This window comes from Lathyrus oleraceus, chromosome 1 (assembly GCF_024323335.1).
Source record: "Lathyrus oleraceus cultivar Zhongwan6 chromosome 1, CAAS_Psat_ZW6_1.0, whole genome shotgun sequence".
In the NCBI taxonomy this organism is placed as follows: domain Eukaryota; kingdom Viridiplantae; phylum Streptophyta; class Magnoliopsida; order Fabales; family Fabaceae; genus Lathyrus; species Lathyrus oleraceus.
In genome coordinates, this window is record NC_066579.1 from 183,459,202 (window position 1) to 183,531,290 (window position 72,089).

Consider the following 72,089-nt stretch of genomic DNA (forward strand, 5'->3'; position numbering starts at 1 on the left):
TTCCATATCATCTCTTGATTTTTCCTCAGTAATTTGAAGATTGGTTTGCAGGTAGCGGTCAAATGGGAGATAAATCGGGCAATGTAATTCAACCGTCCCAAGAAACCTCTGACTTCTTTATCCGTACGAGGAACTGGCATTTCTTGAATAGCTCTCACCTTCGCCGGGTCAACCTCAATTCCTTTATCACTGACAATAAAGCCCAAGAGTTTACCGGATCTTACTCCAAAGGTGCATTTGTTCGGGTTCAATCTCAACTTGTATTTCTTCAACCTCTCAAACAGTTTGTATAAATGATCGAGATGTTCTTCTTCAGTATGAGATCTGGCTATCATGTCATCCACATATACTTCTATCTCATGATGGATCATATCATGGAACAAAACTACCATAGCACGCTGGTATGTTGCTCCTGCATTCTTCAAACCGAATGGCATTACTTTGTAACAGAAAGTGCCCCATTGCGTCACAAACGTAGTTTTCTCCATGTCCTCAGGTGCCATTTTAATCTGGTTATAACCCGAGAATCCATCCATGAAGGAGAATACTTTGTGTTGAGCGGTGTTATCTACCAGAACATCGATGTGCGGGAGTGGAAAGTCGTCTTTGGGACTTGCTTTATTCAAATCTCTGTAATCTACACACATTCGCACCTTACCATCCTTCTTCGGCACTGGTACCACATTAGCAACCCATTGAGGATAAGAGGTAACGGCTAGAAAACCGGCATTGAATTGTTTCATAACTTCGGCTTTGATTTTCTCAGACATATCAGGACGCATGCGGCGAACCTTTTGCTTAACAGGACGACAATCTTCCTTCATTGGCAAACGATGCACTACTATATCAGTATCCAATCCGGGCATGTCTTCATAAGACCAAGCAAAGATCTCTACGTAGTCATGTAACATCTGAATCAATCTTTCTTTGACACTGTTTTCCAAGCCTGCTCCTATTTTGACTTCTTTCCTGTCTACTGCAGTACCCAGATTTACAATTTCAATTGATTCCTCATGCGGCTGTATGGTCTTTTCTTCTTCCAGTAACAGTCTGGCAAGTTCACCAGGGACTTCACAATCTTCCTCACTTCCATCCTCGGCTTGGTAGATCGGATTTTCAAAGTCATAATGAACAGTAGTAGAATTATTATCAACAGGATCCAGAGTGGGTATGGATCTGCAATTTATTATGTGAGTGTGTGTAAGAGAGCATAGCTTGTTTGAAAGATGACAGGAAAGATAAAGAGCGCAATATTTGAATGCAAAAAGGTCCATTGATTTATTGAATATGAATATGCTTATGAAATGACAAACCCTTGACAAATTAGCTATTGTGCCCCGGGCATAGACACAATGCTTTAAGAAGTTCAATTGTAAACATTAAAAAAAATTGCAACACTAAAATAGACAATAACAATTACTCCTGACTAAAGGAAATCGGGATAGTGTCTTCAGCCTTCCAATTATTGAGTCCGTCACCAATTGTTGGGTAAATCCAGCTATCCAGGTCGCAATCGCTGTCAGCATCTTCTACAGCATTAATCTGGTCTTTGACTATCTTTTCAGAGTTAAATCCCAGGCCAAATTTATCAGACTTGTACGGTACATCGATCAGTTGACCCCAGCCAGTACGACCACCATCTTCAACCACGGCTTGAGCATCTTTCAGAGAAATCATAGCAGGGGGAGCACGAACAAACTTGGGCACACGGGGAGTTGGCTCAAGGGCAGGACTGGTCGGAGGAACCACTTCAAATGACTGAGAGGGAGTCTCAAAGAATTCACCATCCATCTCGACGTATCTGAAGGTATGTACACTACTGACAATATACTCTTCTTCCCCACACACAGTGACGATCTTACCCTCTATTGGATATCTCAGCTTTTGGTGGAGAGACGAAGCTACAACACTTGCCCCATGAATCCAAGGGCGCCCCAGCAAGCAGGAATAGGCAGGACGAATGTTCATTACGTGAAAGATAGTGTTGAAAACCTGAGGTCCTATCTTGATAGGGAGAACCACTTCACCATGGACAACACTCTTCGCACCATCGTAAGCACGTACCACAGCGTCACTAGGTTTCAGTTCAACGCCTTTACAATCAAGTTTATCGAGCACAGCTTTCGGCAGCACGTTCAAAGAGGAGCCATTATCGATCAACACATGAGACAAAGTGATCCCTTTACACTCAATGGAGATATGCAGGGCTTTATTGTGATTCTTCCCTGCTGGTGTCAGGTCAGCATTGGAAAAACCTAGGCCATTGTCAACAGTTAGGTTAGCAACATAGTTTTCGAACTGATCGACAGATGTCTCCTGAGGTACATGAGCAGTCTTCAAGAATTTTATCAAGGCATGGGCATGAGATTCAGAAGATAACAACAAGGATAACATCGAGATCTTAGACGGGGTATGCCCCAACTGTTCCACCACATCAAAATCACTCTTGCGGATGATTTTCAGCATTTCTTCCATTTCTTTTTTGGCAACATCTTCAGTAGTAACTTCGACCGGTGTCTCTGACTGAGGAGGGTTCACTGCTGGTTCCTTTTCTCGAGTTTCAGGGGCGGGGGGTGAGATTTCTGGAGAGAAGATCCTTCCGCTTCGAGTAACTTTACTAGTCCCAACAATGTCATTAGGATTAGCAGAATTACCAACTTGCTTTACGCCATGGATGTAGACATCACCTCCATAATTCCACGGAATGGCTTTGCTTGAGGAATACGGTACTGGGCCAGGTGCAGTAATGATTAGGGGAGCTACCTTGGGCTCAGCAGTAATCTTCATAGGTACTCTGGGATCAGTAATCTTCACTGGAACTTTGGACCTTGCAATCACAGATATTTCTTCAACAGTGTTTTCCACCTTAGGAATCCTTTCAAAGAGAATTGTACGATCATCTATCAGCCGTTGAATACCATTCCTCAATTTCAGGCAATCATTGGGTCGGAGTATACAGAGATCGCAATTTTCCGCACAACCTGGAAATAAACCAGCTTGCAATAAGTTCTTCTTGATGATCAGGAGAGAAGATGTTAAGTCTGCTACAGTAGTGATGTGGGAATTGTCATCGACAGCATTAACAGCCTTGTCATGATTAGGCATAGGTGCTGTGACGACATTAGGAGTCTCCGGAGGCTCAAATTCAATTTCCCCAGCGTCGATCATATCCTGAATCTTATTCTTCAACAACCAACAATCGTTTGTATCATGCCCGGGACTATCGGAGTGATATGCACACCTGGCATTGGGATTATAACGAGGAGAAGTAGTGTTGACATTTGCAGGAGGACCTCTGAGAGTGATTAAATTTGCCTTTAGCATACTTTGCAATGCTTGTGCTAAAGTCATATTGATCTTGGTAAACTGCCTTCTTGGCATGTCCTGTCTGTGCTGGAAGTTTTGAGCTGGCGGGGCTGCAATCGTAACTGCTCCAACGGCATGGTCACCATTTTTCTTGTTATGACTCCTTTGACCGTACACCGCATTTGATTCATTCTTCCCCTGATAGGACTTTTTACTGCTTGCAGAGGTAGCCGCCTGTATCTTTCCACTTCGAATGCCGCTCTCCACCCGTTCACCCGTCAATATAAGTTCAGTGAAACCCGATGAAGAACTTCCCAGTAGATGGCTGTAGAATGGGCCAGTCAGTGTACCCATGAACATGTCTACTAATTCACGATCAGTCATAGGGGGTTTGACTCTGCCAGCCAAATCTCTCCATTTTTGAGCGTATTCTTTGAAGCTTTCTTTAGAGCCCATAGTCATATTCTGCAACTGTAGCCGAGTAGGCGCTAATTCAGAATTATACTGGTAATGCTTGTAGAATGCTGTCGCCAGGTCAGTCCAGGTGTGGATGTTAGAGCTCTCGAGCTGATAATACCACTCCAACTGTGTGCCAGACAGACTCTCTTGGAAGAAATGGATCCATAGCTTCCTATCAGTGGTGTACGGCTGAATCTTTCTCACGTAAGCTCTCAGATGCATCTGAGGACAAGATGCACCATCATACTTAATGAAAGTAGGGATCTTGAATTTGCGAGGAATGACCACATCAGAGACTAGACCTAAGCTTTCGAAATCCAGACCGGGCGCCTTCTGACCCTCCATAGCTAGCATGCGTTCTTCCAGCAGTTTATATTTATCACCCTTTGGAGAGTACTGCTCCTTCTCATAATCTTCATCGTCATCCTCCTGGCTGAAAGGATCAGCATTCTCCTCTTCTGAATCTGTCCCTTCTTCTTGATCCTTCGGGATCCTAATCTTGACCCCTGCAGCCTGTCTTTTAAGCCTTCTTCCCGGGTTAATGTAACTCACGGGTTCCTTGTCCTTCTTCTGCTCGAGCAAGAGAGCTTTCAGTTCCTCCTGCCCCTTGGATAAGCTTAAGATCATCTCCTGGAATTGAGCATTTTGAGCCTGGAGATCTTTGACAGTTTGTTCGAGAGCCATTTTTCTGTTTAAGAGGAAGACCGTGAGAATATGGTCTTTTGGAATACCTGTTATGCAATGTTATGTTATGCAATGCAATGTATGAAATGTTTTCAAGGACTTTTGGAATTTAACTTTGCGTAAACTACCAAAAAGAGAGGAACTTTTATTACTAATTTCTTAATCAATGTTCATTACAAAAATAATAATAAAATACAATGAAAGCTTAAGTCTCCCAGGGACGGCTTCTTTTTGGGCGAAGATATGCATTGAGCCTTCGTTCCTCATTAAGCTGGCTGGTAAGTTCTAACACTTTCTTCCTTTCAGCACAGAACTGGGCTTCAAAAGTATCCCTTTCTTCCCTCAACTGGATCCAGGATCTCTTCAATTCTTCAACATCGGTAGGCATATCTGGATAAGGAATGATCTGAGGAGTGCCTCCCTCAACTCCTGGTTCAACAATCAAAGGTCCGACTGCAAGATATGGCATGACAAGTTCACGAGCTCTTGCGCGTACCCATCTGAGATAAGGCTCCATAGGAATAGAGTTTTTCTGTCCTAAAGTACTTCTTTTCACCATGCCCCAAGCCCGTACAAACCTTTGACGGAGATTTTGAGAATCGTTGTCATAGTCAAACACAGTGCCTTGAATAATTACTTCATGTGGACCATCTCTTCGAGCATACCCAAACTGACGTAGGGCTAAAGCTGGGTTATAAGTAATACCCCCTCTTATCCCCAGGAGTGGTACGTTAGAGAATTCTCTACAACGGTCAATGATGATAACAATTTCTTTGAGATGAGGACACCAACGGATGTCTGAATGGGAGAGCGACATTATCCTCTGAGACCACTTCAAATTTTGATCATTCTTCAAGACTGATTGAGGAAGGTGCGAAATAAACCACCTAGACAACAAAGGTACGCAGCACATAAGAGTCCCTTGCCTTTTCATAGTACGAGTGTGAAGGGAATGCAAAATGTCTCCAAGCAAGGTAGGCACAGGGTTATGAGTGAGGAATATCTTAATAGCATTCATGTCTATGAATTGGTCTGGATTAGGGAATAACACCAAACCATAGATTAGTAATGCTAGGACATCCTCGAAAGCATGGACATCCATAACTTTTAGGAATTCTCGGGCCTTATTTATCAGAAATTTGGCAAGTAAACCCTTAACTCCACTTCTTGTTACCCAATTAGTTTCAATATCGGACTTTGTCATGTGTAAAGCCGCGACAACTTCTTCAGACTTCGGAATCTTTTCTAAACCACTGAAAGGTGTTTGATCAAGGATAGGTATCCTCAGCAGCCTGGAGAATTCTTCTAATGTGGGCACCAACTGATAATCCGGGAAGGTGAAGCAATGATGTTTAGGGTCGAAGAACTGGAATAAAACTCTCATCATATCTTCTTTGAAACCGGTGGTAACCAAATTGAGGAGAGAACCATGTTTCTTGATGAACTGAGCATGATCGGGAAGTTCTGACACTAAATCCTTGAGTTGAGGAGAGATTGTTACAAGATTGATCCGGATGGTCTTCCTGGAAGCCATAACCTGTTTAACAGAGCAAAGCTAAATCCCTAAGTCCTTGAAATGGTTAGTACAATGCCATGATGTTATGATGTTATGATGTTATGTAAATAGCAAGCACAAGCAAGTCACACAACAATCATTCCTAGGTTTTAAGGCTTGCATGAGTTCCATAGGTAAGTACCCTCCCCACTGAAGTTTGGTTGGTTCAACCTGTCCTAGAATAGTAACCGGGTTCTAGAAGGATCTCAAATCATTGACCTTTCTTTAAGTCCACTTCAGTGCAACACCAAGTGGTTGACCAAAGCTTCCCTAAAGTCCAATCTCAAAGAGTGTAGTATCGAGTATCAACCAATCCCAGTCGGAACCGAAGCCAGTTATCTCACTACTTTCTAATGGCTAGGATGAGTCAATTAGGGTTCTAACGGTCTGGTTAATGCTTTGATGACACCACGCAAATGCCAAATTTTTCCTCAAGTAAAGATGAGGAACATCAGGACATCCAAAGTGTCACATTAACCGTAGCCATCATTTTAACTATTCCAGTATACGCCGGATAGTCGCGATGATCTATTGCTACTTACCTAAGGTACACTAGATCCGGGTGTAGGATCTTTCACTCAAAAATTCCCTTAAAAGAAGGAACAATTTTGAAAACATAAATGATTTTTTAAGGTGACCTCTCTTTTTTATCCCCAGCAGAGTCGCCAGTTCTGTCATACGGTGAACTGGACTTTTGTGTTTTTGCTTTGGAAAGCAAATGTCGCGGTTAGCAAGAGTCGCCACCGACTTTTCTTTTATCCCATAAGGAAAGGTGGAAAAGAACAGGAAAGACCTTAATTTAGATTTTTAGGTTCGAGAGGTACATTATACAAAGGAAAGGTGTTAGCACCCTTTGTATCCATGGTTATCCATGGGCTCTTAATTGCTTAATCATTTATGTTTTTCTAGTTTGAAAAAGTGTTTGAGAAATGTGTAGGAAATGTTTTGAAAAGGAGAATTTAACTTTGTAATGATTCTTGAATGAATGTATACAAAGTGGTTATCTCGTTTAGTTTTGAAAGTCGTTTAGAAAAATATAACTCGGTAATGATCCTAGTACGAATGTATGCCAAGTGGTGATTTTCTAAAAGATGTTTTGAAAGGTGTGAGGTGTGAAAAGTATTTTAAGTTATGAATAAGCAATTAAGAGTTATACCTATCCAGGGTCTTTACGGGCATTTCCTATCCTTATGAGGGTAAAACTGTCCTTACTATTGAGAAGTAAGTAGTTTTATCCTTTGGATGTAAAAGGGTCATCGTAGGGTCATCGATTGGTCATTGAAGGCAACAGTTGTGAGGATACCTTAGCGTTCGAAGGGACTATCATCATTTAACCGTAGGCTACACCGAAGGGTCATCGAGGGACAAAGGCAACATTCGAGGGACTATAATGATTTAACCGAAGGGTCTTTGCTAAGGGTATCCCCATATTCGCGGGACATGACCGTAATACCGTAATCGTAGGGTACCAAAAGAGAGGTCCAAGATCACTTATTTAAAGGCAAAGTTTTACAATTAATTAGATAGCCGTAATCAATTAGGTAATTAGGTCCACATTAAAATCGATTAAATAATTAGGATGAATCTCCACATTAAAATCAGCTAAATAATTAGGTAATTTAGGATGAATCTCCACAAGGGTATCCCACAAATAAAATGGAATACCTAGCCAGCTATTTGTTCCTGGGAATATGTGAACCTTCACAACATTCAGCACACAGGTCAGGATACCAAATCAGGGTGTAATCGAAGATTACACCGCAAAAAGAAACACAGCAGTAAGAATGTCAGGCAAAATAACGCATGATTAACATAGAACAGATCAGATAAGCATAAAACAGAACAACCAAAATGTTAGCGACTGTCACGTTCGCCTCTGCCTCGCCTAGCGAAGGCCTAGCGAATACTCGCTACATGCTCGCTTAGCGATGTGCTAGCGAGCGGCTGCGGGTTTTGAATTTCAGAACAGTACGACCTCAACCTGTTGCATGGCTTATGGCATCCAATACATAATTACATGGTGCAGCATTCACAATATTCAGGCACACTTAAATTCGCATGCAAAACCTCGAATATGTTTATGAATTCAATTATAATATCACATGCAAATTAAGAACATAAAGCGGTAATAGTAACGCAAACCTGTTTGCAATTGGATCGCAACCTTGAATTGGCCAGTCGGATTGAGTTGGGCGGAGGTGGCTTTGATGCGAATGAATTTCCTTCAGGGTTTCCTTTAGGGTTGCTTCGAATCCTCTGAGTTAGCCTTCAGGGTTTGCTACGCCTTCTCTCTATCTCCCGTCTTTTTTCCTTTTCGTTCCCCTTTTCCTGAATGAAGCTTGGCTATTTATAATGCTCCTTTTGTGACCTAATGGGCTTAGAATGAAGCCCAGAATTTTCTGATATCCGCAAGCTTCGCTAGGCGAGCGGTATAGCGAGGGGTTCGCTAGGCGAAGGATTTGCTCGCCTAGCGAGCATGCCAGTTTGGGCCATTTTCTGGATTTGGCCATCTGTGAGCTGGGCCTTTGTTCTTTTAGGATCAATGCCTTGAAAAATAAGTTGGGGTGCCTTAAAAAAGCCTTGTAATACCAACGGGCAAATTTTGGGGTATGACAAACGCTCCTGACTTGGGTAGGTGAGAACTGAACCACTTATAAAACAAGGATGCACAACAGTTCACCAATCCTCCTTTTCTATTCTCATTCCGATGATGCACTGAATAAAAGAAATCTCCCAACAAGGTCGGCGCTGGATTTCCCAACACGAAGAGGCGTTTTGCGTCTACGTCCACAAATTTTGCAACATTAGGGAACAGGACAACCCCGTATACGCAAAGAGCCAACACAGCATTGAAACCCCTCTAATCACCATCTTCAAGCTTCTTCTTGGCTTCTCCCACTAGGAAACTCAAATGAAAACCACTGACTCCTCCTTTCTGACACATATTAGCCTTCAAGACTGATTTCCCCAAATATGTGGCTGAAGCAACCATGTTGAGATCGGGCAGAAACTCAGAACTGTAGAATAGCAACTGCGGCTTGATTGGCACTTTGAGAAAACTGACAACCTCCTCCAAAGTAGGGACCAAAATATAGTCTAGGAATGTAAAACACCTCAATGGAGGGTCATAGAACTGCAGCAGTGTAAAGAGAGCATCGTGTTGATCTTTGGAGAGAACCGTGGCGAAACTTAAAATCAACCCATAATCCTTCCTGAATCTCTCTAGAGAATCGTGATCCATCAACTCCATCAGCTGCTGAATGGGATCGAAACAGACCACAGGAAATATGTAGGCGACATGCCTCTTTCTGCCGATATCCATCTTAGGAGAACCAGAGAACCCCGACCGGAATCAAGAAGAAGATATAAACCCCTAGAAATGGATAAACATGTGTTAAATGATATGAATGCAAAATGATATGATGCAATGCAGTGACATGGAAATCAGGATTGCTGTATCCGCTTGAACAACTGTCGGGTTGCACTATATAAAGAAAAAGAAACCCACTAAGGAATATAATACAAGATGAAAGCTCTGCTCCAAAAAACCGGGTTGGTTGAAGGTTAAGGTTTCCTGAATTTAGCCCACCCCTCACTGGTAGGTTCTAAGAACAGAAGTTCGTCAGCTTCCTGCCCTTCAGTCGAATAATACGTTTACCACTGAAGGTTTGGCATTATTACGGGACCAAAGACCTCTACTGACTCCCCTCAACAGGATATCCTAAAGCAAGTTCCCAGCCTCGGGGTCCTCGGATTGAGCAGCGAGAATGCGCCCACCAGAGCAAACATAAACGCGTCTCAGAGGAGAGGCCTCGGCTGAGTCCTCGGGAAATGGTCACCAGAGTCGACAATTTCTAAAGGAACATTTGTCGTTATGGAACACCCATAGCATAAAATATATCCAAAAGAAACCTCGTCTGGATGTGGGTCTCATGAACGACTTAACGTAGCAACATGCCACGCAAGCCTCATGACTATCCACTCTAAAACGTGTGTGTATGCTCAAGCCTGGGTAGTGGGCTTATCTCTCATATAACATCCCACCCCAACAAACAATCAACCCCCCACAGAGCCAACAGATACAAGCAATGATATGTACACAATACAATAGGATAAAGCAGATAAATGCTGAAAGTAAATGACTGTACAAAAGAATAAACACCCAACAAACAAGAAACCTACAAAAGCTAGGAGGGACTCGCATAGGAAAACCGGGTCCCTAGCAGAGTCGCCAGATGTCGCAACCTAAAAATAGTGGATGTGCGAAAAAACAACCGGCGAAAAAAAGAAAGACAGAAGAGTCGCCACCGTGCGTTATTTATCCCAAAGGAGGGAAAGGAAACGCTCGAAGAAAACCTGAAGAAAGGAAAGGAAAAGACAAGGTCTCGTAACCAAATCTTGGGTTCGGGAGTCGATTATGCGAAGGGAAGGTATTAGCACCCCTACGCATCCGTAGTACTCTACGGGATCCACTCTTGTTGTTCTTGTCTAAAGGGTGTGTGTATATCTAATGTACTATTTACTAAGAGAAAAGGTCAAAAGAGAATGACTCGCACGGATGTCGCATCCACTGCATACGTATCTCATCTGAATATGAGAATCAGAGTCTTCGTAGCTCGGCTACCTATGGGTTAAAGAGAAGTGTGCTCGCTAAGACATTGCGTCTTATGCCTACATATCTCATCTGGAATGAAAATCAGAGCAAAATGTAGTTCAGCTAACTACGGGAATAAGGGTCTCGATTGCAACTAGGGCAAGAGAAAAGAAAGGTCTCGATCGCAACGAGGGCGAGAGAAAAGAATCGCAACGAGGGCGAAAGAAAACAAGGATTAGTGGTTAGTCGTCAGTCAAAAACTCGACAAGACATCGCATCTCGTGCCTACGTATCTCATCTGGAATGAGAATCAGAGTTGTCGTAGTTCGACTAACTAGGGGTTAAGGGTTGCCATCTGAACATGGACTTACAAAGGAGGACACCGGTTGTGTCAAAGGAGAGTAGGCAATGTGTTCACGTCCTAGCAGCAGGTGTCGCAGCTCACTAAATCGAGTCTTAGGCAGTTACCTCTTTGCAATAGGACGGATTGACATGCCACAGGATCGGAGACGCACGGAAGGTCTAAAATAAAGGGGAAGCTCTGCCCTAGAGTTGTCATGCAATGTGGACCTATGTGTTAGGATTTACAAATGGGAATATCTACCTAATGTTAGCATGCAAAGAATAAGGGAGTTCTACCTATGTTATGATACAAAGAATAAGGGAATCCTACCTATGTTATCATACAAAGGGTTCTACCTAATGGGTGCTACCTGTAACACCTCAAAATTTGCCCTCCTCTCTTGGGACTAGCTTAGCATATTGCATTTCATCTTTTAGGTCATTAGGCATTGCATATTTGCATATCATGTGGCAACATCAAGCAAGTCATCCTCCTAGGTCTTGATCAGAAGATAAAGAGGTTAAAAGATTCAAGCTTGAGGGTCCTATTGAATTGATCACTAGCCATCTGAGGGTTTGTGCTTCAAATTAGGGTTTCTTGGTTCCTCAAGGAGGTTGATCATTATCTTATTGGAAATGGTATATCATCATCATCATGGTCTTATCATCATCAAAAGTTTCATTGTGCTTGATCAAATGCCTTGGGATTAGGGTTTTGACCTCTGGTCAACCCTAATAAACCCTAATCAGTTGTATTGAGCCAATCAGGGTTTTGTCAAGGAGATGAGGTTTTCAATGAGATGGGGGATCATCATATGGTTTTATTGAGCTTATGGAAGTTAGGGTTTCATTGTGGAGCCATTTCATCAGGAGTTTGAGGCTCAAGTTCATCTGTGCATAGCCCATTCATCTATCAGTCAACAAAAGTCAACCACAAGTCAACTGATGGATTTGGAGGTGGGAGAGGGTTAGAAACACTTCATTCATGTCCAAACAAGTTTCATTTGACATTTCAAACATCAACAATGAAGAAAATAAAGTCAGATGAAAACTTTCCAAAAATAGAAAGTGACTTGTAATTCAAAATTGCCAAAAATGGAAAGGTTTTCTCCTCAAGATTATATGTCCAAAAATGCTTCAAATGAAATTTTGTCCAACATGAAAGTTGTAGATGTTGCTCTCACCTTTCCAAAAAGTCTAAGAACATGAATTTCTTATGTATGGTTGGCAAGTTATGGATCAATCTTGGTCAAGAAAATTTGAACTTCAAAAGTGCATAACCTTTGAACCAAAAGGCCAAATGGAGTGGGATTTTTTGCCACATTCTTCTCTTGTCATGTACTATACAAAATACACATCCTAATCCATGAATTTCCATTGCAAAAAAATTGGCATTTCCATATGAATTTGGAGGGAAAATTGCAATTTCAAAAATTAGGCATGGCATTCATTTGCTACCACTTGCCTTGGCCTCTAAACATCATTTCCAAGTGAACTAAGACAGAAAATGAGCACTGTTACATTGCTTGGCATGCACATGAGGGTGGATTGGCTAATTGGTCATAAAACTTGGTTTTCCTTAATCACTTGCATTTTTGGCTAATTGTGATTAGCAACCTCATTAACAGAAGATATAAAAGCTAAATTACAACTGTTTTGGCCTAAGCATAACAAAATTCAGATCTAGATCTAGGTTTCCAAAGAGCTTCACATTTTTCCTATCAACTTTTCTCCTATTTTCTTCACAAACCGTGCCAAGATCTTGATTGATCCTTCATCCATATGCATAATTGAAGCCATTAGAAGCAAGATCACAAGGTTTTAGAGCAAATTCAAGGACTGTTGAAGCATGTGTTCAACAATGGCAAATGGAGATTTGAGCTAGATCGTGCCAATTCAACTCTCAAGCATTCATCCAAAGCATCATACAAGAGTGTTAGATCATCTGTTTTTGCTTGCCAAGGCCTGCATCCAACATTTTCACTTCTGCCATTCAATTGAGGTCAGTTTTTGAATGTTTTAATTCATGAAATTAATGGATGCATGTGGTAGATCTTGGAATGTAGAGTAATCTGCAATTTGAACCATTGAAATCCATGAAGAAATGAACAAGTTACATTGATTAGAAGTTTCATGTGTGAATATGTTTTGCTTCGAATCTATGAATCTAGGATGAATTAGGTTAAAATAGGTTTAGATTGTTGATGTACGTTGAAAGAGGACTCCAATGGTATGGATTTCATGAATTTCTGAGCACAATTGTTCTTGAGCCTAGGGTTTATGATGAACACGTATGAACATTTGGATTTTCGTTTCCAGAAAGGCTGTAGATCTTTACCAGCGTTGCCTGCATGCGTTTGGTTGTTATACGCTCATGCACTGGACCACGTGTCCGTTCACTTAAATTAGCGCGCGCCAGTTTCAAATACATACTCGCTTCGATTCTCTGTTGGAGCAAATCCAAACCATGCCTTTGCTTTTTAATTCCTTATGCCATGCCATTCATGTATGCTTGTTCATGTCATTTTCTATTTTTCTCTTCCATTCAAAATTCCATAACTCATTGAATAATTATCCAAATTGCATGGGATTTTTTGCATAATGTTCTTCATGATCTCTACTATTTTTTTATGATTTTTTCCAGAAAATGCGCACTGTTGGATTTTTATTTTGCTTAGGGATTGTGTATGTGTATGTTTTCATGACTTACTTTGCCATATCCTTCATGAAATGATGAGATTTTATCCAACATTCTTGAAATTTTGCATGATCAAAATAGACACCTTAATGGACATTTTGGTATAGAGTTTGTATTTTTCCCATTCATGGTTGTTGAGATATGATCATTTGAATATAGGTGTGACAATTTGTGTCACACCTTTGCTTGCTTGACTTGAGGAATTTATTTGCCATGCCAATTCAATTCCAATTGATGTGATTTTTTGCATTATGATACTTCTGGATGTTAGGATTGCTTGTGAATGTTTATGGAATATTTGAGTGCATTTCCAATTTGTTTGAGGTTTTCTCTTCTGGTTGGTCATTTGAGGATGTTTGATGAGTGTTGAACTTAGATGATTTGTGAAATTCTTGATGTTTATCATATGGACTTGAAATTTTGTGGAGTGATTCTAGACACATTGAAGTTTGCCATGGATTTGGTTTGAGTCATTTATCATGTGTAGATTCTGTTTTGGGCTTGTGTGAAGTTGATGCATGAATTTGTGCTTCCTTTGAGCTTATTTTGCATACCTTGCCTTATGGATTTTATTTGACATGCTTCCACTTGTCCAAATGACTTGAAATTTGGTATGATGATCATGTTATGAGTGCTGTTTAGCCATGATTTTTCTTGGGATTTATTGAATTATTTTTGAGTGGATTTGGATTGATTCATTCTGTTTGCTTCAATGAGCTTTGAACTTGCATGCTTTACCTCATTTGCTTTGTGAAATGAAATTGGTGTATGATATGAATGTGAGACCACTTGGACATTGTTCTTATTTGATTGAACTTGATTATTGTTAATTATCATGTTCTGTTTTGAATTATTTCTCCCTCTTTGACCCTAGGCCTTGTCCTAGGGGTTTGCTTCTCATGTTTGAGCTTGGTTTGCAGGTTAAGAAACATATGGCATTGAGGGAATTGATTCACATTGCTTGAGTTGACTAATTGGTCAATGTTGAACTAATATTGAGTTTGTTTTGTAGGTGGTTTCTAAGTCATTTGAGTTGAGCTTGTGCTTTGCCTTGATGCATTGCTTGTTGTCTGTTTGCTTGTGTACAGTTAACTGTTGACTTGTAATTGTCTGCTTGACTGTTTGAGTTGTGTACTGACCGAGTTAGATTGTTTTCAGGTACATTAGTTGCTATAGTTCATTTTGAACTTGCTTTTTGCCGTGGCTTGGTTGCTTAACCAATTGAGGTAGAATTCTTTGACTTCATGTAGTTTGGAAGACCTGGCCTGTTATTTGGTCAGACACCTGTCTGAAGTCCTCCTTAAGAGGCAATGCTTGTGATTGTTTATCTTTGTCCCCAAGCAGGAAAAGACCTTTGATAAGGCAATTGGCAGATACAAGAGATGTGCAATCCATCTCCTGCTATTCAGTTGAGTCATCCCTTTGCTCACACAACTGGTGTTGATGCATTGTGGATATTAACCCAAGATCCATGTTGAGTCAGTCATAAGTGTAAAAGGGTTCCCACTTTCTGAACCCACACTTCATTTGTCTAAAGCTCTCCCAGACCAGGGATAAGAGCTGTGAAGTCTTATCTTCACTTCCGATTTCATCTGCTTCACCCTAACTCTCAATGTTAGGGTTAAGAGCTAACATCACCCTGTTACAGTTGGCTTGCTTTTGCAGCCTAACCCTTGTGTGAGCCCACTTTGTCTGTATATAGTGTGTGCTAATTGTGTATGTTTGCCTTGTTGTGCTTGTATGCTTTGCTTTGCCTGTTTAGGGTTAGCTTGCTGCCTGTGCAAGTTAGATAGAAAACTCAACCTAGGACCATTGTGGAATACATGATAACTATTAGGCTCGAGTCAATCTCCCTTCTAGTTGGTCATTTCCCGGTCTCTGGTTAGGAGAAAGTTTCTCCCCTGTTCAGGGGAACTACGTTACCCTGATCCTCATACCAGATGAGGTACGTAGGGAGGAGGTCGTACGAGATCTCTCCGGGCACCCTTTTTTCTTTTTGTGTGTGTTTGCTTGACAGTTATTAGGCTCGAGTTCCTGACTCCTTAGTAACTTGTTTGTTTGCAATCCTTCTTGTGTGTGTTAGGAGATGGATGTAAGCCCAGCGATTGGCATTCCGTATCCTATTGTTGTGTGCTTGGAGTCCGATATAAGTCCATCAAGTGGCATTTGGTTTCCAGTATGGGTTTGTTTGGTTCGGAGTCTGATGTAAGTCCAGCGATTGGCAGTCGGTTTCCTGTGTGAGTTTTGTTTGGCGTGCGTGAGCCGAACTACGGTAGCTCTGATTCTCATTCCAGATGAGATACGTAGGCATAGGATGCGATATCCTAGCGAGCCATTTCCCTTCTTCCTCCACCTGTGTTGTTTCCAGTGTGTGTGTGTGATGTTTGTGAGCAGTTTTAGCAACCTTATTCTTTCCTCCTGAGCGTGGATCCCGTCGAGTACGACGGATGCGTAGGGGTGCTAATACCTTCCCTTCGCATAACCGACTCCCGATCCCATTCTCTTTGGTTGCGAGACCATGTCTTTCCCAGGTTTACTTCGAGCGTTTCCTTTCCCTCTTTTGGGATAAATAACGCACGGTGGCGGCTCTGTTTGTTTTGTTTTTAGCCCGCCGGTTGTTTTTCGCGGATGCGACAGCTGGCGACGCTGCTGGGGACACAGAAGTTGACCTATTGTTGGTCCATCTTCCCTAAGCGAGACTCTCCTAGCGTTCTCTAGGATAGGGTTTAGGTTGCTTGTGTTGCTCTATTTATTGCATTTATTATTATGTTGTGTATATATTTGCATAAATATTTGCATGCATCATACTATCATGTTGCTGTCCTCTGTACATGTGGTTCCTTTGTTTGGGGTGGGTGTTCTGAGTGGGGCTAAAACCCAGGCCCGAGTATACACTTAGGATTAATGTGGTCTCACGTTCCTCATGTGCTTTATCAGCATATTGTTGCAACGTGACATACCACAAGCCGGACGAGGTTCATCTGAGGGAGCTTTTCCATTATGGAGTACTCCACTTTGGTCTAGTTACCTCTTTTGAGCTATTGACTTCGGTGACCGATCTTTCCCGGATCTTTGGTTTAGACGATCTTAAGAGAGCTACAACGGCACACCCGAAAGGGCAAACCCATTGAGTATCTTTGCCCGATTGTCGAGACCATTATCCGCCTTAGGATGACCTGATTAGAATTTACCTGCATGGGGAGGGTTGATTCTTACAGATGCATGTTCAGGTGGTGACTTTGATGGTGATTGTTGGTTCCGTGGATCAGAGTCGTATTTTTAAGTTGGATTTATGGATTTATTTCCGAGACGCCGGAATGCTGTCCGTGGTATTTATCAGTGGGGATCCGTTTATTTCAGGATTCCCCGGGCTGGTTCAGATGATTTTGTGATTATCAGATCAGTGGTTCTCTGGTGATGATGGTGATGTATCTTTCAGTTCCGTTTATTTCGGAACCCTGAGTCGGATTTGTGGTTACATATTCCTTCAGATGGTTGTGATCAGTTCAGATATCAGGCTTCAGTGCAAGAGATGTTCAGATGACTTGGAGGATGGCACAAAGCATGGCATTCATTCATCAGCATCATCACATTTTGCATTTACCTGCATCTAACACATGTTTATCCATATGCAGGAACATTTTGATTGAGATCCTGGTTGAGAGACTTCTTCGCTCAGACATGAGGACCGGTTTGAAGGACGATGTCGTCTACAGCTTCTTTGACCCAGAGATCAGTATGCTGAGAGATATGATAGCATTGATTACACCCGACCATGTGGGGATGTTCAGGGAGGCATACGGTGGTATTCTGAAGGTGGTTTTCAGGCTCACAGACAGTGACAGGAGCGCCATTCATACTCTTCTCCAGTTCTATGACCCGGGTTTAAGATGTTTTGTCTTCCCGGATTATTTGTTGGGACCTCTGATGGAAGACTATGCTAGCATCCTGGGTATTCAGATCCGAGATCAGATTCCTTTCTGTGCCACTAAGGTGGAGCCCGATGTTATGGAGATTTCTCGTGCTCTTTATTTGAGCCCGGAGGTGACAAAAGGGGGTTTGAAGGAGAAGGGAAAATTACCCAGTTTTCATTTGAGTTTCTTGGAGGCTAAGGCCAAGGAACATGCTGCTGTGGGTAATTGGAAGACCGTTTGTGCCTTGATTGCTATGAGCATTTATGGGACCATTCTGTTTCCTAATCAGAAGAGCTTTGTGGACCATCATGCCATCAAATTGTTCATACAGAGGAATCCCATTCCTACTCTGATTGGAGATGTCTACTACTCGATTCATAACAGGAACGAGAAGCGGCGTGGAGGACTGATCCGATGTTGTGCTCAGCTATTGCACAAGTGGTTTATGGGGTATTTGCCTTCCAGAGGTGCTTTTGCTTCTCTTGATCCTACGGTCAAGTTGATGGGTTTGCGGGCCACTGATATAGCTTGGACTCATAACGGTATGGCTGGACGGGATTTCATATATAGCTGCGGGAGCTTTCCCAATGTGCCTCTTATAGGAGTTCAGGGTTGCATTAATTACAATCCGACGCTTCTTAGGAGACAAATGGGGTTTGCTATGGAGGTTCCTCCTCTCGAGCGCGAGATTCGGGAGTCTTTCTATTTCCCGGCTGAGGGTAATCTGACACGGTTGAAGCAGGTGTCTGGGGCATGGAGAAATATCCAGAGGAAGGGAAAGGTTCCTTTTGGCAAGGTTAACAGCATGTCCTTTCCTCCATTTGATGATTGGCTTCGGAAGAGAATTGAGCTCACGTATCTACCTTTTTTTGGAGGTGATCCTTGGTGTCCTTTGATTGAGGGTCCGCGTTCTTCTGTCAGTATGGAAGAATTCCTCGAGATGAAGAAAGCTAGAGATCAGTTGCTTGCAGAGAAAGCTGAATTGGAGATGAGTGTTGCTCGGATTCAGATGTCTAATCAGGAGATCAGAGTGAGGATGGATGATCAGGATAAGCGACATGCCATGGAAGCAAAGCGCTTTGAGATGGATACTGCCTACTATGGGAAGATCAGCCAAGCCTTAGCGTCATCCACAAGGGAGCACGACATCACTAAAGAGAAGTTAGCCAGAGCCTCAAAGGTCATTGAAGATGAGAAGAGGAGGCAAATCATCGTGAGAGATCAGAGAGATGCCAGAGCCAGAGTCCTTGCTGCGGAATGGGAAGCGGAGAAAGCGAAGATCATCACCGAGAGAGATCATTACATTGCTGAGAGAGATCATTACTTCAGGCAGGTGAAGATTCACCAGAAGGAGGTGGGGAGATTACAGCAAGAGAACACCGAGCTCAGGTTCGCCGCAGAGTTTGCGAAGATGGTTGATGATATAGGGCCTTCGGTGGGACCTTCATCAGGCTAGACCTTTCTCATTTGTGTGGATTACCGTCAGGCCTGTTGACGGAATTCACTTGCTTGTATTTCCTTTCTGATTCTGGAGAATTGTATTTGAATTGTATCAGCTTTGATGTATGACTATGGCGTTTATTGTGCATTTTGGTATACAGCGGTTGTTTTCATTCAGTGATCAATCTTTAAGCTTTATTTGCTTTCCTGTATGCACTCACACAGCACACACATGGTTGGGTGGTATTATGCTAAATCATATATCTCTGATCTGTATGATGAAATCAAATGATGAATGTCAGAATATTGCCGCCGGATTATTATCTGTCTCGATGAAACCAGGATCGAAAAGACAGAATGTTCCTCTTATGGATAGACATTGCATTCATGCATAATCATAATAACTTGTCTTCTATTTTGCAGGTGTCAGTGTCTAACCTGTTTGATTGATACATGAATGATGAATCCACCCAACGCCGACGTTCTCGACCTGAAAGAGAAGATAGGTGAGTTGTTCAACATCATGCAAGGGCTCGCCGTGGGGCAGAAAGCAATCGCTGAGAGGTTGGAGAGGATTGAGAACTGGCTGAGAATGGGAAAAATCCAGGGAGAGGCTCCGATGGCTGGAGTAAAGAAGCCCTCTGGCAGTATTCAGCACAAGAAGGAGGATGAATCAAGTGATGTGCATGCCAAAAGGGGTAAAGATCGTTATCACCCGTATGCTGCTGCATTGACTATTCCTGCTGGTAACTCATCTGTACTACAGCAACGACAGTCACCTCCACAGAGAACACAGAAAGCTGGGGGCCAAGTGAGAAGAAGGATGGCAGATCGTCATTTTAATAAGCCGCCCGTGACTTATGCCTCTCTGTTTAAAAGGTTGATGGATCTCGGGTTGGTGCAGCCAAGGACATTGGTTCCAGGGAGACCGGATCAGAGGCTTGCAAGTTATGATGAGAATGTCAGGTGCGAGTTCCATGCTGATGCACCCGGACATCACATTGAGGATTGCAAAGCTTTTAAGCATGTCGTTCAAGATTTGGTGGATTCTAAAGCCATCAATTTTGCACTGATGTCGGATGTTAATGCTAACCCCGTGCCGATGCATGGCCCTGTGGGGGTGAATGTGATGTCCAAAGACGAGAGGAAAATGGATGAAACTAATGTGGATCAGTTGAGGATTCCAAGGTCTGTGGTCCAGAAGCATCTGATGAAGAGTGGGGCTTTCCCTGGTGTTGATAACTGTTGTGCGGTTGTCGCCACAAATGGGCGTGCAATGATGAGGGAAACAATTCAAGGAATAATTGAAGTAGGAATGAACGATGTAAGATGTAAGGCACCCAGTCTGGCAATTGAGACCGTCAAGGTGGAGAGCGCCATTCTTGCTGAGAAAGAGAAAAAACTGTCCATTTCTTCTTACAAACAAGCCCTAGAAGTGGTGAAGAATAGAGAGGCCCAAGGTTGGGGAAAAATCATAGACATTGTGGTGAAGGCGGATATGTTTGGGGTTGGCTATCAGCCAGATCAAGACTTGTTTGGGCAAAACAGAGGATGTCGTCCACCGTTCACATTCGTCAGTGCTGGAATGTTGGACCCAGGTCACGCCTGTATAGTAGGTGGAGAGATTGACAGTGACCGCGGACTGGACTCGTGGATAAAAGCGTGCGTACCAGGGAACTGGAAGGCTTCAAAGATCATCATTGTCACTCGTCCGGAAGAGTAATATTTTCTGTTTTCTATTCTATTTGCATGAAAGCCATACGTTTTGCCCGAAACGTAATGGTTCATTGTAAAGGCCATCTCATATGTTTCATTGTGCAACGTTTTGCATCATTAATAAATGGATGTTTTTCACATTAAAAGCGGTGTTCCCTGTTTTTCATTTATTTTTGCAGTTTTAAAAATAAAAACAAAACAAATAAAAATGGCAATGTTTGTTTTCATTTTCTTTCCTTGTGTTTTGTCTCGTTCCGACTTCGAAAAATAATTCTCCGGATCTCATTGATAACAATTTGGTTACACCTCATATGACTTCGACAATCTGATATATCATGCCGAAAAAGAAGGCGAAGAAGATTGTGATCTGCTGGAATTAGCCAGGTTGTTGAAATAAGAGGAGAAGGTGATTCAGCTGCACGAAGGGCGAGTTGAGCTTGTTAACCTGTATACTGCCGAGGTCAGAAAGGAAATGAAAATTGGGGCCGCTTTAGAGGCGAGTCGAGAGCAGAATGGTAGTCCTGTGGAAAGAGCATGTGGATACCTTCGCCTGGTCGTGTCAGGATATGCCAGGGTCGGATACCGATGTCGTTGTGCACGAGCTATCATGGGGAGGAGACTGTCCTCTAGAGAAGCGGAACGCCGGTGCCACGTATCATAGTGACTTTGTTTCATGATATGATTCATCATGAAATCGAATGTTATGTTGATAACATGATAGCAAAGTCCCAAACAGAAGAGGGGCATCTGGCAGACCGGGGCAAGTCGTTTGACCGGTTGAGATAATTCAGACTGAGGTTGAATTCGAATAAGTGCACTATCAGAGTGCGGGTCGGTTAGTTGCTGGGGCTTATTGTGAGCGGAAAAGAGGAATCGAGGTTGATCCTGCTAAAAAAAAAAAAAAAAAAAAAACAAGAAGTGCCTGAACCGAGAACCGAAAAAGAGGTTCGTGGTCTATTCGGTAGATTGAACTGCATTTCACGGTTCATATCTCACCTAATAGCCACGTGTGAACCGATATTCAAGTTGTTGAGAAAAGATCAAACGGTCAGGTGGAATAGTGATTGCCAAGGGGCATTGAGAAATAAAAAAATAAGTTGCAGGAGCCTCCGATTCTGTTGCCTCCCTATGGAGAGAGACCATAAACCCTATACTTGACAGCCCTCGAGGGGTCTATGAGGTGTGTACTGGGGCAGCATGACGAGTCTGGTCGAAAAGAGCATGCAATTTACCTTAGCAAAAAGTTTACCGATTGTGAAACAATACATTCACTGCTCGAGAAAACTTGCTGTACTTTGGCATAGGCTGCTCGCCGACTGAGACAGTGTATGCTGGTTCATACCACTTTGTGGATTTCAAGATGGATATGATCAAGTACATATCTGGGAAGTCAGCATCGACCGGACGGGTTGCGAGATGGCAAGTGATTCTGACCGAATGTGATATACAGTACACCGCTCAGAAGGCGATGAAGGGGAGTGTATTGCCTGGTTACCTCGCCTAACAACCTTGAGGATTGTCAATCGGTGAGGTTTGAGTTCCCTGATGAGGACATCTTGAGGTGCTCAAATCAAAAGATTGAGAGTAACCGATCCCGGAGGAGGGGCCTGACCCTGAATCCGAACGGATTTTGATTTCTGATGGGGTCATTAACATGAATGGAAGCGGAGTTGGTGTTGCTTTGGTTACGCCGAAGAGATCCCATATTCCTTTTGTTGCCCGGATAACATTTGAATGCACCAGCAAGGGTGGCTGAGTACGAAGTTTGTATACTGGGTATCGATCTCCGGTGCGTACATCTACTGGGGCAACACCTTTCTCGCTCGTGTATGGAATGGAAGCCGTACTACCGGTTGGAGGTCCAGATTCCCTCTTTGAGAGTCCCGAGGGATGTGAAATTGCAAGAGGCTGAATGGGTAAGGACCCGGTATAGAGAGTTAAGCCTGATTGAGGAAAAGAGGCTGGCAGCCATCTGGCACGGGCAGTTATACCAGCAACGGATGAAGCGTGCTTTTAACTGGAGAGGCTGACCTCGGGTGTATCACGTGGGTGATATGGTGCTGAAAAGGATCCTTCCTCCTCAAAACGATCGTAGGGGAAAATGACACCGAATTATGAAGGTCCATTCGTGGTCAAGAAGGTTTTCTCTGGTGGAGCCTTGTTGCTAACGACCATGGATGGCGAAGATTTTCCATCCCCTGTGAATGCGGATGCAGTTAAAAAATACTTCGTATAAGAGACCCGCTGGACGAAAAGAATAAAATAGTCCAGGCAAAAATGGGCATCCCGGTGAACCAAAAAGAAAAATAAAAAGGTTCGGGCAAAAGTTAGGGATAAAAAGAAAAAATTGTACACCCGGCAAGTTGAAAACCTGAAAAGGCGGCTTGGGCAAAAAAGGGTATCCCGGTGGACTGAAAACTCGAAAGGGCGGTCCAGGCAAAAGAGGGATTGAAACGAACAACTGCGTCTAGCATGATCGTTTGCACTTTGGATATGACACATGGATAATCCCCGACAGGGATCGGTCGGAAGTGTCTTGTTCAGAAGGCAGAAAGCACGGAGAGTCTGAGGACATATGGGGTGTAACCGAGTTGGAACTCGATGAGATCACGGTTTCACATTGCCATTAGGATAGATTTTTCCTTTTGTGCGCAATTACCTCTTTTCAGGAATTGCTTCCTTTGTATCGCTCATTTTCGAGCCACATTCTTTCAGTCAATAAAATGCATGTTTAGTCAAATAATTTTGTTCTTGTTTTCATTACCGCGTTGATTGCAAAAACATCCAATTATTTGTGATAAAGAATCTTTGCATTTTTAGACATACAGGTCCCTTCCAATGCATGTTTATAAGATTGAAAGCTTGAAATCTTATTCGGAAGGTTGAGCGACTCAAGTGTTGAAATCTTGACACGCCTGGGGCACGTTTTATCTAACGATCTCTTTTGCAGGTGCTGTTAGATATTTTCACTCACTTGCAGGTTGTGATGTGGAAGCTTTTGACGAAACAATCCCCACGGAGTCCAAGCAGGGACGAATGAATGAAGGAATGGTGAAAAGACGGCGAAGACGTACGACGATCCTTGAGAATTAATCAAGAAGACTCTTCAAAGTCTGAGATTGAAAAGTTTGTACCAATCCCAGGAGTTCGCTCTCCGTAGAGTACGGAGCAGTCAAGAATACAAGGTGATGAATCAGAAAAGTCCAGGCGAGTCTGGGAGTTCTCAAAATTGGAAAGCTGACATTGGATTTGGATGATGAATACCAATGGTTCGACGAGTCGACGGGTGTTCGGTATCAGACTTTCCTCATCTCCCCAAGCAGAGTCGGGAGGACTAATTCCCCAGCAGATTCAAGGTCTGTGTTTTCTCTAGCAGGGTCGGGATGGTTATCTCCCCAGCAGGTTTTAAGTCGGTGTTTCCTCAGCAGCCAGGCCTGAAGGTTGTTGTTTCCCAGCGGAGGTATCTGTGGGTGGTGGTTTCCCAGCAGAGGCGGGATCGTTATTATCCCCAGCAAGTCAGAGACTGTTGTTATCCCCACAGAGTGCGGTGGTGGTTGATTCCCCAGCGAAGTCCCCAAGCGGATCGGGTGCAGAGGAGGTTTTCCCCAGCAAGGGTTGCCTTTTTCCAGCAGCGGTGCTATTCCCCAGCAGGGTGGAGATCGGAGTGTTGGCAAGTTCCTCAGCAGAGCGCCTCGAGCTCCTCAGAAGAGTCCCTTGAGGGGGATACTTTTTTATGCATTCATCATATAGATAAGCATATCATATTGCATAATAAATCGCGTAGCATTTCCATGATTATGGAGCATTACGCTAAAAAATCATGCATCATCATTGCAAGCATACGCTAGTCTCGAGCCGTGGTTACCGCTTGAGATTTGGTTTCACCGGATGGTGAAGATGTTACTCGGATGAGTTTAGCATCATGACGCGATCAACGCGACTCGAGCCGTGGTTACCGCTTGAGATTTGGTTTCACCGGATGGTGAAGATGTTACTCGGATGAGTTTAGCATCATGACGCGATCAGCGCGACTCGAGCCGTGGTTACCGCTTGAGATTTGGTTTCACCGGATGGTGAAGATGTTACTCGGATGAGTTTAGCATCATGACGCGATCCGCGCGACTCGAGTCGTGGTTACCGCTTGAGATTTGGTTTCTCCGGATGGTGAAGATGTTACTCGGATGAGTTTAGCATCATGACGCGATCAGCGCGACTCGAGCCGTGGTTACCGCTTGAGATTTGGTTTCACCAGATGGTGAAGATGTTACTCGGATGAGTTTAGCATCATGACGCGATCAGCGCGACTCGAGCCGTGGTTACCGCTTGAGATTTGGTTTCACCGGATGGTGAAGATGTTACTCGGATGAGTTTAGCATCATGACGCGATCAGCGTGACTCGAGCCGTGGTTACCGCTTGAGATTTGGTTTCACCGGATGGTGAAGATGTTACTCGGATGAGTTTAGCATCATGACGCGATCATCGCGACTCGAGCCGTGGTTACCGCTTGAGACTTGGTTTCACCGGATGGTGAAGATGTTACTCGGATGAGTTTAGCATCATGACGCGATCAGCGCGACTCGAGCCGTGGTTACCGCTTGAGACTTGGTTTCGCCGGATGGTGAAGATGTTACTCTGAGGAGTTTAGTATCATGATGTCAGATCAGCAATGTTCCCCAGTAGTACGATACTGGAGGAAACTTTTCCGTCGGGCGGAGATGGAAATAAAATCAAAGGACGTTACGCGATCAGCGTGGAAATACAGTTCAATCAGAGAAAAGCAAAAAGATTATCATCAGAAAGTTCCGGAGTTCAAGAAAAGCAAAAAAAAGAAGAAGATGATAATAATCCCCAGCGGATATGGTGTTCAGGCCATGGTTATCCTTGTGTTGCCATTTATTTTGGTATCCAGGTCGACATTCTGTTTCGGTGATCAAGCCGACTTTCTCCGTACCAGACGGGTTCTTCTTTTGAGATTGCTTCTTTGCCGGGTCTGATAGGCATTGTTAGTTATTTTCCCATCAGAGTGAAAATTGTTCGTCTGTTCTTGGTATTCAATCACTCTTCACCCTGATCATCTGAAAGTCGAGGCTATTCATATCGACAGGTTCACAGTGGATTGAATAGGGGCAGCTGTAACACCTCAAAATTTGCCCTCCTCTCTTGGGACTAGCTTAGCATATTGCATTTCATCTTTTAGGTCATTAGGCATTGCATATTTGCATATCATGTGGCAACATCAAGCAAGTCATCCTCCTAGGTCTTGATCAGAAGATAAAGAGGTTAAAAGATTCAAGCTTGAGGGTCCTATTGAATTGATCACTAGCCATCTGAGGGTTTGTGCTTCAAATTAGGGTTTCTTGGTTCCTCAAGGAGGTTGATCATTATCTTATTGGAAATGGTATATCATCATCATCATGGTCTTATCATCATCAAAAGATTCATTGTGCTTGATCAGATGCCTTGGGATTAGGGTTTTGACCTCTGGTCAACCCTAATCAGTTGTATTGAGCCAATCAGGGTTTTGTCAAGGAGATGAGGTTTTCAATGAGATGGGGGATCATCATATGGTTTTATTGAGCTTATGGAAGTTAGGGTTTCATTGTGGAGCCATTTCATCAGGAGTTTGAGGCTCAAGTTCATCTGTGCATAGCCCATTCATCTATCAGTCAACAAAAGTCAACCACAAGTCAACTGATGGATTTGGAGGTGGGAGAGGGTTAGAAACACTTCATTCATGTCCAAACAAGTTTCATTTGACATTTCAAACATCAACAATGAAGAAAATAAAGTCAGATGAAAACTTTCCAAAAATAGAAAGTGACTTGTAATTCAAAATTGCCAAAAATGGAAAGGTTTTCTCCTCAAGATTACATGTCCAAAAAAGCTTCAAATGAAATTTTGTCCAACATGAAAGTTGTAGATCTTGCTCTCACCTTTCCAAAAAGTCTAAGAACATGAATTTCTCATGTATGGTTGGCAAGTTATGGATCAATCTTGGTCAAGAAAATTTGAACTTCAAAAGTGCATAACCTTTGAACCAAAAGGCCAAATGGAGTGGGATTTTTTGCCACATTCTTCTCTTGTCATGTACTATCCAAAATACACATCCTAATCCATGAATTTCCATTGCAAAAAAATTGGCATTTCCATATGAATTTGGAGGGAAAATTGCAATTTCAAAATTTAGGCATGGCATTCATTTGCTACCACTTGCCTTGGCCTCTAAACATCATTTCCAAGTGAACTAAGACAGAAAATGAGCACTGTTACATTGCTTGGCATGCACATGAGGGTGGATTGGCTAATTGGTCATAAAACTTGGTTTTCCTTAATCACTTGCATTTTTGGCTAATTATGATTAGCAACCTCATTAACAGAAGATATAAAAGCTAAATTACAATTGTTTTGGCCTAAGCATAACAAAATTCAGATCTAGATCTAGGTTTCCAAAGAGCTTCACATTTTTCCTCTCAACTTTTCTCCTATTTTCTTCACAAACCGTGCCAAGATCTTGATTGATCCTTCATCCATATGCATAATTGAAGCCATTAGAAGCAAGATCACAAGGTTTTCGAGCAAATTCAAGGACTGTTGAAGCATGTGTTCAACAATGGCAAATGGAGATTTGAGCTAGATCGTGCCAATTCAACTCTCAAGCATCATACAAGAGTGTTAGATCATCTGTTTTTGCTTGCCAAGGCCTGAATCCAACATTTTCACTTCTGCCATTCAATTGAGGTCAATTTTCGAATGTTTTAATTCATGAAATTAATGGATGCATGTGGTAGATCTTGGAATGTAGAGTAATCTGCAATTTGAACCATTGAAATCCATGAAGAAATGAACAAGTTACATTGATTAGAAGTTTCATGTGTGAATATGTTTTGCTTCGAATCTATGAATCTAGGATGAATTAGGTTAAAATAGGTTTAGATTGTTGATGTACGTTGAAAGAGGATTCCAATGGTATGGATTTCATGAATTTCTGAGCACAATTGTTCTTGAGCCTAGGGTTTATGATGAACACGTATGAACATTTGGATTTTCGTTTCCAGAAAGGTTGTAGATCTTTACCAGCGTTGCCTGCATGCGTTTGGTTGTTATACGCTCATGCACTAGACCACGTGTCCGTTCACTTAAATTAGCGCGCACCAGTTTCAAATACATACTCGCTTCGATTCTCTGCTGGAGCAAATCCAAACCATGCCTTTGCTTTTTAATTCCTTATGCCATGCCATTCATGTATGCTTGTTCATGTCATTTTCTATTTTTCTCTTCCATTCAAAATTCCATAACTCATTGAATAATTATCCAAATTGCATGGGATTTTTTGCATAATGTTCTTCATGATCTCTACTATTTTTTGATGATTTTTCCAGAAATTGTGCACTGTTGGATTTTTATTTTGCTTAGGGATTGTGTATGTGTATGTTTTCATGACCTACTTTTCCATATCCTTCATGAAATGATGAGATTTTATCCAACATTCTTGAAATTTTGCATGATCAAAATAGACACCTTAATGGACATTTTGGTATAGAGTTTGTATTTTTCCCATTCCTGGTTGTTGAGATATGATCATTTGAATATAGGTGTGACAATTTGTGTCACACCATTGCTTGCTTGACTTGAGGAATTTATTTGCCATGCCAATTCAATTCTAATTGATGTGACTTTTTGCATTATGATACTTCTGGATGTTAGGATTGCTTGTGAATTTTTATGGATATTTTGAGTGCATTTCCAATTTGTTTGAGATTTCTCTTCTGGTTGGTCATTTGAGGACGTTTGATGAGTGTTGAACTTAGATGATTTGTGAAATTCTTGATGTTTATCATATGGACTTGAAATTTTGTGGAGTGATTCTAGACACATTGAAGTTTGCCATGGATTTGGTTTGAGTCATTTATCATGTGTAGATTCTGTTTTGGGCTTGTGTGAAGTTGATGCAGGAATTTGTGCTTCCTTTGTGCTTATTTTTCATACCTTGCCTTATGGGTTTTATTTGACATGCTTCCACTTGTCCAAATGACTTGAAATTTGGTATGATGATCATGTTATGAGTGCTATTAGTCATGATTTTTCTTGGGATTTATTGAATTATTTTTGAGTGGATTTGGATTGATTCATTCTGTTTGCTTCAATGAGCTTTGAACTTGCATGCTTTACCTCATTTGCTTTGTGAAATGAAATTGGTGTATGATATGAATGTGAGACCACTTGGACATTTTTCTTATTTGATTGAACTTGATTATTGTCAATTATCATGTTCTGTTTTGAATTATTTCTCCCTCTTTGACCCTAGGCCTTGTCCTAGGGGTTTGCTTCTCATGTTTGAGCTTGGTTTGCAGGTTAAGAAGCATATGGCATTGAGGGAATTGATTCACATTGCTTGAGTTGACTAATTGGTCAATGTTGAACTAATCTTGAGTTTGTTTTGTAGGTGGTTTCTAAGTCATTTGAGTTGAGCTTGTGCTTTGCCTTGATGCATTGCTTGTTGTCTGTTTGCTTGTGTACAGTTAACTGTTGACTTGTAATTGTCTGCTTGACTGTTTGAGTTGTGTACTGACTGAGTTAGATTGTTTTCAGGTACATTAGTTGCTATAGTTCATTTTGAACTTGCTTTTTGCTGTGGCTTGGTTGCTTAACCAATTGAGGTAGAATTCTTTGACTTCATGTAGTCTGGAAGACCTGGCCTGTTATTTGGTCAGGCACCTGTCTGAAGTCCTCCTTAAGAGGCAATGCTTGTGATTGTTTATCTTTGTCCCCAAGCAGGAAAAGACCTTTGATAAGGCAATTGGCAGATACAAGAGATGTGCAATCCATCTCCTGCTATTCAGTTGAGTCATCCCTTTGCTCACACAACTGGTGTTGATGCATTGTGGATATTAACCCAAGATCCATGTTGAGTCAGTCATAAGTGTAAAAGGGTTCCCATTTTCTGAACCCACACTTCATTTGTCTAAAGCTCTCCCAGGCCAGGGATAAGAGCTGTGAAGTCTTATCTTCACTTCCCATTTCATCTGCTTCACCCTAACTCTCAATATTAGGGTTAAGAGCTAACATCACCCTGTTACAGTTGGCTTGCTTTTGCAGCCTAACCCTTGTGTGAGCCCACTTTGTCTGTATATAGTGTGTGCTAATTGTGTATGTTTGCCTTGTTGTGCTTGTATGCTTTGCTTTGCCTGTTTAGGGTTAGCTTGCTGCCTGTGCAAGTTAGATAGAAAACTCAACCTAGGACCATTGTGGAATACATGATAACTATTAGGCTCGAGTCAGTCTCCCTTCTAGTTGGTCATTTCCCGGTCTCTGGTTAGGAGAAAGTTTCTCCCCTGTTCAGGGGAACTACGTTGCCCTGATCCTCATACCAGATGAGGTACGTAGGCAGGAGGTCGTACGAGATCTCTCCGGGCACCCTTTTTTCTTTTTGTGTGTGGTTGCTTGACAATTATTAGGCTCGAGTTCCTGACTCCTTAGTAACTTGTTTGTTTGCAATCCTTCTTGTGTGTGTTAGGAGATGGATGTAAGCCCAGCGATTGGCATTCCGTATCCTATTGTTGTGTGCTTGGAGTCCGATATAAGTCCATCAAGTGGCATTTGGTTTCCAGTGTGGGTTTGTTTGGTTCGGAGTCTGATGTAAGTCCAGCGATTGGCAGTCGGTTTCCTGTGTGAGTTTTGTTTGGCGTGCGTGAGCCGAACTACGGTAGCTCTGATTCTCATTCCAGATGAGACACGTAGGCATAGGATGCGATATCCTAGCGAGCCCTTTCCCTTCTTCCCCCACCTGTGTTGTTTCCAGTGTGTGTGTGTGTGTGATGTTTGTGAGCAGTTTTAGCAACCTTATTCTTTCCTCCTGAGCGTGGATCCCGTCGAGTACGACGGATGCGTAGGGGTGCTAATACCTTCCCTTCGCATAACCGACTCCCGATCCCATTCTCTTTGGTCGCGAGACCATGTCTTTCCCAGGTTTACTTCGAGCGTTTCCTTTCCCTCTTTTGGGATAAATAACACACGGTGGCGGCTCTGTTTGTTTTGTTTTTAGCCCGCCGGTTGTTTTTCGCGGATGCGACACTACCTAAACGGAACAAGAATCGACGGATGGAGTAAAGAGAGGAGTCACGGATAAGGGTAGATGGCGATGCCTGAAGAAATCGACTTACAGGTATATGGTGATGCATGAAGCAATCGACTTACAATAGAAATGCCGATGCATGAAGCAATCGACTTACAAAATGATGGATGAATGCATGCCGGTTCTGTTAAGTTTTGAAAATGATTACTCGACGTTGGATCGAGCTTTTGATCTTGTTTTGAAATGGTTATCGGATGTTCGTTGTAATTATTGTATTAACAGATGAATAAAGAATGAAAGAATAAACATTATACACTTCATGGGAGAGGGGTACATTTGTTATGAATGTGGGTGGTTCATGGCAATCACACAATAAAAATATATGCCTCATACATCATACAAGTAGGCCACAGTTAATCAAACAGATAAGATAAGCAAACATGTATATAATCAAATCAAATGAATCAAAGAATGAAATGAAGGAGCATTAGACAAAGCATGAGAAGTATAAACATGTTAAGCAATCAAACAATAGAAGCATGGATGAAAGAAACAAGTATAAAAAATATCAGATGAATCAGACAGATGAAACTATGCACACAAAGGATCACTGAATAATTTAATCGGGAAATGATGCAAGGATCAAATAAAATCAAGATAAAAGGCCTCTAATACATGGCATATGAGATGAACAAGGGAGGATCAAAAGATCTCTTCAATTTCCCTAAGCAATCCCTTAAGTCAAACATCAATCATGGAAAAGTCAACTTAAAAAATATGGAATAAATAGTAAATTAATCAAGAAAATTATGAAAAATTAAACTAACTAAGGTGGGGTCAGGACATCATCATCCCCCAAAAAGATTTTAAAAATAATTAAAATTAGTGTATAAATTAATTGAAATAAAGCAGAAGTCAAAGGAAAAGTCAACCAAGCAAACTAGGTCAAAAATAAATCCAAAATAAATTGAAAATGGGAAATAAAATTCCAAGAAAAGGTCAGGTTGACCATGAGACATTGGTCAACCCTCATCCCAAAAATCAAAACCTAAAAAGTCAAGAAAATAAAATTAATAAAAATATGTGTGTTAAAATGAACCACTTGAAATAAATAATTAAAATAAAATATTAAAAATAAATAAATATGAAAATAAAAATTAAATAAAATTAAATAAAACATTAAGAAATGTGAAAAGTATTTTTTGGTATTTTTATGAATAAATAAAATATTTTTATTATTTAAAAACAAAACAGAAAAATAAAATAAATTAAAAAAAAGGAAATGAAAATGAATGTGTTAAAGGATCATGGGCCATGAAGTGGGGTGTGGACAGCAGTGACGTGCCAGGCCCGGTCCAAAGGATAATTTCCAGGCGTGACACCAAAATAAAATGTACATTTTAAATAAACATGTCACTTGCATCGACCGGTCAAGCCATTACTTAAGTCACTAAATGCCAAAATAACAGCGGATGGTTATGATTGAAAGCAACGCGCATGATCCAATGGTCACGAGGACGACACATCATCTTCTTCATGCAAACTAAACCCTAGGCCCATGCAGTGAAGGAAAACGCGAAAAACGCAGCAAGCCTTCCCCATCTTCCAACCAAGATTTCTTATGCTATGGTTCACCAAATGGGATGATATAAATAGCAAAGTTCAAGTGCAAAATGAGTAGAACACCATGGTGTCTTATTTCATTAAAAATAGTGACTTGAACATGAAGAAAAGTGGACAACAAGGTGGCCTCATGAACACAGATATGGGTGGAAAATAACAGCATGAACTCAAGCTAAAAAACAATGCTTCATGGTGAGGGCTTCATAGACAAGCATGGCATATTGTTGGCAACATAAAGCAAGCATGGAATGGCATGGTAATGGCATGAAAAAAAAACAGTGATAAGCATAACATAATGGTGAGTATAAGAAGTTATTCATGTCCATGGAAGAAAGAGTGAAAGCTTACCTAGTGGAAAACAGTCCACTGCCTCTTGATAGTGGAGGAATGGAAGAAGAAAGGGGCTGCTCTTGGTGCTTGTGCAATGGAAGAGGAATGGAAAAAAATAGCTCTTGACCTTGCCTTTGCTTGCTTGCTCTGAAGTTTTGCAGCCACCACTTTCAGATTAGGGTTTCAAAGCTTTAAATATGTACGGTTTATCATTCTTAATGGGCTGAAATGCTTGGTTTTGGTTATGTGCAAAAATGTGCAAAAAGTGAGGTGGTGAAAGTAAGTTCTAATTTTGGCAAAACTTAAGTTAGTGGATAATAAAAGTACATGGCCAAATGAGGTAAAGAATGGGCTGGTCGATTTTGTGGTCTGACTTGGTTGTCTTGTGCAGCATAAAAACAATCCAAATGGGTGACTTTGAGACTTTGTATCTTGATGAGTATGTGACCAAATGGCAAGGCAATGCAAACAGTAGGGAGAGTGCATGGAGCTTAACATCTTTCATGTTGAACACAAGTTGAAATGATTAGTGGAAAGAGGTGAAAAATGGCCATAAAGTTCAGGTTTCATCATGCCAACAGGTTGGGCCAGTTTGGCCTAAATGCTGCCTAAAAATTCAGTTCATGATGCCAACTTTAGATGAGTGCATCTCTCAAACCAATGATCCAAATGGGATGATTCCAAAAGGATGTGAAAGAGGACATGGAAAGGTACAATTGTCATGAATAAAGTATTTTCAAAAGATGCCTTGAAATGCAAGAAACCTGGTCACGAAGTCTTGACAAATTTTGCAGATTTTGGACTTAGAAAATTTTCTAAGTGTCCTAAAATAATGTCTGACTTTGACCAAGCATAACTTTCTCAATTTTACTCCAAATGGAGAAAACTTTACATATCTGGAAAGCTTGGAACAAGAGGAACAACTTTCATGTTAGAGAAATTTTCAAATGGAGCTTGCATCTTGATGGAAAATGGGCTTAAAGTGGGTGCAACAATCATGAAAACTTGCCCTAAATGGAAAGTCAACTATTTCCAAATTTAGTAACTTTTCCAACTCCGGATTAAATGATGAATCCATGATCCAAACTTGATCAAACTTCACATGTAGGTTCCCTTTGGCATGAATTTTGAGATTCCACTTTCAAAATGTTAGGAGTTGACTTTTCTGGCCCCACAGTTGACTTTTCCCAAACTGTCTGATTCCCGATTCCATTGATCAATTGAAGCACCTCTGGCTCAAATAAAGAGCTTATTTTTTGTATGTAGACCCTTGTGGACATATGGAGGTCCATGGAAAAGAGTTTCACCCAAGGAACCAGAAATAAACTAATTTTATACCAAACCTTAGTTTAGGGCAAAAATAATCAAGAACTGATTGCACTGATTGCCAATGGATCTTTCTGAGATAAATGTGAGTCTTCCTAGACCAAGATGCCTCTCCAATCATGACATGAATGAGCCCCTCTACTTCCAACCAAACATTGCCTGTTGCAGATAGCCATGAAACCCTAGTTTCCTGATTAAATCCAGATGCACACTCTGAGAGCTCTGAATCCTCCATTGATGAACTGTTGACCACCATAAGATACCTGGACCACCTTGAGACTTGTATATTTGGAGAATGAAGTTCAATTCTCAGTCTTGCTTTGTGTGGGCTCCCTCTGGTTAAGGAGTGGTCAATCAAACCCTAATTTCCAAGTCACTAATGCAGTATGCAATGAGTATGACCTAGTATGATGCTAATGAAATGTAAGACATAATCCCATGCTTCCAGAAAAAAATGAAGCGTAAATTTTGGGGTATTACACATATAAAAATGATTCCAAGATGAAAGTTACTCTTTATGAAATTACAAACAACTTTCATGTTGTCATCAAGAGCTAATTTTGCTTGTAAAGTCATATTTTATGGTGAAAGATTATAGGTCATTTTGTCTACGTCCTAGATAGAGGGTCAACTTCCGAGGACCATAACTTGCTCAATTTTTATTATATGAAGGCCATACAAGTTTCATTATCAAATTAAATATGTCTTATACAACTTTACTTCTTTTAGAAATGTCAAATTCTACTTGCAAGGGCATGTTCCATGAGGAATCATTATAGGTCATTTTGGGTCATCATCATTGAACAAGCAATTTTCCTCAACTTATAAAATCCATAACTCCTTCATGCAAGATTCAAATGGTGTCAAATTAGTGACCAAATTTAATAGGAATGAAATAGCTACAACTTTGAAGAAGGAACCAAAGTCATTTGAAGCTCATAGAAAAAGTTAGTCAAGCTGGAAAAAGTGGTCATTTGACTTTTAAATTAGAAAAATTTCAACAATGTTTGATTCTTCCAACTTCCACCTTAAAATTCATCATGATCAAACTCCAAATGGAAAGTGTTTCACATCAAAGTTGTTCCCATTCATGTTAGCATTCCAAAAAGTTCAATATCATGGCATTTGGATTATTTTTGAGTGACTTGCACATGAGTGTAATGCATGGCCCCATTTGAAAACTTTCATGATCATTTTTCAATTTCACATTACATGGCTCATGTTAAGGTTTCAGCATCATTGGCACACAAATTTGGACTCACTTCAATCATTTTTTGGGCCTTGTACACGCCCATGCAAGTATGCAATATTTCATTGTTATTTTTGGATAGAATTTGAAAGAGTTTGAAAATCAAATCACAAGCCTATAAATACATGTCATGCTGCTCAAAATTGGGGATATTTTGGCCCAAGCTTTGATTCTGCAACTCTCCCACCCTCAATTGATAGGATAACCTTGAAGATTTCACTTGAAATCGAGCTTCAATTCCCCTTCTATTTTGGGATTGAAACTCCAAGGGTCCAAGCTCTTTTCATATCCAATTCACTTTCTGCAAGTTGATAGAAGCAAGGCAAGGCAATTTGGAAGAGAGATCGAGCTCCATTGCTGTAAATAGAAAATGGGTTTTCAAAATTTTCTCTCCTTCGATTCTCTCTCAATTCTCCATCATTTTTCTTGATTTTTGGTTGTCTGAAGACCTATCAATGTAGGCAACAAGATTGAGTTGCTTTGAGGTCAAATTGAAGCAACTCAGTTCATGTACCTCATTTTTGAATTCCACATATCTCTCTATAGTGAGAGTTGGGAAATTTTAAGGTCAGATTTGTGCTCTCCATCATTTTTCCTTTAAATTAGTATATAGATCTTGCTTTTGGTGAACCTTGGTGGTGGACCAGTCCGGTGAGGTCCACCGGAGAAGATGACCGGAGCCCTAGCTTCGGTGGTGTGTTGGCTTAGTCCCAGCTATCTGATCTTGCTACAACAACTTAATCATGGCCTTTGGTTTGCATTACCGCTCCTGCTCCGGGTTAACTTGAGTCTATGATGGAGACTACGCGTGTGACCATCCGATCTGCCACCTCAATTAATGAGGGAGATCTAATGGCCCTTGTTTTAACCATTTATTTCATTTTTTGATTTTATTTTTTAAATCCTCTTATTTTGTTTAATTTATATAAATTTCATTTTTAATCCAAAAAATATGGGACTTTCACCAAAAATCTTTAAATATTTTCCTCTTTCATATTTTGAATTAAAATCATTTTTGGATTAATTCTGATATTTTTTGTGAATTAAATGATTTTTGACTTGCTTTTAAATGTTTTTAAATACTTCAGACTTTCCAAAAATTCCAATTTTTTTGTCTAAGGTCCTTTGACCTTGTTTGACCTAGGATAAATCCCTTGGCCATTTATTTGGTGTCTTGAGGTTTTACTTTTGAAAAATGCATTTTAATTAATTTTAAAATTGATTTTTAATTGTTTAAATGTTTAAAAATATTGTTGAGCCATTTGGTTGACCTTGTGTTATTTGATATTCTTTTTAACCTTGATCATGGTGGATTTGAACTTCCATTTGATCAATACTATTGGATTTAGGGGGTTGATGAAATGTACATTTCATCCCTCAAAATGAATGGATAGTATTGATCAGATGAAATTCCTCCTATGATCAATTTGGGTTTCAATTTCCCCTTCCCTCTTCATCTTCATCCCTCTTCTTCCCCAATCCATCATTGACCAATGATTTCTCTACAAGTCAAATGCTAGTTGATTCATCAATAACCTTGTGTCAGATGAATCAACATGAGTCTGATTGAGATAAGTCCCTCCCATTTTATTTTTGTGTGTGGTATGTTTTAGGAGCTTGGTTCTTTGTACCATGTCTCTAACATGAATTAACACCAATATTATTATTGCCCGACCTCAGATAGTTGTGACTTCTACACAAGTCCAATTATGATTGCTTAACATAGAGATAAATATGTCCCAAAAGGCATATGATTATTTTAAGTGAGATTGTAAGTCTCCCATTCTTCATGGCATTGTGTGAAAACATGACCTTTTTCCCATTTGTGAGAGCTAGTGGCATATTTGTTAATTTATCCTAGCTGGAGCCCTTCTCATAGATGATGTCTTGGTTCATGTCTTCATACTTGTGAAAGAATGGTTGAGTGTTCTCCAAAGAAAGACTTAAATAATTGAACTATTCACTAACATTTGACTAACTCCCTTTATTATTTGCTTTACTTTTATGTCATTTACTTAATGCAATTTAAATTTTAGTATCTTTAGCATTCATTGCCATTTACATTTTATGCAACTTGTTTATGTTTCATTCCTTTTCACTTTGCTCACTTGAGCCATATCTTGTGATTGTATATATTGTATGCTTGAGATTTTGTTTTGTTTGTGGTCTTAGGACCTTAAAATACCTAATAACAATAAACCCCCTAAAAAATATCTTGGTGGACTGTTGGACTTGATCTGAGCTTTTGGGCTTAGAATATGCAACCTCTATATGCTTTGAGGACTTGACCAATGCCATTATCTGAGACTGAGTTATCTTGGCTAATGCCATTCATCTGATACCAACCCTTGAGAGTTCCATTTGGTTCATCTGTTACTTTGTCTATGAGCTTAGGCTTTTATTTTGACTTTGTTGTGTATGTCTGATGATTGTTTCTATGAGTTTGCCACAAGGAATATTTAATCTGGTACATTTTGAAGACACTGGAGACTACTTACTTTTGGAGTGCTTGCTTGGATGTTGGATATCTTTATTTAATGTCTTGATCTTCATATTGAGTGCTTGGATGTTGCTTATGCTTATTGCTTGCTTAAAATTTCAAAGGAAATGGGTTTCTGTCTGACATTCTTGTCTTGTGAATTGCATTCCATTGGTCAGATCTTTTCAACTCTAAGCTTTTAATTTTTGTCTAGGGCAGTCCCTCTTCTCCCACTTCTTTAATTTCAAAATATCTCCCTCATTTTAAAACCTTCTTTGTTTGTGTTTTCAACTTAGACTTGTTTTAATGAGTAGAAACTTTGGCCTTATGCCATAGGATTTTCAAACATTTTCTTAAATCAAACTTGTAAATAAACTTAACCATATTGACTTTAATTTCAAAAGACAAAAAGAACTAACAACCTCATTTAAGTCTTTGGCCTTTTTGTGCCCTTTTCTTTTAAACTTTGTTAAAATCAATCCACCAATTTTTTTGAAATTTTTACCACGAACTACGAGGTTTTGATCCCTCATTTTTATGTTGGTACATAGGCATAAGACAGAAGGTCTTGTCAAACATAAAATATAATTAACTAATTCTTTTCTCATCCCCCAATCTATATTTTTATAAAACATATTTTCAACCAAAACACTTACTCACAACAAAGGGCATCCTAGGAGTACCTATGACACATTGGGTGCTAATACCTTCCCTCTGTGTAACCAACCCCCTTACCTGTAATCTCTGTCATTTTATTAGTTTTGATTTGAAAACTTCTTATATTTGGGTTTTGTTCACACTTTTCCATTTTCCTTTGGAAATAATAAAAGAGCGGTGGCGACTCTGGTTTTATTGATGTCGAGTTTATCCATAGCTCGATGGTCATGAATTTACCACTACAGAAAGAAAATGGTGACTCTGTTGGGGAATAATCCTCAGTGGGTTTAGTCTACTTTTTTTGTAGGCAATATTTTGTTGATATTTGATGTTTGTTTGTATATACTGTTTGTGTGATACCCTGTCTGTTGTTCTTGGTGATCTTTGTGTGGTGAGATAAGTTCTAACCAGAACTTGAGTGAAATTTAAGATATGAGGGTGGTATAGTCATGTTGTCTTTGAAGGAGTATTCTTGAAAGAGTTGACATGAGATCCCCCACTCATTGGAGACCTCTTTGGAGTTACTGATGTCACACGAGTAAGTCGTGGATAGGCATTACTTTCTCTAATTTGAGGTTTTGAGAAGCTGAGGACCGTAGAACATTTAACCCAACTTAGCCTATTTAGGATGTAGTGCGGATACTGTTCAAGTGTAGACTTGATAACAGTTGTTACATGATACTACACTCAGACGAGTTTCTCTTGATAATAATATGGATTGATGAGTCAGTCATCCTAACCTATAATATCCGACAGATGAGATCACGACTCTGGGAACTTTTTAGAACATGATTTATAGGCTTTTATCTTTAGTACACTCCTTTAGGATGGTTCTTAACCCGAATACATGCTCGTGACTCACAACAAACCCTTTGATTCTTGGTTGATCCGATCAATCTCATCAATATCAATGGAACTTGGGTGTTGATAAGGTGAAAACCATAATCCAGCAAAATAGATGATTGATCTTGATGATGACTTGATCCATCCCTTGACCTTTGTTTGTGTTTGCCTTGTGTGTGATCCCTTGTATGTGATTGTTGCATTCATGCATACATGCGCATCATAACATTCATCACAGAAAATAAATTTCAAGGAAACTAAGGTCTATTTGCAAATATTTTCAGATCATGGATTATGGACGAAGGAACACTAATAAGTAAAGTTTCAGATGTCCCGACTTGAAAGAGTTAAGGAAACTATCATGCTTTGTATTAGATCCCTTGGATTTCAAGCAACGTATGGGAACCTTTTATCCATGGTGTCTACTGATGTGGTTGGAGGACGCTTGAGTGTCTTGGTGCAGTTTTATGATCCTCTATATCGGTGCTTCACTTTTCCTGATTATAAGCTTGTGCCCATGTTAGAAGAGTATGCACATCTCTTAGGTATGCCTGTATCTAACAAGGTACCTTTCAGTGGATTGGAGGAGATTCCGTGATCTCAAGTCATAGCCGAAGCTCTTCATTTGAAGAAATCTGAGATTGATGCCAACATGGTGAAGAAAGGAAGAATTCTAGGGTTGACTTCTGAGTTTCTCATTGGTAGAGCTACTGCCTTTGCTCAAGCCGGTAGCATGGATGCTTTTGAAGCCATCTTTGTCTTGCTCATCTATGGTCTAACTTTGTTCCCTAACATTGACAGTTTCGTTAATGTTAACGCCATTAGAATATTCTTGATTGGGAATCCTGTTCCGACTTTGTTGGGTGACACATATTTCTCTTTGCATTTAAGGTGTTCCAAGGGTGGTGGAACCATTGTGTGATGTGTTCCTCTCCTGTACAAGTGGTTTATTTCTCACTTGCCTCAGACTCCTACTTTCTTGGAGAGCCGATAATGTCTACGATGGTCTCAAAGGCTTATGTCTCTCACTAATGATGATATTGTTTGATATGATTTTGTATTGGATAGCTTGGATATTATTGACAGTTGTGGTGAGTTATTGGCGAGCACACTAATTATAAACCTTTATTCCCATTTTGCAAGTAACCTTTTGATAATAACATTCATTCGTGCAAAGAACAATAAAAATGATTCTCGTTGAGTACAACGAATGTGAGAGATGCTTATACACTCCACTTGCATAATCGACTTCCTTACTCATTTCTCTTTCCCTTGGATTTTATCAATATTTTCCCTTTTCTTTGGAATAAATAAGTTCGGCGGAGACTCTGTTGTATCTTCAAGCGTGCGATGCACTCAGGTATTTTTCGCGACGCGGCACACACATAAACCAATATAACACACATAGGCGTTTGTAAAGATAAGATCATCAATAACACAACACTCACATAGAATGATGTACATATTGAAAAATAAGGCCTAAACATAAATAAAAGTATTTAAAGCAACAATATAATACGGTAGCCATAACTTATGCCAACTAACATATACAATAAACATGAAAGATGAATGATACAATGCAATAAAAAAACTCATGAGTTTCTACAAAAGCGACGTGATTACATGACATATACTTTTTGGTGCTCCCAAAATGCTGCACACGCATGTTCTCTAGAAAGGTGATATATGATTTACCACCACTCAAACCAAAAACATAGATGTTATCATAACAATGACATACTACAAGAATTTTTCTAACATTATAACATGTTCAAACATATTTTTATGCCGGAATAGATAACAAGCCTATGAACCAAGAACATATTTCAAGTATGAAGGAAGAATAGAATAAAGTCACTATAAGCATGCAAATTGACATACATCAATAAAAAAAATTGGAAGTGAAGAATATCAACCATTTGGAACATAAACAACATACAAAAGTAAAAGTTTACTTTCAAAGAGGGAAAATGGAACAATATTATCTCACTTATGAATTGATGAAGGACGCACTCATATGTGATTGAACTTCCAAGGAAAGTTAGAGAAAAAGTATATAAAGTGCATGCAATAAATCATATTTAGACAAGATTTGAGATATCAAGTATCCCCGATTCCTTTTGAGTGTTGAAAAACTGTTCGGTCGTAAGAGGTTTTATAAAGATATCCGCAAGTTGATTTTTTCTATCAATATGCTCAAATACGACATCTCTTTTATCAACATAGTCACGTAGGAAGTGGTGATGGATCTCAATATGCTTAGTGTGAGAGTGTAACACCGGATTTTTGGTTAGATTAATAGAACTAATGTTATCACATATAATAGGAATATGTTGTAGTTTAATGTAAAAATCAAGTAGTTGTTGTTTGAGCCATAAAATTTGAGCACAACAACTACCAGCTGCTACGTATTCCGCCTCAGCAGTTGACAAAGAAATAGAAACCTGTTTTTTTCTATGCCAACTTACTAAGGAATTTGAAAGCATGTGGCATGTTCCACTAGTGCTCTTCCTATATGATTTGCAACCGGCAAAATAGGAATCAATATAACTAACCAAACTACAATCACTTCCCTTGGAACACAAAAGCCCATACTTAAAAGTACCGTGGAGATATCCAAGAATGCGTTTTGCGACTTTTAAATGTGATTCCTTAGGAGCAGATTGATAACGAGCGCACATACACATGTTAAACATAATGTTTGACCTAGATGCAGTAAGATATATAAGAGAACCAATCATACCTCTATACTTCTTCACATCAACATCCTTACCATTTTCATTCTTTTCCAAGTTTCTATCTGTGGGCATTGTCAATTAACTTTCCATCTTCCATACCAAATCTCTTTAGCAATTAGTTGCAATATTTTGTCTGACACACTAATGTCCCTTCATTGAGTTGCTTGATTTGAACACCAAGGAAGTAATTTAACTCCATGTAGCAGTAAAAAATTTGAGATTAAACTATTGATTAACTTAACTCCTAAAGCAAGAGTCGCCATCACAGTTTTATTGTTTCCAAAGGAAAAGGAAAAGTATGAACAAAACCTAAAGAAGTTTTAAAACAAAACTAATAAAAAGAGATAAGGGTACGAGGGTTAGTTATGCAAAGAGAAGGTATTAGCACCATAAACATCCATGATACTCCATGGGAACCTCTTTGAAAGTGTGTACATTTTAGTTTGAAAAGGGCGTTTTTTGCAAAAGATTGGAGAGATGGGAAAATAAATGTTTTTTTTATGATTTTTGGTGTTTGCCAAGACCTTTTGAAGTCTCATGAATATGTACCAACAAAGTGAAATGGAGGATCAAAACCTCGTAGTTCTTGGTAAAGATAACAAAGGTGTTTGTTTTGATTCATTTTTCATAAAAATACATCTTATCATTTTAAGGAGAATACTCAACTAGTCACCCACAAGTATGAGAACTTAACATCATCATGAGAAGGGCTTCAACTTGGATAAAGATCAACAGGTATGCCACTAGCTCCCTTAGATGGAAAAGAATTATCATCAATACTGTGGAGATAGGAGAATTATATCTCAACTATGGAAAATGACTCATGTCTAAACTTTGAGATAATGTTTCAAATAAAAAGTGCAAAAGGGCACAAAATGATTTGAATGAGTTATGCATTTTTTAGTCTTTCCAAATTGGTCTGAATATTTTTAAAATGGATTAACATTTATTAGGAAAAAGGTTTAAAAAATCACCTGACAAAAGTCAAGGTTTATTGAGAAAAATGATTCAAGTTAGAAAACAAGAAGATTTTGAAAAAGAGAGAAGATTTTGAAAATTAAAGAAAGGGAGGAGAAGAAGAGACTATCCTGGAGCATAAAGTAAAAGCTAGGAAGGAAAGATCTAACCAAAAATATAGCAAGCTTTATGACCTAAGTTAAGTAATAATTTCCTCCTTTGGATTAAGCCTCAAGCAAGCCAAATAAGACAATAACAATCCATGCATCAAATGAAACCAAAGTAACTCACCCATTCTCCAAAAAAAGTCCAAAGTCAAAGGTATCAGATGAATCTCAAGGTCTCAAATCATAATTTTCAAAGCAAAGGCCAAGATCCTAATTCTAAGTCTATAACTCCACAATGATGCCAATGATAGTAACCACAAATCCATAAGTCAGGAGAAACAAGTTTCTTTTTTAGGTTTATTGTTTATTAATGTTTTCTTTACAAGGATATGAAAGAAAATTCCAAATGGATAAAGAACAAATGACATAATCACAATTAAAATGGTAGGGGTTCTAAACATAAAGTATAAAGTAAATGACATAAAATAAAAGAGCATAAAGTAAATGACTTTGAAGTAAACGTTAATACAAGTAAAATGTTCATAAATGATGTTAGTAAATGATGAAAGATGGTTTGTTCATTTTTTTAGAACACTTAACTATTCACTGACAAGCATGAAAATATGAACCTATACATCATTATGAGAAAGGCTCCAACTTGGATAAAATTAACAAGTATGCCACTAGCTCTCACAAATGAAAAGGGAGCAATATTTTCACACAATACCATGAGGAGTATGAGACTTACAATCTCACTCATGAAAATTCATTTTTCTTTCGGGACAAATTTAGCGCTATATTAAGTAATCGTAATTGGACTTATGTAGAAGTCACAACTATCTGAAGCCGGTCAATAATAATGTTTGTGTTAATACATGCTAGAGAGATGATATGCAAATCATTCTCCTGAAGCCATGACACAAAAAAAAATGATCAAGCACAAAGGATAAGAGGAGGGTCCATTACTTCAATTCATACTTCATAGTGCTTAGGACAAACTTATGCATCAATCCAAAGTACCTTAAATGATCCATGATCAATTAGGAGGTAGATTTGAAATGATAAAAGTTCATCAAGTACCAATCCACACATCATGAACAAGATGGACACAAACCATCCAATTGATCAAAGGGAAAAGAAGGAGAAAAAGGAGAGGATGACAAGAGAGGTCACATCTAAATTGGATTAAAAGTTTGATCAAGCCATCATCAAAACCAATCATCCATTTTGGTGGATTAGCGTTTACACCCCATCAACACCCAAGATCCATTGAGTTTGATGAGACTTATGATCCAAACTATCATGATCCAAGGCCAACAGAAGTTCACAAAGGTCACAAAAATATAAAATGCAATTAAATGAAATAAAAATGCACCAAAAGTATTTTTAAATGAATTTAAAATAGAAATAAAGTAAAAAATCCATTAATTCCTTCAAAACACTAAATAAATGACTAAGAAAATGCATAAAAGTATTTTTAAATCAATTAAAACAAAGGAGAAAATTCATGAAAATTAGAAAATCAGTAAAATAAAATATGGAAAAATAAAAATCATATGAAGAAAAATAAAAGAGAATTCTAGAAATTATTTTGGGATTTTTTGGATATAAAATGAAATTACTATGAATTTTAAAAGAAAAAGAAATTAAAAATAATAAAAGAAAAAGAATAAAAATCAGGAAAAAAAATAGAGCGTTGGATCACACCTCATTAATTGATGTGGCAGATCCAACACTCCTCAGATTAGGATGCACGATGGAACGCGCTGCAAACCGCACACAGAATCCAATTCAAAACTAGTTAATCAAAACATTTCATTTGTCCAACGTGTCTGGCCAAACTCATACGACCTGGAACACTCTAGTCATCTTCTCTGGAGAGCTCTCATCGGATTTCAGTGTTTGGTAAATTAAGAACACGAGACCACCACCATTGTGATCCTCTTCTCTTCCTGAATTCAACCTTATGCTCCAAATTCATTTATCTAAATTGAGCAAAGGGAATTTCAAAGAAGTTTCAGAAACAAGAAAGCCACAAAAAATTAATTTAAATGATAAACATGATCAATCAATACCAGCTAAGTTAGGAGAAAGCATTTGAGAGTGAATGACTATATTATGGTAACTTGTTGGAGTTTAAATGATGCTCAGAACTACCTTGTCTAGATGGTGATCAGAAGTTGATGAAACTCGATCTAGTTAGAGCACTTCAGAAGGTCTTAGAGCTTGGAAATTGTTGCAAAAGTTTTAGAGAATACCGACGATTCTAATGGAATTAAGAAATTGGATTGAAACAGGCTGAAACTCAAAATACGATAGTTGATTTTTCTGGAAAATTTCAAGTTGCAGCAGGGATTTCTTGGCTCTCAAAAGCTTGAAAATGAATGTAATAGCTTCCTTTATTTATAGGGAATGTGTTTGGATCCAAATACGTGTGGAATAATTCTGAATTCGTGCAAAACGAATTTGATCCGAATGTGAGAAAAGTGTGACTTGCAATTCATTAAAACTTAACAAAATGATGCATTTCAAAGGTCAATTAACTTTTAGAGACTCAGTTAAACATGTTTAGGTCCAAAATACATGCTAATATGACTTGGAATTGAGATTAATAAAGTTCAAAATTCGGGAAAATGGCAATTTCTTAAGTTCCAAATTACCATGTTCAACCCAATGGGGGATTCTGCTCAGGAAGCTTTTTGATCCCATTCTTTTTGCGATGTGTTGACATCATAGCAAAGATTACAATGTGCCAAGAAAAGTTGAATTTGGATGTTTGAGTACAAAGTTATGTCATGTTGAAGTTGGCATGAAAAATTGATCATATAACTTAGAAAAATTCAAGTGTTCCATGGCTGAAAATGACTTGTAATGTCTCAATGAATTCCATGGCCTTATAAGAATATTTTGACCTTAGTCCTTGAAGAAAACTTGTAGAGGGAATCACAAATGACATTGTGCAAAAATAATCATCCTCAAATGTTGAAAATTGAAGAAGTTATGATCATTGAAAGTTGATAAAAAGTCACTTGAAAATAGGTCAAATTTCACTAAGTCCACAAATGAGTTATAATGTCTCCAAAATTTTGATGATCCTCCTAGCATAATTGGATCTTGTCATGTAAATAGAAGTTATAGAGGATGTTGAGAAGATTCATATAAAAAAATAAGCATTCAATAATATTGAGAAGATTCATATAAAAAAAGAAGCATTCAATAATGTTGAGAATCTAAGAAATTGTGATCCTTGGAACCTTGACTTCAAATGTTGACTTTTTGGTCAAACCACTTGGAACAAGCTTGTACACTTGGACTTTCCTTGCACTTAAAAGCACATGGGTGACCATATGAACTAAAAATAAGGCGTCCTTGATTTTCTCTTGATTAAATTTCTCAAAGCTTAAAGTTTCTTGTTGAAGAAAGCATGGAAATAAACACATGAACCTTTGACTTTCCTTGAGAAGTAAGTAACAAAAGTTTGAGATACTTGATCGGGAAAATAGCAAGTATACTATTTTGCCTTTTATAGTAATAATGGGGGAAATTCCCCGAATGTCGATCTCAAGGACTGCATGTCAATATCGAGTTCAAATTATCATTCAATTAAACAAAAAGTAATAATTTGGTTTTTAGATGTAACAATATAAAAATAAAGGCAAATGCAAATAAGGATGAAAATAAGGGTTTGCAAGGTAAGAGGAACAATGCCAGGGAAGGTGTATGATTTATCCCTGTAACAACTCTAAGTCACTATTGCATCAACAAATATCAATTACTACCAGTTCTCAAGGGTATTTTCTCCCAAGTCCTTGGTGAGAAAACCTTTAATCAATCTACCCTAATTTCTATGTCCATAGGCAATTAAGGTGAAGTTGAGCTTTATTATATCAAGGACACTCTGTTTCATACAAGGTATCCCTAGTCCTAGGTGATATCTACTGCAGAGTAACCTTATGAAAACCTTACCAATGGCGGTCCAGCCTAATTGATAACCATAGAACAATCTCGATTGGTCCGAAAGAGAAAGCATTAAACATATCAAAAGGTTACCGTAAAAATAATATTATAAATGAAAATGTAAACTCAAATTCGTTACAATTCTAAATCAGGGACACCCCCTAGCATTGAGGGGTTTAGCTACTCATATTGTTTAAAAGGAATGCAAGATAAAAATTACACATTACAAGTATTTGGATGACTTCGATCTTCAATCGCTTCCGCTCATGAAAGCCTTCAGCTCTCTGAACTCCTTGCTCTCTATAATACTTGATTGCTTGACAATACTGTGTGTTTTGCCTTGTTCCAATATGCTCTTTTCTTAGGTAGAAGGTCCTCTTTTATAATGAAAATTCCAAGCAACAGATGGACATGTCCAAAAATCTCTCTGAAAGCCCGATACTCAAAAGCCTGATGAAAAAGGAAATTTTTGGTTATGGGCTGACATGGCCCGTGTCACCTGACACGGGTGGCTGTGTCAACCTACTGTTCTTGTGACACGCCCATGGCCCCCTTGACACGACTGAGGATGGTGCCTGACACGGCCCATGTCAGCTGACACGGGTGGCCGTGTCAGTTTACTGTTTTCCTTGGCACGCTCTCTCTGCCTGACATAGCCCGTGTCAGGCTTCCTGTACCTAGGTTTTCCACTTCTTTGCTTGCCGGAATCTCACATGTCTTGCTCCGAGTTCCTTGGTTCTTCTCCCTGGACCTATCGGATAAAAACACAGATATCCCACGCATAAAATCACAAAAATATAAATAAAATGTAACAATGGATGGAAATGCTTAGTTATTATACTGAAAGTAAAATTGCCTTGAAAAGTACTAAAAATGCTTGCACAATGTCTCAAAATCCCCGGTTTCTTGTCAGATCAGTAATGAAAACTTAATGCAAATGGTGACTGATCACAACCCCAAACTTAGCTCATTGCTTGTCCTCAAGTAGTGTTTCTGATGACACTTCGTTTCACTCCCCAAGATTCTTTGTGCTTCCTAACACTATTGAGATCATTCGGTAACGTCTTCCCTCTTCCTTCTATAAGTCCTACTTTTCCTTGTGAGTTTTCAGTCGCACTTCCACTTCAAAGCACCGTTTCACCTGTCAACTTATATCACATTCTCACAAATTCTCTCGGTGTTAAGTGTTTTCACTCATAATTCAGAATATGCAATATCAACTCGCAAGTTTGAATAGTTTCTCTTTTCATATCACCTACACATAACACACACACTTTTGAGGTCTTTCGGGTTATAACGGGGCTTGGGTTAAGGTGTGGATAAAAAAATGGGAAACAAGTGGTTTTTGGTTCAGAGTCAATGTTATCATCATGTTTACTGTGTTAGTTTGTTTTTCTTTTGGTTTTTGCTCGGTTTCTTTTTTTTTCTTTCTATTTTTCAACCAAGTGCCCTTCTTTGGCCCGTGCTTCTTTTGAACCTTCGAGTTTATTTATATATATTCTTTCTTTTATTTTTCTCGATGATTTTCTACTTTGTTTTTTCTTTGTTTTCGCACGTACCTGGGCTTTTGGAACTCTTGGGGTTTTTTACCCCAAACTTAGCTTTTCAACATAGTTTAATAATATCAACATGACTCTGAACAAGGTAAGGAAGTGTTTTGGCCAAGGGGTACATTTATGGGGTTTAAACAAACAAATGGGTACAGGCTCAACTGGGGTCTACAAGGGATAAAATTATTTGGGACGGCTAGAAAGGCTCGAGGTTAATTTCAAATAATGTGCCTTAGTGTGTGTAGTCATGTAGTGACAATCCTAGAGAATCTACGCAAATTTAGAGTGATAAAGACATACCTTAATACTGCTCATGATGATTAATGTGTTTGGCTTTCTATGACTCACCCTGTTAGGTTAAGCTTTTCCAGTATCCACAATAACTTTTAGCCTAGTGCGACTTCTTCCTTACTTCGGAATGTACAAGAGACTTATGTTGGTTAAGCTGTATACGTTGCGTCCGATCTTTCTTCTTCAGCAATTTTGACTTCCCGGGGAGATCCTTCACAACAAGAAATGGTAAGTGGAGTGATCCTTTCATCCACTCCCAGGCGTGATCATTACTAATTCCACAATATCACCACAGACTTGAAATACTCGCAACATACTGTACCTTCAAACAGAAAAACCAAATCTAGAATGCAATAAAGTAAAATAACAAAATACTGGAAATAACAATAAAAACATAAAATCTCCCACACACTTGAACTAAACATTGGCCTTAATGTTTGCGAACAAGGGCGAAGGAGGACACTCACAGTACCCTACTAAGGAGGTGGGTGTGGAAAATGCAACATCAATTATCGCATCATGTTGCTCATCTCATCCAACATTGCCCCCTGTCGGGCTTGCTCGATGCCTGACCGTTGTTGCTCCGTCCTTAAGTCACCCAACTCCGTTTGTACCCAAGTCTATTGGTCAGTGGACCAGGTAGAGGATAATACCTGGTAGTGTCGATCCATCTCTTTTCGAGTTGGAATTCTAGTGTGTTGAGGAATTCGAGCGTGATGCGCTCATATGTCGGCGCTTCCAGGCTCATAAACTCCAACGTTCCTAAGACATGGAGCATCCGGTACACCTCAATTTTAAGCCCTAGAGCGTTCAGAGTGTGCTCGCACATGTACCTGGTAGGTGTGAGCTTCCGTTTCCGGTGGACTTGATACCACTTTTCTTGTTTTGGATTGTCAAATAGGATATTGTGCGGATTTGGGTTCCGGCTCGATCGCTTCCATGACCTTGACATCTTTGTAAGTTGTTGCTTTCAGATGAGAATTCTCCTCAGGGGCATTTTGAACTTGTAAAAATAGATTTTTTTTTGAAATAGAGGGTTAGAAAATTCCGAAACCGTGGTTAGAACGGGGATGACAAGTGGAGTATTATTCGTGAAGGGTGTTTTGGCAATAGGGTAGTGGAAGTGGTGGTTATGGAAGCTTTGAGGTGTGTGTTTTAATGGAGTTTTGTGAGGGTTTAGAGAGAGAGTGATAATGATGAGGTTGATGAGAGAGAATGTGGAGAGTTGAAAGGAAAATCTGATAATGATAAGGTAAATGGTGGTTAAAGTGTGGTTAAGATGTAATAAATAGGTGGGGCCCACAGAAAATTTGAATTTTGATTTTTTTTTCAAAAATCCCGTCTGCCTGACACTAGCCGTGTCAGGCCACTGTCCATCACCAATTTTCCATTTTTCCTTCAGTGTTCCTGACACGGCCCGTGTCAGCTGACACGGGTGGTCGTGTCAGGCCACTACCACGCCACAATTATGCTCAACCTTCAGTGTTCCTGACACGGCCCGTGTCAGCTGACACGGGTGGCCGTGTCAAGCCACTGTTATTTCATCTGTTGACATGATTCTCCACCCTTCTGACACGGCCTGTGTCAGGCTGCTCTTTTGGCCATTTTTTGGATTTTTCTCCCGTTCAACCTCTGGTCACGTTATTTATCTGTTTGTCATGACTTAGACATTTATTGAAGTGATGTTTCCCTCCTTGTAGAGCTCATGTTTAAACCTACAAACATACATAACTGATTAGAATTAAAAATGTGTGGGTTGCCTCCCACGCAGCGCTGCATTTAACGTCGCATGGCTCGACGATTCTTCGTCCTTTCAGGTAAGACGAATTTTGTCTATCATACCACCCTCCTGGTCTTGTAGGTAAGGTTTGAATCTCTGCCCATTCACCTTGAACGTGTCTCCGTTTGCGGGATTTCTTAGTTCAACGGCTCCATGCGGAAATACTTTTTATATCATAAAGGGTCCCGACCATCTCGACCATGTTTGGGTTTGTTCTTTGTATATCTTGGCATTCTCATATGCTTGATTTCTAAATTCTTCCAGCTCTTGTAATTGAAGAATCTGAGATTTCCCCGCTTTGGACATATCATAGTTGAGAAATTTGGTCGCCCAGAATGCCTTGTGCTCTAGTTCGAGTGACAAATGACAAGCTTTACCATAGACCAGTTGGTATGGGCACATACCTATTGGGGTTTTGAATGATGTTCGGTATACCCAGAGTGCATCCTCTAGCTTGATCGACCAATCTTTTCGTGATGCGCAAACTGTCTTTTCCAAAATCTGCTTGATCTGCCGATTTGACACCTCAACCTATCCACTAGTCTAGGGATGGTACTATGTGGCGATTTTATGCTTTACATTATATTTCCTTAGTAGGTTCTCCATCAGCTTGTTCAGAAAATGGGTACCTTCGTCACTAATTAGCGCTCTTGGTACCCTAAACCGCGCGAAGATACAATTCTTTAGGAAATTGATCACCACTTTCACATCATTCGTGGGTAATGCTACTACTTCCACCCTTTTGACACATAGTCAACTGCAACTAGAATGTATTGCTTTCCAAAGGACGGTGGGAAGGGTTCCATAGAATCTATTCCTCACACATCGAACAGTTCTACCACTAACATGGCATTCTAAGGCATCTGATTTCTCTTTGATATGTTTCATGTTCTCTGACATTTGTCGCACTCTTTTACTATCTCTTGTGCATCTCTAAACAGTGTAGGCCAGTACAGTACAGACTGGAGGACTTTTTTTGCGGTTCTATCTCGGCTAAAATGTCCTCCATATTCTGAGTTGTGACAAGCTTTGAGGATGTCCCTTTGCTCTTCCTCCGGAACACATCTCCTCACCAGGCTATCTATTCCCTTTTTGTACACGAACGAATCGTCCCACACATAAAACCTGCAATCATGCAAAACCTTTTTTCTTCTGTTAGAGTCAAAGTCATCAGGTATTAGTCCACCCACCACAAAGTTCGCGTAATCTGCGAACCAGGGGATATGCGTAACAGCTAGGATACGTTCGTCAATGAACTTATCTCTGATGGGGTGTGTTTCTTATGTTTCTTGAATCGGAGTCATCCGAGACAAGTGATCAGCAATCGTGTTTTCACTCCCTGTTTTGTCTCCGATTTCCAGGTCGAACAATTGTAGTAGTAGGATCCATCGCAGCAACCTTGGTTTTGATTCTTGTTTGGAAAAAAGATATTTTAAAGCTACATGGTCAGTATACACAATTATCTTTGATCCCAACAAATAAGATCTGAACTTATCAAACGCATACACAACCTCCAGGAGCTCTTTTTCGGTGGTTGAATAGTTCATTTGAGCAGGGTTCAATACGTGGCTTGCATAATAGATCACATGCAAAAGCTTCTCCTATCGTTGCCCTAATACTGCTCCTGCTGCATTATCACTAGCGTCGCACATTATCTCAAAAGGGAGAGACCAATCAGGGGCAATAACTATGGGGGATGACACAAGTTCCTTCTTCAAGGTCTCGAAGGCTTCTATGCAGTCTTTGTCAAATAGGAATGGTGTATCCTTCACCAGTAGACTAGTTAGTGGTTTTGTGATCTTGGAGAAACCTCTTATGAACCTGCGATAGAACCCCAATGTCCCAAGAAGCTTCAGATTCCTTTTTCATTTATCAGAGGTGGTAAATTAGCTATTACCTCAACTTTTGCTATGTCCACTTCGATACCTCGGTTGGAGATCTTGTGTCCCAACACCATACCTTCACGTACCATGAAATGACACTTTTCCCAATTCAGGATCAAATTTGTTTGCTGGCATCTGTCTAACACAAGTGACAAGTTAGTTAAACATTTATCAAATGAAGAACCGAATACTGAAAAGTCATCCATAAATACTTCCATATGCTTTTCGAGCATATCAGTAAAGATTGATGTCATACACCTTTGAAAACTGGCTGGTGCATTGCACAACCCAAATGACATTCTTCTATAAGCGAAAATACCATAAGGGCATGTGAATGCAGTCTTCTCTTGATCTTTAGGGGCAACCGAAATCTGGTTGTACCCCGAGTACCCATTTAGGAAACAATAGTAATCGTTTCCAGCTAACCTTTCCAGCATTTGATCAATGAATGGTAACGGAAAATGGTCCTTTTGTGTTTCGATTGTTAGTCTCCTGTAGTCTATGCATATTGTCCAACCTGTAACAATTCTGGTTGGAATTAACTCATTCTTCACATTTTTTATCACCGTAGTGCCCCCTTTTTTTGACACCACATGGATTGGACTTACCCATGAACTGTCGGAAATAGGATAAATTAAGCCTGCATCCAACAATTTTACAACCTCTTTGCGTACCACTTCTTTCATGGCTGGGTTAAGTCTTCGTTATGGTTGCACCACCGATTTATGATCATCTTCCATTAAGATCTTATGCATGTAAACGGTCGGGCTTATACCTTTCAAGTCCTGAATTGCCCATCCGATTGCGCCTTTGTATTTTTGTAGCACTTGAATGAGTTCTGCTTCTTGGACACTTTGTAGGCTGACATTGATAATAGCTGGGCATTTTTTTTTCAGTATCCAGAAATACATACTTCAAATTTGTTGGTAGCTGCTTCAGATTTACACCTGTTTTGGGTTCTTCAGTGACATCTGATGGTGGTGGTGGTCTTAAATCTTCCCACCGGTGTGGTCTAGATCTAATCCATTCAGGTTATTTTTCCATCATAGCGAGCACCTTAGACTCTCCTTCATCTTCATCACTTTCAAAAATCGATAGACTTAAGACACGTTCTAATGATGACTGGGGTATATGCTTTTCAATTTCTTGAGCAATTACTTGATCTATTATCTCTATAGTGTAGCTTGTGCCAATATCATCTTTGTATTGCATTGTGTTCCTCACATCTATTTTTAACTCTTCATCATAGACTTTGAGGGTCATTGTTCCTTCCTCGATGTCTATCATACACCGTCCTGTTTCTAAGAATGGTTTGCCCAATATGAGAGGAATCTCCTCATCTTCGGGAATTTCCAGAATGACGAAGTCAACTGGGAAAACAAACTTGTCAATTTTTACAAGAACATCTTCCACAATCCCATAAGGTCGCCTAATCGAGCAGTCCGCAAACTGGAGTGTCATTCGAGTATCTTGAACGGTGCCAATGCCTAATTTCTTATAGATGGATAGTGGCATCAAGCTTACACTTGCTCCTAAGTCAATCAGAGCCTTCTTGAATTTTCTATCACCAATAGTGCATGGAATAGTAACCGATTCCCTGTCTTTCTTTTTCACTGGGATTTTCATACATTGGAGAATAGCACTGCATGTTTTAGTTAGGATGATCGGGTTTATATCGGTGGAATGCTTCTTGGAAATGATGTCTTTCATGAACTTGGCATATATTGGCATTTACTCTAATGCCTCAGAAAAAGGGATGTTTATTTCAAGCTTTTTGAACATTTCCAGGAACCTCTCAATTTTTTTTCATGTTGATCTTTCTTCTTCTGTCTTAGAGGGTAAGGGAGTTTAATGACTGGTTTTTGAATCTTTTCTTTCTCCTTGACAGGTGGTAGTACCACTTCTTCATCTTGGTCCTTGGTTTCCTTGATTTCTACATCCACTTCTAACAATCCATCTTTCTCCATACTATTTTCCTCTGTTGACTTCCCACTTCGGGTTACGACAGCATTAACAGTGTTATGTTCCCGCAGATTTGTTACCGTACCACTAGGTAGGGTACTCGGGGCTTGAGAATTTGAAGTTAATTGTTGTGTTATCTGCCCCATTTGGACTTCGAGATTTTTTATGGAGGCAATGGTGTTTTTCTGATTAGTCCTGGTTTCTTCTTGAAACTGCATGCTGTGGGCAGCTAACTTTTCAATGGCGATTTCCCATTCAACCTTTTTAGGTGCCTATTGTTGCTGTTGTTGTTGTTGTTGTTGTTGATATTGAGTCTGATATTGCCTTGTACCTTGTTGCGGAACATTCCCTCTCTGATCTTTCCAGGAGAAATTCGTATGATTCTTCCAACCTGGATTGTAAGTGTTAGAGTAAGGATTATTCTACTTTAAGAATTTGATCTCTTTAATTTTTTAGGGGGTAGAACAACAATAGACCGTGTGATGAGGTCCATTACAGATTTCACAAGTGCTAGCTTGAGCCGGCTGGACCTGAGCTATCTGTTGAGTACCTACATTCATAGCTTTCAACTTCTTGTCTACTTCGACAACAACTGTGTCTTCCAGACGGATTTTATTTGTCTCTAATTTTAGATCAATCACCCCTAGCTGACTAGTACACATGTCGTATAATTCTAGATGATCATTGGCAACTATTGCTTTAATAATCCTCTTAATACCAGTGGCTATTGAGAAATTTGTTGAGCCACCAGCTGCTATATTAATCAACTATTTTGTTTTTATTTTTAGTCCATTAACGAACATCTGCATTTGTTCGGTATTATCCATATTATGAGTTGGACACACTACCAAGACCCTTTTGAATCTTTTGTAGGCGTCTCCCAATGATTCATCATCCTTTTGTTTGAAATTAAGGATTTCATACCTTTTTCTCAGGAATATTGATGCTGGAAAGTACTCATTTAAGAATGCAGTTTCCATCTCTTCCCATGATGTGATACTGCCGGATGGAAGAAAGTAGAACCACTCTTCCACATCTTCAGCTAAAGTGAACGGGAACATTCTTAATTTTTTTGCTTCATTAGCATGACCATCAATTTTCAACGTGGTGCTCATGGTCAGAAATCTTTGCATGTGTTTGTTGGCATCTTCATTAACCTTTACGGTGAAAGGTTTTCTTTCCAATTGATTGATTATGCTAGGATGTAGTTGAAAATTAGTCATATTCACCGGTTGGTTGACAATGGTCAGTCGACCACCCGGTGCATTTGCACCTCCATAGTCACCTAGGAGTTTTTCCGGAGATGGAGGAGGTGGAATTGGAGGAACTTCAGCCATTGGTTCTTTTACTTCAGAGTGATCAGAGGTACTTTCTTCTTTGGAATCCATTCTTTGGTTTCTGCGTCTTCGGTGAAGGGTTCTCTCGATCTCTGCGTTAAAAAGAAATTCAGCTGAGGGGTCTCCTTGCATACACAAATTAGTAAATTATAAATGACAGAAAAATAATTTTATTGTAGAGCAACAAAGTTTTAATTGAATTTAAAATTAAACTCTATATTTTTGCAGTCCCCGCCAACGTCGCCAAAAGCTTGGTCGGGAAAATAGCAAGTGTACTATTTTTCCTTTTATAGTAATAATGGGGAAATTCCCCGAATTTCGATCTCAAGGACTGCACGTCAATATCGAGTTCAAATTATCATTCAATTAAACAAAAAGTATTAATTTGGTTTTTAGATGTAACAATATAAAAATAAAGGCAAAGGCAAATAAGGATGAAAATAAGGGTTTGCAAGGTAAGAGGAACAATGGCAGGGAAGGTGTATGATTTATCCATGTAACAACTCTGAGTCACTATTACATCAACAAATATCAATTACTACTAGTTCTCAAGGGTATTTTCTCTCAAGTCCTTGGTGAGAAAACCTTTAATGAATCTACCCTAATTTCTATGTCCATAGGCAATTAAGGTGAAATTAAGCTTTATTATATCAAGAACACTAAGGTTCATACAGGGTATCCCTAGTCCTAGGTTATATCTACTGCAGAGTAACCTTATGAAAACCTTACCAATGGCGGTTCAGCCTAATTGATAACCATAAAAGAATCTCGATTGGTCCGAAAGAGAAAACATTAAACATATCAAAGAGTTACCGTAAAAATAATATTATAAATGCAAATGTAAACTCAAATTCGTTACAATTCTAAATCAGGGACACCCCTGGCATTGGGGGTTTTAGGTACTCATATTATTCAAAACGAATACAAGATAAAAATTACACATTACGAGTATTTGGATGACTTCGATCTTTAATCGCTTCCGCTCATGAAAACCTTCAGCTCTCCGAACTCCTTGCTCTCTGTAATACTTGATTGCTTGACAATACTGTGTTTTGCCTTGTTCCAAGATGCTCTTTTCTTAGGTAGAAGGTCCTCTTTTATAATGAAAATTCCAAGCAACAGGTGGATATGTCCAAAAGTCTCTCTGAAAGCCCGATACTCAAAATCCTGATGAAAAAGGCAATTTTTGGTTCTGGGCTGACACGACCCGTGTCAGCCTACTATTCTTGTGACACGCCCATGGCCCCCTTGACACGGCTGAGGATGGTGCCTGACACGGCCTGTGTCAGCTGACACGGGTGGCCGTGTTAGGCTATTGTCTTCCTTGGCACGCTCCCTCTGCCTGACACGGCCCGTGTCAGGTGACACGGGTGGCTGTGTCAGGCCTCCTGTACTGGGGTTTTCCACTCCTTTGCTTGTCGGAATCTCGCATTGTCTTGCTCCGAGTTCCTTGGTTCTTCTACCTGGACCTGCCGGAAAAAACATAGATATCCCACGCATAAAATCACAAAAATATAAATAAAATGTAAGAATGAATGAAAATGCTTAATTATTATACTAGAAGTAAAATTGCCTTGAAAAGTACTAAAAATGCTTGCGCAGTGTCTCAAAATCCTCGGTTTCTTGTCGGATCAGTAACATAAACTTAATACAAATGGTGATTGATCAATACTCTTGATTGGAAAGCCATACCTTGCACAATAAGCTTGAGGAGAATAAAACATATTTTTGATATTTTGATTAGTGGTTAGATAAGAAATTAATCATATAAATATAAAGTTAAAACACCAACAAAGAGGTGCTTGGTGATCCCTGTAAGAAGCAAACATAATAATGAATAGGGGAAGGTCCAAGATGTAATATTATTTGTGTGTTATGATGCAAATGATATGTGGGATCTTAGGTTAAAAATTAGGGTATGACAGATGCCCCTATTTAAGTTTCTTCAATTTGGAGATATGAAGATTGAAATCTTTGTCTTGACAAGATTGAAGAGACTTAAATATCAAAGACCCAATTTTTGGCCCTAAGATCCTGGACAATGCTTATGATATGATATGATATGAATGCAAACCAGAAACTTTGTGGGAGGAATAACTGTTTCCACAGGGGACCCGACTGGGGACAAACAAAGTTCCGCAGGGAAAAAGAAAAGACTCGGGAATAACCATCATTTGGAGAGAAACCAATGTATAGTTAGAGAAAGATAATGATAACATGAAATAATATCACATTTTTGGACTTGATTTAATTAAATTATATTATTGTTTGATCCGATTTATTTTATATTATTCGATATTACTTGGTATTTTCCTTCTATTTATTTCAGGTAACATTATTTGAAGCATACGTGAAAAAAGAAAGAAAATGGGTGCAAAAAGAAGCATTCCACTAAAGCCCAGCCCACAACTACAAAGGAGAAGCGCTGTGATGCTGTGACGACCGCCACACAAGGCGTGACGAGCGTCACGCCCCTCTGCTCAGCGTTGCGAGCGTAACACAGGGTGTGACGGGCGTTACACCCCCATTCCTATTTTTTTGGCTTTGACGCGTAACAGAAGCACGTTCGCCCTTTTTCTTCGCTTGACTCGTTGACACACGAGGAAACCTACTGAAGGAATTTTTGGGAAACGGTTACATGATGGATTAATATAAATAGATCTTAAGTGGTGCCCTGATCCTCTCTCTCTCCTTTTTCCAGATTTCGACGCCGTGCATTATTTTTACAGCATTATTTTTTTTCCAGCATTCCATATTTTTTTCCGCAGTTTATTACCTTAGCATTTTTTACTTCCTTTTTCTTTGTTAGCTTAATTTTTTAGGCATTCAATTAATTTTCTCACAATAGTTTCTACACCGGAAACTATTGTGTAACTTTTACTGGATCTAACCTTACGTTAGATCATAGTATTTTATTCCTTCGCCTTTATTTTTCCTGTCCGAACGAAGATTGTGAAGAACAAATCCAACCGGTTTGTGGTGGAGTGTTCAAGCATCGAAGTTAGGGAACAACCAAGATTTCTATTAATTTTACAGGTTCATTAATTTATTGTTTTAATTTATATATGCTCTGTACTGCTGTTTATCTATACTGTTTGTCTGATATGGCTGTAATTAAGTATAATTATTGTTTAGGCCTGTTTAGCATGTCCGGCTAAATAAACTTAGATATCGGTATGTAAAGTAAGCGGAATAAAGGAATCAAAACTAAGTTGGTTTAAATTTATTTAAAAATATAGTCACTCTTTTTACGGTCTCAATTTACAGAGTTAATACCAAAGTTTTTGTACGAGAGTAAAAGACATAAAGAAGTTAAAATCAATAGAACGACGGTTTGAGCTTTTAACTGGACAGTGTAAATTGGACATTAACTTTAAATCAGGGCAAAAGCAATTTTTAGAGTTAATTAAATTCTAATCATTTTCAAAAAGTATTTTTAAAGGTTAAATGTGAGGACGAGAGTTAAGCATTTAAGTTTAATCATATAATCTAAGTCAACAGAGCGAGAGTTTGAGACGAGGGTGTTTAAACGGTTAGTATTTTAATAAAAAGAGTTTCTATAGAATCTATTGTTTTCAAAAAGTGATTTTAGTTTTAACTAAATAGTGAGAGCGTACGTTAAGGTAAAATCATAGTCTATTCAACAGAGCGAGAGTTTGAGAAAAGGTTTTTAATCAATAGTGTCTACTGAAAAGACTTATTTTAAAACTAAGAAACCAACGAAGATTTGATTCCCTAATTACGACGAACTACATACCGATATCCGCGTTATTTGATATTTAATCTAGATCCGATTTTAGTTTTACTTTTCCCCCTAATCAACAAAGTATCATCCGCCTTAGCTTTACGAAGTAACCTTAGAAAAACGGTATATCGATTCATTAAGTCCCTGTGGGATCGATATCTTTTAAAACTACGCGATTAGACTGTGCACTTGCAGTTAACCCCAATAGACTCATAAAGTCGCGATCAGATACCAACAAATACCCAACGAGGAAGACTTAACAAGGCAAGGATCCACCGCGGAAAAGAAATCATCAAAAGAGGAAAATCCCAACTCCACTAGGGGAGGAATATTACCTAACTATCAGCCAGGTAATAGCTTAACAAAGCTAATAAGCCCAAACAAAATGATTACCAACTACCAGCCAAGTGGTAACTTAACAAAGGCAACCAATCAAAGGTAAGATGAATTATTATCTACTATCAACCGAGTGATAACTTAACAAAGGTAATGAGCTCAAATAAAAATGATTACCAACTACCAACCATGTTGTAACTTAACAAAGGTAATGAGCTCAAACAGAAATGATTACCAACTACCAGCCAAGTTGTAACTTAACAAAGGCAACTCATCAAAGGTAAAAAGAACTATTACCTACTATCAACCGAGTGATAGCTTATTAAAGGTAATGAGCTCAAACAGAAATGATTACCAACTACCAGCCAAGTGGTAACTTAACAAAGGCAACCAATCAACGGTAAAAGGAACTATTACTGACTATGAGCCGAGTGATAGCTTAACAAAGGTAATGAGATCAAACGAGGAACTATTACCTACTATTAACCGAGTGATAGCTTAACAAAGGTAATGAGCTCAAACTAAAATGATTACCAACTACCAGCCAAGTCGTAACTTAACAAAGGTAACCAATCAAAGGTAAAAGGAACTAACACCTACTATCAGCTGAGTCATAACTTAACAAAGGTAATAAGCTCAAAAGGGATCAAAGTTCAACCCAGGAACGAACTGGAGAGAAACGGTCAAAGAAGACTCAATCCAATGAGGACATTAACTCAATTGGAGATTAATTCCATCCAGGTAACGAACTGGAAAGGAAAATTGAAACAAAATTTTCCATGAGGATCAAGCTCTGTGGGGAATTAGAAAGGATAAGTGCTTTCTGCCTAAGGCCGACCCTCTATTGGAGAAAGGAAGCACACACTCTGTAGGGGAGTGAAAACACCAGAAAATGGGGAGGCACCAAGAGAATGCAAGATGCGCAAACAAACATCATGATGATATGCATATGCGTATGAATATGCTGACAAAACAGGCGCACAATGGAGTTTGATTGATAACACGGTACAACTGGATACTCAACTAATCTCAACAAGACAGATATGATAGGGGAGATCTTGCTAGGGATTCTACCATTCCTACAATCTTATGATGGGGAAACTGTTATACATATAACAAAAGGAAATTCAGTCTAGGGAAGTCACTGAATTCCATTCTTCAGGATCTTACCATCCCTGAGATTGCTATTAACATTCCTCTTTCATATTCATAAGTCGAGGAAGAATATATATATTTTTTTGTAAATTTTCAAAACATGATTGTTTAGATATCTTTTGTTTCAAAAATTATCATAAAAAATAAATGAAATTTCGTAAATTAAAACAAAAATAAGAATAGCAGACAAATGGGCAAAAGGATCAAAATTTATTGATATGGATTCTACCATTCCTGCAAATGGCATGACTCCATGGATTATTACAAAGTTGAAAAAATGGTAAATACATGGTGTAGCACCTCAAATTTGCACCTCCCATTTTGTATATACATTTTCATGTTTAGGTCATTGGCATTGCATTGTTCATTGCATAGTCCATCAAGTCATCAGTCAAGACTGGTCAGGAGATTCAGTTGTGCAAGCAAGCAAGTGCATTTTCCATGGAATCAAAGCCCTAGGTTTGGTTAAATGAGTTCATGTGACCCAAGGATCATTTTGAAGTGATTTGGCCAAGAATTGGAGGTTCAGAGATCATCAGTCAATGATCAATTCATCTGAAACCCTAAAAAGTCAACTGTCAGTTCATCCATGGATTTCGAGGTGGGAGATGGTTAGAGATGCCTCATTCATGTCCATACAAGTCTCATTTGACATTTCAAACATCAACAATGAAGAATTTGAGGTCAGATCAAAACTTTCCAAAAATAGTAAGTGACCTGTAATTTGAAATTGCCAAAAATGGAAAGGTTTTCTCCTCAATATTACATCATCAAGAAAGCTTCAAATGAAATTTTGTCCAACATGAAAGTTGAAGATCTTTCTCTACCCTTTCCAAAAAGTCCAAGATCATGAATTTCTCATGTATGGTTGAAGAGATATGGATCAATCATGGTCAAGTGAACATGGAACTTCAAACATGCATAACTTTCAAACCATAAGTCCAATTGAGATGGCTCTTTTTGCAACATTCATGTCTTGACATACACTATCCAAATCATACATCACAAGCCATGCATTCTCATCACATAATCATTTGGTTTTTCATTTGAATTTTGGAGGGAATTTTCAAATTTAAAAATAATGCATTGTTTTCACAGTCCAACACTTCCATTGGCTTCCAAACAGAATTTCAAGTGGATTTAAGTTCATTTTCATGCACTGTTCCATTGTTTTTTTCATGCATGAGGTGAAGTGGTAATTTTGCATTACACTCTCATTTTCCCTAATCCACTTGCCAAATGCTTAAACATGTTTAAGGACTTGATTAGGAGGGGGTATAAAGGGCTAAGCATAACAGATTTCTGCATAACAACATCACAATTTCCAGATCTAGAATTTCTTCACAAATTTTCTCTCACTTTTGTTCTCTCGATTTCTTCAAATACATTGCATATTTCTTGATTCATTCTTCACCAGGAAGCATATTTGAGCATTTTTGAAGCAAGATCCAGTGGAATTCGTGCAAGGTGGAAGCATACTTGAAGCTTGATACATCAATGGTGAACTTCAATTCTGTTGGAATCAAGCTCGATTGAACCTCAATTCCTCATCCATTCAATCATACAAACACTTTGGAGCATCTGTTTGTGCATTTTCATGGCCTGAATCAAGCTATTCCAGTTCTGCATCTTCATCAAGGTCAGAAATCACATCTCTCCATTCTTAAATTGCTTATGCTAGTTTTGTAGATCTTTGAACACTGGTTAGACTGAGCTTTGTTTCATAGAAATCCATGTAGAATTGAGATAGTTATGCTGATTTGAAGATTGACATGTGAAACTTGTTTGCTTCGATTTGTTCATGTTAGTGAGAATTAGGTTAAGCCATGCCTGGATTAGTGATGAGTGATGAGAGATGAACACATTGATGTGCTTATTTTGTGAATCTGAGACTTTTGTTCTTGAGCGTACACTGTTCATGATGAACTGGATGAAGGTGATAGAAAAATTTCCAGAAAAGTGCATTTGATCTTTCCAATCGTTTCCCAGCGTGTTTGCATGTGTCATTGAATAGCTGGACATGTATTGGTCCATTTGGCATTGGCGTGGCAAGATGATTGGCCAGAAGCGCTTGACTGTGCCACGTCCGTTTAGTGAAACGGTGCGTTTCACTGAAGCGCGCTTCATTTCAAATAATGCCTCAATTCGATTCCTGGCTCTCACACTATTTCAAAATTGCCATGCTTATTTCCATTTCCCTCCATACCACATTCATACATGCTTTTTTTTTTCTTTCACTTTAAAAATTCATAAATCATTGAATAATCATCCAAATAATGTGGGAATTTTTGCATCATGCTCCTTATTGTTTTTAGTTTTTTTTTATTATTTTTCCCCAATTTTTACATGGCTGGAAATTAATTTTGGCTAGGGATTATGAACATACATGTTTTTTGTACCTTGCTTGCCATATCTCTTGTGAAATGATGATTTTTAATCCAATGCCTATGAAATTTGACATGCTTAAACTAGACATTTGGCTTGAAATTTTGGTGTTGAGTTTGTATTTTTACCATTTGTGGTTTCTGTTTTATGCTCATGTGAATGTAGGTGTGACAATGTGTGTCACACCTTTGCTTATCCAACTTGATTAATTTGTTTGCCATGCCCAATAAACTCCAAATGCTTTGATTTTTTGTATGATGCTTGATATGGATGTTGTGATTGATCATGAATTTCCTTGGAATTTTTGGATTGATTTCTAATTTGATTGAGATTTTTCTTTCTGGATGATCATTTGTGAACTTTTGAAGTGTCTTGAATTTCAATCATTTGTGAAATGCTTGTGGTTTATCCTATGAATGTGAAATTTTGCACATTGCTTCTAGACATGTTAAAGTTTGTTTTGGCTTTGGTTTGAGGTTTTTACCTTGATTCATTTCTGTTTTAGGCTTGTGCTAAGTTGGTGTAACATGTGGTGTCATATTTGAGCTTGTTTTGATTGCCTTGCCTTATACAATTTGATTACCATGCCTATTGTGGTCTAATTGCCCTAATTTTTTGTGTGTTGATCATGTTGCATGTTCTGTTCATCCATGAATTTTCTTGAGATTAATTGAATCATTTTTGAATTAATGTGCATTTGTTCATTCTGTTGTCACAATGTGCTTTCAACCTGCATACCTTGCCATGATTGGTTTGTGAAATGAATTTGGTAAATGATATTGACATGAGACCTTTTGGATTATGTTCTTAATTGATTGAGGTTGATTCATGTTGAATTGCATGTTCTGTTTTGAATTTTTTCTCCCCCTTTGACCCTAGGCCTTGACCTAGTGGTTTGCCTCTCATGTTTGAGCTTTGATTTCAGGTTAAGAAGCACATTTGCCATAGTTGATGATGCTCACTCACTTGGATTGATTAATTGGTTGATATTGGTTAACCTTGAGTTGTTTTGTAGGTGGATTTTAGCTCATTTGAGTTGAGCTTGTGGCTTGCACCTTGTTGCATTGCTTGTTTGATTGTGTACTCTTGACTGTTGACTATTGGTTGTCTGTTTGATTGTTTGACTTGTATACTGATTGAGTTAGATTTTTTTCAGGTACATTAGTTGCTTAAGTTCATTTTGAACTTGCTTTTGCTTTGCTTGGTTGCTTAAGCATTGAGGTATAATTCTCTGACTTCATGTAGTCTGGAAGACCTGTCCTGTTACTTGGGCAGGCACCTGTCTGAAGCCCTCCTTAAGAGGCAATACTTGTGTTTGTTTATCTTTGTGCCAAGCAGGAAAAGTCCTTTGATAAGGCAATTGGCAGATAAAAGAGGTGTGCAATCCATCTCCTGCTATTCAGTGTGTCATCCACTTTGCTCACACACCTTGTGTTGATGCATTGTGGATATTAACCCAAGATCGTTGTTGAGTCAGTCACATGTGGAGAAGAGTTCCAACTTTCTGAACTCCCACACTTTCATTTGTCTGAAGCTCTCCCAGGCCAGGGATAAGAGCTGTGAGGCACACCCCTCACTTCCCATTTCATCTGCTTCACCCTAACTCTCAATATTAGGGTTAAGAGCTAACTACACCCGATTCCAGTTGGCTTGTGTTTCACAGCCTAACCTTGTGTGAGCCCACTTTGTTTGTATATAATGTGTGCTAATTGTGTGAATGTTTGTTTTGCCTGTGCTGCTTAGGATAGCTTGCTCCCTGTGCAAGTTAGATAGCAACCTTAACATAGGGATCGTATGCATGATAACTTCTAGGCTCGAGTCGTAGTCTCCCTAGTAGTTTGTGTCTCCCTTTGTATCTGGTTAGGTTAGTCCTTTTTCCCTGCGTAGGGGAACTACGTCGCCCTGATCCTCATACCAGATGAGGTACGTAGGCAGGAGATGAGCTGATCTCTCTGGGCGCCCTTTTTCTTTTTCAACCCCCTTCGTGTGTGTGTTTCTTTGTTTGGAGTCTGACATAAGTCCAGCGATTGGCAGTTGGTTTCCTGTGTGTGTTTGTTGGTTTGGAGTCTGACATAAGTCCAGCGATTGGCAGTTGGTTTCCTGTGTGTGTTTGTTGGTTCGGAGTCTGATGTAAGTCCAGCGATTGGCATTCGGTTTCCATGTTTGCCTGCTTTGTGTGGAGTCTGACATAAGTTCAGCGATTGGCAGTCGATTTCCTGTGTGGTTTTGGTTTGGCGTGCGTTGGCCGAGCTACAAGTGCTCTGATTCTTCTTTAGTCCGAGAAGATACGTATGCATAGGATGCGACATCCTAGCGAGCATGTTTCCCCTGTCCCGAACTACGTCGACTCTGATGTCTGTGCCTGACAGACTACGTAGGACCAGGATGCGATATTCTGCCGAGTCAGTCTCTTTTGTCTTTCCTGTGTCTCTTTCAGCCAGTGTTTGTGTGTTTGAACAGTTTTTAGCAACCTTTATCCTTCCTTTTGTGCGTGGATCCCATCGAGTACGACAGATGCGTAGGGGTGCTAATACCTTCCCTTCGCATAACCGACTCCCGATCCTATCTCTCTTTGGTCGCGAGACCATGTCTTTCCCAGGTTTACTTCGAGCGTTTCCTTTCCCTCTTTTGGGATATATAACGCACGGTGGCGGCTCTGTTTGTTTTGTTTTTGCCCGCCGGTTGTTTTTCGCGGATGCGACAGCTGGCGACTCTGCTGGGGACACAGAGAAGTTGACCTTTTGCTGGTCCATCTTCCCTAAGTGAGTCTCTCCTAGCGCTCTCTAGGATAGGGTTTAGGTTGCTTGTGTTGCTCTATTTATTGCATTTATGATTATTATGTTGTGTATATATTTGCATAAATGTTTGCATGCATCATATTATCATTGTGCTGATCCTGTACAGGTTGGTTCCTCTGTTTTGGGGTGGGTGTTCTGAGTGGGGCTAAAACCCAGGCCCGAGTATACACCTAGGATTAGCGTGGTCTCACGTCTCCTCACTTGCTGTATCAGCATGTTGTTGCGACGTGACATACCACAGTCGGACGAGGTTCATTTGAGAGAGTCCTTCCGTTTGGAGTTATTCCACTCAGGTTGGGTTATCTCATCTGAGCTATTGACTTCGGTGACCGTTCTTTCCCGGAACTTTAGTTTAGACGATCTTAAGAGAGCTGCAACGGCACACCCGAAAGGGCAAACCCGTTGAGTATCTTTGCCCGATTGTCGAGACCATTGTTCGCCTTAGGATGACCTTGTTAGAATTCACCTATGAGGGGAGGGTTTGATTCTTGCAAGTACAGGTTTCTGCCAGTGACGCTGTGTTGGTGACTTTAAGTTGGATTTGTGGATCTTTATTTCGGGACGCCGAAGGTTTGACCCTGGTATTGATCAGAGGGTTCCGTTTATTTCGGATCCCTGGGCTGAATTTGAGGGTACTTGCTCAGATGTTGACTTGGGTTCAGATGACTTTGGGTTTCAGATGATTTGTGGCTCCGAGTTCAGGCCGAAGTTTTGATCACGTGTCGCGTGATATCCAGCCGACCAGTCATGGCTCCATCATTTGCATCATAGCATGTTTATTTTCAAAAAAAATAATAAAAATAAATAATAATAATGCATGAAAAAAGTTAACCTGCATACGCATCGCACGCATCATACACATATCATTTTGCATAACAGGTGTTCTTGTTCGTGACTTCTCACTCTGGTTCCTGTGTCAGGCAGGATAGCTGATCAACGACCGCATCGCTACTCAACCAGACTGAATCATCAGAGGAGTATGGACCAGGTTCAAGCAGAATTGGCTGAGATGAGGGAGAACATGGCCCAGTTTATGACGATGATGCAAGGCGTTGTTCAAGGGCAAGAGGAGCTGCGTGCCTTAGCCCAGAGACAGGAAGCTGTGATTCCGCCGTCCAACCGTGCGTCACCAGTGGGTGTACCTGTTCATGAGAATGTTGTTGCTGCTCCCGTCAATGATTACGCTGTAGGGGATGAATTGAGGGGTATCAGAATCAACGGACAACCTCTTGCTGCAGAGACTGTCAATGCCAGAGTTACCCGGGCTCCTATTCGTCATCCTGCTCCGATTGTTGACAGACAAGAGGACATGTTCACTTTGCTTAGTGAAGATGATGAAGTTGTTGGAAGGGTTGAAGATAGGGACCGTAAAGTTGATGCCCTTGCTCAGAAGATAAGAGCCATGGAATGTCAGAATTCCCTGGGTTTTGATGTGACCAACATGGGTCTGGTGGAAGGGTTGAGGATTCCCTACAAATTCAAAGCACCCTCGTTCGATAAATATAACGGTACTTCTTGCCCTCGCACTCATGTGCAGGCATATTATCAGAAAATCTCTGCTTACACTGATGATGAGAAAATGTGGATGTATTTCTTCCAGGATAGCTTATCTGGGGCTTCCTTGGATTGGTACATGGAACTGAAGAGAGATTCTATCCGCTGTTGGAGGGATCTGGGTGAGGCCTTCTTGAGGCAGTATAAACATAACATGGACATGGCGCCGAGCCGGACTCAGTTGCAGAGTCTTTGTCAGAAATCGGGAGAGAGCTTCAAGGAGTACGCCCAGAGGTGGTGTGAGTTGGCTGCTAGAGTACAACCCCCTATGCTGGAGAGGGAGTTAACTGATATGTTCATTGGCACACTGCAGAGTGTTTTCATGGACCGGATGGGAAGCTGCCCATTCGGTAGTTTTTCAGATGTGGTGATCTGCAGAGAGAGGACAGAGAGCCTGATTAAAGCTGGCAAAATTCAGGATGCAGGGTCCTCGTCTTCTAAGAAACCATTTGCTGGGGCACCTCGCCGGAGAGAGGGTGAAACCAGTGCTGTGCAACATGGTAGAAGGATTGTGAACAGGAATCAGTATCGCCAGGTTGCTGCTGTGACCATTCCAGCACCTCAACCTCGTCAACAGCAACAACAGAGAGTTCAACAACCGCAGCAACAACAACAACAGCAACGTCCGTATCAGCCAAGACAGAGGATGCCTGATCGACGTTTTGATCCGTTACCGATGACCTATGCTGAGTTGCTACCTGAGTTGCTCAGATTGGGATTCGTGGAGTTGAGGACCATGGCACCATTGACAAAGATACCACCTGGGTATGATGCCAACGTGCGTTGTGACTTCCATTCTGGTGCACCGGGGCACCACATTGAGAATTGCTGGGCTTTTCATCATAAAGTCCAGGACCTAATTGACGCTAAGACTATCAATTTTGCTCCTGTGCCGAATGTTGTAAACAACCCTATGCCGCCGCATGGTGCACACAGAGTGAACAGTGTTGAAGGGGAAGAAGCTGAAGACTTGGTGGTTAATGTTGAAGATGTTCAGACTTCTTTGTTGGTTGTAAAGGGCCGTTTGTTGAATGGAGGTGTATTCCCGGGCTGTTGTGAGGGCTGTGCAGAGTGTGTTGAATCTGAGAACGGTTGTAATCAGTTGAGGGCTGGTATCCAGGGTTTGATGGATGAGGGCTGTTTGCAATTCAGTCGGGCTGTCAGAGAACGAGGGATGGTGTCAACTATCACTATCTATTTCAAACCGTCTGAGGGACGTGGCCAGAGGGTTGTTAATGCGCCTACAACTAGTGGTACTCCTGTTACCATTTCTGCACCTGTAACCGTCAGTACTCCAACTACAATTGTTGCTCCGGGCAGAAGGGCTGTTGACAGTAGGGCTATGCCGTGGAGATATGACAATGCTTATCGCAGTAACCGAAGGGCTGAGAGTCAGGTCAGGCCAGCGAATCAAGCGCCTGTGACTATCGGTGTGCCAGTAAGAACTCATGTGGTTTTGAGTCCAGTTGTGGACAATGTTGGTGGACCGGGATGTTTCACCAGAAGTGGACGTCTGTTTGCTCCGCAACCATTAAGAGACAACAATGCCGAGGCTCTTGCCAAGGCTAAAGGCAAACAAGATGTGGTTGATGGAGAACCAGCTCAGAAGGAGGCGCCTGAGGGTTCATTCGAGAAGGACGTGGAGGAGTTCATGAAGATAATCAAGAAGAGTGACTACAAGATTGTAGATCAGCTGAATCAGACTCCGTCCAAAATTTCAATACTCTCTTTGCTTCTGTGCTCTGAGGCACATCGTAATGCCCTGTTGAAGATGCTGAATATGGCTTACGTGCCTCAGGAGATATCTGTCAACCAGCTGGAAGGAGTGATTGCCAACGTGAGCACCAGGCATGGTTTGGGGTTCACTGATTTGGACTTGACGCCGGAGGGTCGTAATCATAACAAGGCCTTGCATATCACCATGGAGTGCAAGGGTGTTGTTTTGTCTCATGTGTTGGTAGACACGGGCTCGTCGCTGAACGTGCTGCCTAAACAGATTCTGAAAAAGATAGTTGTTGAAGGAGTTGTGCTCACTCCGAGTGACCTGATTGTGCGTGCATTTGACGGATCCAAACGTTCTGTTTTTGGTGAAGTCACCTTGCCAGTGAAGATCGGTCCGGAGGTCTTTGACATTGTCTTCTATGTAATGGATATCCAGCCAACATATAGTTGTCTGTTGGGGCGTCCGTGGATTCATGCAGCTGGGGCAGTTTCGTCAACTCTCCACCAGAAGTTAAAATATGTCTGGAACGGTCAGATTGTGACCGTGTGTGGTGAAGAAGATATTCTGGTGAGTCACCTATCCTCTTTCAAATATGTAGAGGTGGATGGCGAGATCCACGAAACTTTATGCCAGGCGTTCGAGACTGTTGCTCTTGAGAGGGTGGCTTTTGCTGAGCAGAAGAAGCCAGGTGCCTCAATTGCATCGTATAAGAAGGCCAAGGAGGTTGTTGACTCTGGTAGAGCTGAAGGCTGGGGCAAGATGGTGGATTTGCCTATCAAGGAAGACAAGTTCGGAATTGGCTATCAACCCTTGCAGGCGGAGAAGGGTGTGCAGACAGATCCGAGTACCTTTACCAGCGCTGGGCTGATGAATCACGGTGGCGTCTTTGCAGCCAGTAGTGAAGATGGTGACAGTGATTGTGATCTCGACAACTGGGTTCGCCCGTGTGCACCAGGGGAGTCGATCAACAACTGGACGACAGAAGATGTGGTCCAAGTTACTCTTCAAACAGAGTAATTTTCTTTTGTTTTTCATTTTGCACAAAACCCTACGTTCTGCCCAAGGCGTAGTGGTTCATTGTAGGGCCTCAGCATGTTTTTCAATGATTATCATTAATAAAGGACGTTTTGCAAACAATTTTGTGATCCCTGTCTTTCTATTTTTGTTTTTCATTTTTCAAAAAAATAAAAATGGCAATGTTTTTGTTTTTTGTGACTTTCTTGAACTCTTTTTCTAAAACAAAGCATTAAACATGCAGAAGTGATCTCACGGAATCCACTATGAACAGTATTGTTATGGCTCAGTATGATTTCAATAATCCCATCTACCAAGCTGAAGAGGAGAGTGAGGAAGACTGTGAACTCCCTAAAGAATTGGTCAGATTGTTGAAGCAAGAGGAAAGGGTCATCCAACCTCATCAGGAGGAGTTGGAGATTGTGAATCTTGGTACTGAGGACGCCAGAAGAGACATCAAGATCGGGGCTGCTTTGAAGGCAGATGTCAAGAGCAGGTTGATTGAGATGCTGAGAGAGTATGTGGAGATATTCGCCTGGTCGTATCAAGATATGCCTGGGTTGGATACTGATATTGTGGTGCATAGACTACCTCTCAGAGAAGATTGTCCTTCGGTCAAGCAGAAGCTTCGCAGAACTAGTCCTGATATGGCTGTTAAGATCAAGGAAGAGGTTCAGAAGCAGTTCGATGCTGGTTTCTTGTCAGTGACGACTTATCCCCCGTGGGTGGCCAACATCGTTCCCGTGCCGAAGAAGGACGGCAAAGTCAGAATGTGTGTCGATTACCGGGATTTGAATAGAGCGAGTCCGAAAGATGATTTCCCATTACCTCACATTGATGTATTGGTTGATAATACGACTCAATCCTCGGTTTTCTCTTTCATGGATGGTTTTTCTGGTTATAATCAGATTAAGATGGCGCCAGAGGACATGGAAAAGATGACATTCGTTACACCTTGGGGCACGTTCTGCTATAAGGTGATGCCATTTGGGCTGAAGAATGCCGGTGCTACCTATCAGAGGGCTATGACGACTCTCTTTCATGACATGATGCACAAAGAGATTGAAGTGTACGTGGATGATATGATTGCGAAGTCGCAGACAGAAGAGGAGCACCTGGTCAATTTGCAGAAGTTGTTTGATAGACTGAGAAAGTTCAAACTGAGGCTGAACCCGAACAAGTGTACGTTTGGTGTGAGATCCGGGAAGCTGTTAGGCTTCATTGTCAGTGAGAAAGGGATTGAGGTTGATCCAGCGAAAGTCAAAGCTATTCAAGAAATGCCTGAATCGAAAACAGAAAAGCAGGTTCGTGGGTTCTTTGGGAGATTGAACTACATTACAAGGTTTGTATCTCACCTAACTGCCACGTGTGAACCGATATTCAAATTGCTAAGAAAGAATCAAGCAATCAGGTGGAATGATGACTGTCAGAAAGCTTTTGACAAGATAAAAGAGTATTTACAGAAACCTCCAATCCTCATACCTCCAGTTCCTAGGAGACCGCTGATAATGTACTTGTCAGTGACTGAG